This window comes from Chrysoperla carnea, chromosome 3, assembly GCF_905475395.1.
Source record: "Chrysoperla carnea chromosome 3, inChrCarn1.1, whole genome shotgun sequence".
Lineage (NCBI taxonomy): Eukaryota > Metazoa > Arthropoda > Insecta > Neuroptera > Chrysopidae > Chrysoperla > Chrysoperla carnea.
This window is the reverse complement of record NC_058339.1, coordinates 70,265,646-70,337,734: the sequence shown is the minus strand read 5'-3', so window position 1 is coordinate 70,337,734 and position 72,089 is coordinate 70,265,646. Positions and strand designations below refer to the sequence as shown.

Here is a 72,089-nt window from a genome sequence, read left to right as displayed (position 1 = left end):
TATGTATATATGATACCCATCTGTCTACACTGAACTATCTTATGGTCTATGACTCATACCGCTATGACATCATAGCAGGGTTTACCCGCATTTTAGGTCACGTGATATACAGTTTAAAAATTACGATTTTTCAAATTTCAGGATTTATTTTTGATTAACGATAATACCCTATTATGCCGGTCTTTCGGCCGCCATTTATTTGGTTTTCGAAAATTTACGAAAGTATTTTCTAGAACTTTTTTCGTTTTTCGAGAATATTTCAGTATAGTTTGAACGGGAGGTTTTGGTGAAAATTGTCAAAAAATACGTATAATTGTTCAAAATATAATATCTAATGGCTTTCAAATTAAATTTTTGACCGGAACCACATAATAATCTTTAGTTTTGTCAATAACGAGTGTTCGGCGAAATTTCCGCATTCTTTTTTTTCAAATGCTTATATATTATCTCGAAAACGGTTAGGTTAGATAAAAAGTGTCGGCGATCAAAAAGTGCTTAGAATTTGTCTAAATAATAAATCCAATAGTTTTTTAAATGTAACATAAAGAGAATATGGTGCCCGGAAATAAGGAACTTCTGCACCCCCCCCATGCTCATAAGTCGAAAATGCACAAGTTCTCATGGATATGATTTTGTTGAGGACACTCAGACAAACATTTTCCACTGGCTCCCATGCAAATCAGCGTGGAGTTTTTCCTGAATCAAATGCTTCGTTTCCTATACATTACCTATTTGTAAATGAATCCTCTTAGAATAACAAAAAATATACATTTAGAAAGTTTTAAAAATTCTGATGCTCTGGCTTTGGTTTAATACGTTATACATATTAGTTTTCTTGTTCGGATTTTTAAACATTAGATAATCCTTTTTGCATGTAACCCGTTTGCCTGGTTAATCGTTAAAATTGTAGGTCAGGAAATAACAACCAACCGGTGAACTCAACTGCAAACTAGTAGACTCATTACAAAAGGGAACAAGTTCCTAGAACTTTAAAGGGTCTAAGTACTTGTATTTGACCTGCTTTCACCGAGACCCATACGTTTGCGTAATTAGGTACGTATTAATCATTACTAGTATAATTGGGTGTATTTTTCCCAATATTTCATCATTTGTTAGGGGAAATTTTACCTTAATTTTAACACATTTCAATTTTTTAAATGATACGTTTAAAATTGGTTGCGTATATTTCTTATTATTAAAAGTAGGACACACCAAAACAAAATCACATAGTGACCACAAACACTATACTCATGGGTGCTGAGCCTGCTCGGTGTTGATCATACAAAAGCCGGTTAGCAGTTTTACATTTGAGTGTCAAAGAAAACAAAACATTTTCTTGAAGTATTTCATAGCCTCTACCCTCTTATAAAAATGAGTTGGTTTTAAGTTTGAGATATCTGCTTGTCTCAACGTTTTTAAACAGTTAAAAAGCGGTTTGAAAATTATTATTTTCTTTTCTTTTCTTTTATATCAATTTTTGCACAACAACATGTACGATTTTTTTCGTTATTTTAATTATGACTAATTTTTACATTTATTGAATAGAAGACGATATAACTAACAAAAATTTGTTTAATTTTTTTGTTTCAAACTACTGAAAGCGATGCTAGAGTGAGAACTGAAAGGCATCCCTTTTTAGATCTATTACTGTGAATGTGTTGTAACATGACTTTTTAGTCAGAAAACCGAGAGGTGTTGTGGGACACTCGTTAGGAATTATGTTCCTTTCGTACAATTAACTGTATTAGTAATTATTTAAAACGATTAGTTTTGTGTTACGCTACTTTGCAGGTTTCGTGTAATTAGTTTCTTTTAAATTTTTTTTCTCTCTAGATATTTTTTGCATTTCTGTGCGTTGGTAATTTTAGGTTCAATTTGTTTGTTTTTTTCATTTTTTTTCATGCACGATACTGTAATGCATATCTTTGCATTGATAATTTTGAAAATTTAAAGTATTAATTTAAGAAGTTGAATACTTCTTTTAATGTTTAAAGAATTAAATACTATAGCTACTCAACTTTATATACTTATAATTAATTGTAATATTTACCCACAATTTGTTTGATCAGGATATTTAATATGACATAACATAAAATTTCCTTGTAATTACTTTAAATTATCTCTATTATGTTTAACTTCTGATAACTCACAACTCATTTTTTTTAATGAAAAAACATAAATTTTGGACAAAAAATACAAATTGACAGATTGTAATATATTTTTGCATATTCTCTAATTCATGGCAAGCTTAATCAATTAAAAAAGTTTTAGTTTCGTTTTAGTAGCCCACATATCGAATTTTGGGATCGTTTATATTTGTTGCACTTTTTTTGGTTGTACCTCCCAACCAGCAAACAAATCGAAATGTGCGATAAGGTACATAGTTCCAAAAATTTTTTTATACTCTTTAATACAGTAGAATCTCGATAAGTTAAAGTCCAAGGGAAACACAAAATATTTTAAGTTATAGAGGTTTTAAGTTATCAAGTGTCTATGTTAGGTAAAGGTTAATATAGAGGTATGTACATGTTTCTATGTACCCTAGTTAATATAGAGGTATGTACATGTTTCTATGTAGTTACTGAGGGCCTATAGAGAGATTATTTATTTAAGTTATAGAGGTTGCGTATTTTAAGTTATAGAGGTTTTGGGCTCTGATGGGAAGGGAACATAGTATTTTTTGAAGTAACAGAGGTTTTTATGTTACCGAGGTTTAAGTTATCGAGATTCTACTGTACTTGCAAAATATTATGTAAATTTATGTTTTATCATAAACAATAAAGTTTCTTGAAAAACATAGTCCAAAAATCGTCCATGTTTTTTTCTCTAAAAACTGAAAAGACCTTGTATACTCAGTCCCGGGCAGTACCACATAGCTAATAAACGAACGACTGAAAACAATAAAGAGGTACTTATACCTACTCTTTAGCAACTATATAAATAAATGTTACTTAAAATAAACATATTAACTTAATATGTTATAGAATATTTATTATGGAAATTCCTTAATTTCTTCAGGATATACAAATATGATTCATTTTATTCTACTGAAGTCCAGGTCCGAGTTTACGTTTTTGAGGTGATAAATTGTAGCGGAAACATTGACAATTTGTTTGGGAACCAATTTTTGGTAATTTTGTAATCAACATAAGTAAACTTAATAAAATATCTTTAAATAATAAATTGATGAAATCTACATAATTAAAATATATATTAATGCAATATCGATTTATAAAATTTGCTGATTAATAATAATTTTTGAAAGTGTTGACATATAAATTTTGTATTATCGAACTCTTTCGATAGGTTAAATTTTATTTTGATTATTAATATTTTATCATCATACACTCAAAGACAAAATTAACCGTTCACCCGTCATTTGCTAATCTTTTTAGTGATTTTTATTTGACAGACTATACATAGTCGTGTCATTTTAGCATTTCATAGAGAATTTTTTTGTACCTCGACCTATCGAGCCAGTTTTTTTTTTTTTTAAATGATCAGGAAGGTCCATATATCGGAATCAACATTTAAATTTTTGCCGCTAGAAATTTTTGATTTTTGCTATGGACCCAATAGGCTTATCATTAGAATCCATTGATGAGAGGATTTTTGAAAATTTTAAAACCTTGAAAATATGGGCCAGAAACGTGTACTCGAGGGTTTTCGGTGATGCAATAGGTAATTAATTGCATTTCTTTTTACAACCAAAGATTTATGATTTACCGATCATTTTAAGAAAACTTTTTAACGGTTAGGTTGAGTATTACTATTGCCTTTGAGTATATAATTAAACGCATTTAAAGACGTTATAGAAGCATCAAATGTTAAAAAGTTCAGTATTCAAAAAGCCTTGCTTAACTATATCCTTGATACAGTCGTAAATTTTACGTGGGCACGTAACAAAACTACCGGTCCTACAAAAGCCGGTCTTACCTCAAATGAATGCTCACTTTTTGATTAAAAACCAGTCCTTTCGATCCAAAATCGGCAATAACTGAAATAAGGTCAACATTTTTGTGGGACTTTCTTATTTTTCGGCATGATCCGGTCGTTTTCTGAGGCCAAAAACTTGGATTTAACATAACCTATACATTGCAAACAACATATGAAAAAAACACAAATACCTGATTCGATTCAATGTACACCCCCTTTACATGTATAATTTGATTGAATTATTTGTATTTGTTTGAATCAAAATCACTGCAGACCAAGTTTCTTTAAATTCCAAAAAAAAATTATTTATGTATAAGATTTCGGTACAATAATAATTATTATACATAAATATTAATAATAACATTATTTGATTCGCATCCTATTTGTCACTACGGAAGCGACCCAGATGCGCAAATGAAGAAAAAACAAAATGCGAAACCATGTTCTTGTTTTTTACCAGTGGAATTTGGTTTGACGCCACTACTATTAGTACCACTACCTTCATTGCCACTACCATTAGTGCCACTACCATTAGTGCCACTACCATTATTGGGATTCTCTTCTGAACCAGAATTGGGATCACCTGCTGAAATAATGTTAACATTATTTTCATTTTTACATGACCACGGATAGTTATATAATACCGGGAGGTTTAGTAATTACTATATTAGCTCGACACTTCCCGTAGTTACCGTAACCCGTGGCTAAAAACAACAAACGGACAAATTTCGTACAAAAATGAATATTATCTATCACAAGAATATTTAAAAAATAATAATTATATGTCTAGACTATTAGGAGACCATGTGTAAAAACGAACATGATTGCTGCTTAGTAATGTTTTGAGTATTATATGTCTAGCGTATCAGGAGAGCATCTGTAAAAACTAACATGTTTGCCTAATAAACTCATTATTTAAATTTATGATATTTTTTCGTTCAAATTATTTGTGTAGCAGTGTCGGGACAATAAAAAGTCTAAAACTAAAACAAGTATAAAAATAAAAAACCCGATTGCGTTAAATAAAATCTGAAAAGAAACAGTCATGTCCAGTAGTTAACACAGCGACAACGGACAAGGTCCATTTTCCATACCAAAAAACAACTAGTGTTTTTAAAATACTGACTTACGATAGTTTTTTCTTTCTTCAGGAGAACATGTATGCCAATCAAACGAATCATATTCTTCGGAATTCAAACATATTTCCACATTAAATAGACATCTATTAGGGAATATTTTTTTGATTTGGCCAGATTCATTGACGCCACACAAAGGATCATACGTTTTTGGGCATGCTTTCGGGCATTCACGTTGCAATACTGCTTGTTGTGTTGATTGTATTGCCACGGCAATAACAAGAAAAACTAAACAGTTTTAAACATTAGTTAAAATTGATTATTATGGAAAAATAAAATTAAAATCTTACCAAATGTTTGTTTTAAGAAGACCATTGTAATATTCTTAGATGTGCTTCACAATAACTCAACTTTATATATATATATATCAATTTTGCAGGAATTTAAAAAAAATACGTTGCACAGGAGCTGCGTTACCTAAGCGAACTCCCTCAGAGATAAAAAAATAACACGTTTTTTTTTTTAAATCGAATATTGCATTTTTAATTTTTTAAGAATTTTTATTTCAAAAACTAAGCGTCTATGTATAGGGAAAAAATCATCAGATTACTTTTATACCATGTATATGAAATATACATAGTATATTAAGTTTAGTCAGAAGTTTGTAACGCTTAAAAATATTGATGCTACGGAAAAAATTTGGGTATAGATGTTCATAGAATCGCCTAATTAGTCCATTTCCACCTGTCTGTCTGTCTTTCGTCTGTCGTCTGTCCGTCTATCATCACGATTACTCAAAAACGAAAAGAGATATCAAGTTGAAATTTTTATAGTATGTTTAGGACGTAAAAAGTGCGGTCGAGCTCGTAAATGAGCAACTCGTCAATTGAGTCTTGGATCCGTAGGACCCATATTGTAAAACGCTAGAGATAGAACAAATGTTTAAATATAAAAAATGTTCCTTATAAAAAAATAAACAACTTTTGTTTGAAACATTTTCTTGTACACATTACTGTTTACCCACGAGGGCGCTAATTAGGTGCAAATTTTATAGTATTTATTAATATGGGAATATCAGTTATGTGTGTGTGGCTATTTATGAGTGGATATCTTTCTTTATTTATGTGACGTCAAAAAACAAACTATTGCGTCATCAACACTGTCTATACATGGTATTTCAACAATATACTCAGTCAATTGTTTGTTTTCACTTGTTTTTCGTGAATATTTTAGGAATTTTTTTGAAAACTGTCAATACAAAAGCAATAGCTCCATTTCCTTCGGAAATGCGCTAAAACTAAATTTTCCATTTGCTTAAATATTGATTTATAGTCAATATTTTTTACGGCTTAAACAAATTTTTTTTAATATCCAAGACAGTAAAAACTAATTTTTCAATATTGCCCTTATCAGGCATTACGTTTAGAATAAGGAGGATAGAAAAACTATCTCTGTATAGAAAAAATGTCAAAAAAAAGCAGAAAATAAGGATGGCGCTGCTATAGCAAAAGTGCAAGTTTTCAAAGAAATGCTCAAAATAATAAGAGTAAGTTAAATATCTAAAAGTTGTAAGAGAAGGATAGAGAAGTTTACATCAAGCACCTTTTGCTACACTAGTGCCACTCTAGCCACTTTCTTTACTGCTATTTTGGGATACTTTCTGAGTCAAACAGCCATAAGAGAATATGCTCGTTTACTTCTTTCTACATTCCATAGTTTGGAAGGATCTAGCTGAGGATAAGATTAGTGTCGGCTTCAAAGCTTAACTGCTCACTAGAATACTAGGTATTGATTTAATTTTCTCATTGATCAATGTCACTGATACTTGTCCAAAAATTTCAACCCTACAATTTTTAATCCCTTACCCAAATCCTTTTTTTTTTAAGAAAAATGCATGTTTAAATTGTCTACTCTCTACTTCTCCCCTTAGAAGTGGAATTTTGCCTTCATCCAATAAATCATTTTAATCAACTCATAATCAGCGAAGATTCGTGTACCACAAGTATGAACATAAAAAATAATATCAAATAATAATTTTTTTAAACTGTTATTTATTTTTGAAATAATTTTAATTACAAAATATATTGAAACAGATGTAAATAAATTAATAGTTAATATTTAAACAAATGCACATTTCGTTATGATTGTAAATTAAAGTTAGAAAATGGAATCGAATGTTTTTTAATTAAAAATAATCATTAGAAATTCGCCAAGAAAGCCTTAAAAAAGTTATGCAGAATTAAAATACAAAATAATTAAACGGACTTTGGATAAGAAAGATAATAGTGTGAAAAAATGTCCAAATAACTTTTAAAAACAATTTTGAATGAATCAAAACACAATTTTTGGTGGTACTACTTACAACTATTTATACTTTTACTTTAACTTATTGCAATATAAAAAGATTAAAAAAGTAACAACTTAGATAGTTTTGCTTTTTCTCGACCTGATCTAGAATAGATGTCAATTTATCGTTATTTATTAATATGTAATCACTCAGGAAAATAGCTCAGTTGACTTCTCGCCGCCATAACAAAAATTAATTTAATTAGTAGTTGTGACGGAATGGTGTAGTGCATGGTATATGCATGAATGAGGTGCATTCAGCCTCTCAACATAATTGAGGAGCAGATAAAGGAAATTATCCGCGGAAAAATATGGTAAAACATATATATATATGGTACCACAATGGGCTCCATAGTCTAAATGTGTCGTTCGTGGACAGCCAATATAACCTAACCTAACCTATCCTAATCATTGAGGTATCTCTTCATACCAATAAAATTTATCTAATTGGAAATAAAATTATAAATATATATTTTAACAAAAATATTTTAGTTTTGACTTTTAAATATCTTAATTTTGACTTCATTATAAAAATGATTAAAGTTTCTTTATTTCTATATTTTAGGTTAGTTGTGTGTGTTTGTGTTTAATTACTAAAACCGCTATTATTTAGAGATATACCTTTAAAATAGTAATAACGGAACGATGTCTCCAATAATCACTCACTTCAAACAAAAAATAGAATTATGTTTTTAAAGAAATATCTATCTTATACAAAATAAACATAAAAAATGTTTATAAATATTCGATTTGAGAGAATATCAACGTATAAACATTCTCAAAATGATTTAGAGGTAAAAAAATATTAAAAGATGAATTAGTCATTGTGAAGAAAAAAAAACACAACAAAAATAGAAGAATCGTATTGAACCGATTTGCTTTTAGTCTTTAAGTATTTTTCCTCTATGTACAGATAGTTAATTTTCAGCAGAATTAAGCGATTTGCAGTGCGCTTGCTTGTTTGAGATCGCAGCCACGGGCACAATAATAATTCTGTATGGCCGTATTTGAAACAGAAACAAGTGAAAGCAAACAGTTGGCTGATTTCATTGCTGTAATACCCTTTTCATTTTTCGAAAATGTTTCAAAATAACACAAGTTACCTGCAAATTTTCAAATCCTATCTTTTACAGTTTTACAAAGAATGGGCAAAGTTTTGTACTAATCTGTGCTCTTACGGGTAAACAGTGATGTTTACGAAAAATGTTTCAAACAAAAGTTGTTTATTTTTTTACAATTTTACTCAAACTCATTTTTTACGTGCTGAGCACGCTATTTCAGCTTGACGTCTCTTTTCGTTTTTGAGTTATCTTGATGACTCGTGAATTAGGTGATTTTATGATCTATACCAAAATTTTGTTCATCATCAGCATCAATATTTTTAAGCGTTACTAACTTGGGACTAAACTTAGTTTTATACCCTGATATATTTCATATATAAATAAGCTAAATTTTTACTAGTAATTACTGTCTAAACAGTTTACAAATAATGTTTTAGGCAAAAAATGTTTGCGTTATTACATATAAAGAACAAATTTCACACACAATTTAAAATGTTCGTCTAATGTTGGCTAATAATAACCAGAGTTTTTAATTAAACCTTTGAAACTAACATTTTTTGCGTCAAGCATTTTTCAAGATTAAACTTATTTTTCGATTTTCATGTTTTCACGTTTTAAAAAAACACCCAATATATGGAGGTCGCATGGTATTTGCTTTAATTTTCAATCTATGTGATATACTCAGAAATCTTCTTTTGTTTTTCTTTTCTAAATTATGTACTTCCAATATAATTAAGTAATCAGAATCAGATTAATGCGTCAACATATTCAAGAGTGCAAGCAAGTTTTTTATTATAATTAAAAATTGTTTCAAAAATTGAAACTTTTTTATAAGCTTTTTGCATGATCTACAATTTTTTCGTGTCTTTTCAGATGAAGTTTTTTCTTTTAAAATTTTCATTCTTTGTAGTGAGTCTTATAAAAAATAATATGATCATAGAACGAAGTGCAGTTGAGAGAGCTTTATATCTCCGAAAATAAACAAAATAGTGAGTGCTTATCGGATCAGGCAAACAATTAGAAAATAAACACAAAAATTTCTGCATAAATGACTTGTACTTGTTTTAACCACTTTTATAACCCTCTAAGAACACCTTACCTTGAAAAAAAAAACGATTAAAGTAGGAACTACAATGGACTTGTTTCATATTAAATAAATTTCAATTTTTGCCTCAATTCCGTAGATCAATTTTTGTATTATATAAATACCTATTTCGAGTACCATGTAGTCCTCATCAGTATGAATTTGCTAATCGTATTTATTATTATATTGTATATTACTTGCTTTGTTGTGTGGTCAATTAGTACTGTTCCCGGTATTTCAAAAATTGTGGCATCGATCAATCAGCTTCGATCAGGTGATTATTGTTTGTTTTGTTTCGCATTGTTTTGAAAAACTATCTACTAATAAAGTATGTTTGAAGTAATGTGAGGTATTCATTGTTATTAAATACTCATCTAATTTGATAAAATTTATAACGGAAATAGTTTATTGTGATTTTAAAGTGAGTGTTATTCAGATATTATTGGAATTATTGGAAAATATTTCAACAATTTCAATGATTCATTAAAAAAAGAGGTATCCAATCGAAGAAATGTAATAAATTAAACGCAACAATAGATACAATATATTTTAATTGGTTATTAAAAAATATTAGATTTTACGCTTTGACCCAATAAACAATGTCAATAATGGATACTGTATATTTATTATTTTGTAATTTAATGATTCTCACTTCTTGCATAATTAATTGATCAATTTTATTTCAAATATTAATTAAATATTTTGTAGGTAAGATAAGATGTAGTCAGAGATCATCCATAAGGCATAGTAGGCACGTGTCTCACAGACGCGAGCTTACAAAAAGGCGCGTGGGTGGAAGTTTTTAAACAAACATAAAATATGCAAAAAAAAAAATCACAGTTCGTTGATATTGACATTTGTATCGTTATTCAAATATATGACAGTCTAATTTATATAAGGGAAAATTTTAATGAATTAAACCAAAATAAAAGAAAGAATAAGAAAAGGATACAGAAAAGAAAGCTCACAGCAGCTGAATCTGTCGAAGATATTACTTCTTCATTATCTGGTCGGGAAACAGACAGATAATGAAGAAGTAATATTACAGACTTGTGGTGAAACTTCAAAAGAAGCGAGAATTGTATAGCAATTTTAACAGTAAATTTTCACTGAACATTGAAGAATTACAAAGAAAAGCAAGTATGTTAGTACGGATGTAATCCGGTAATTAAGAAAAATGCTTTTTTGATGAAACTCTTCAACGTTCTTATTTAACAACGATAGCTCGAAAGAATTTTAAACTAAAGAACTGCAAAAAAGTCTTTATTGATAGATTTTTTTGATAGTCGATGATGATATTTCAAATGCTGACGAGCGCAAAATTTTTTAATCCACCTCTGAATGTAGTACCTGTTGTTTAATGCACCTTCAAACTTCTAAAGTTTTATGGCAGATAATTGTAATTACTGGATAACATTTGTATTGAAATGAAGAAATGAGAGTCTTTTAACATAATACAAGTAGGCTGAAGACTGAATGTCAATTTGGTTTAAAATTAAAATAAACTTTTTGCGAAAAAGTAACAAATTTTAATTCTTTTGACTGTCTAATTACAAGCAGACAACTGTATAATGTTTTATTAATTATCCTCAACGTAAATCATTGATTATAGGTGAGTAAATTGTTTTACTATATTTCAGTTTTAAAGTCCATTGATACATTCTAACACATATGCATTAAATTTTACACCCCTATTTTTGTGTTTTATCGGTTTTTAAGGAAAGGAAAGCCAAATATAAGTGAGAAAAACAAATTTCATTCACTCTGAGTCATTAAAACCACCAAACCGATTTCACCACCAGTAAACCACCAAAATCTACAATACGGAAAGTTTATTCAATAAACTAAATAGGTATCTAATGATATAAAGGCAGCAGTTCAGGGTCACATTTTTCAAATTTTTTGTTGGATTTTACATACCTATCTGATTAAATCTGATCAACGGATTGCAAAAATTTTCTTGCTGTGGGAGGTTCTCGTGTATCATTTCTGGTTCAGCACCTATTATAACGAAACATACTAATATATTGGAAGGTGACGATGAAGTGTTTCATTGAGATCTACAGGAACATTTTCTCGACATAAAACATATAGTTTGTATACGTGAAAATGAAGGTTTAAAAAAAAAGTAATATGTAACATATGTATAATGAATACTCATTTATAAAAGAGCATATTTAAATAGTTTTTTTTTTTTTTTTTTTTTTGTACGTGACTCTGACAGTGACCCTGGTTATATTATTTGACAAGCATCATAATAATACAAATAAATAAAATAAAATAAAAACACAGTTCGTTATCATTTGTATCATACAGGGGAAAATGTAGTACCAGGGATCTAAAGAAAAAAGTATATTCTTATAACATATTTTTTGTTTGTTTGAGAATTTTAATATTAAACAGTTATTGATATAAACTTGTGATTCATGGTTCAATATTTGTGATTCTTGGTAAAAGATTGTAATATATCACAGGTTCCTCTAGGAGTACTTCTTAAAATTCATCTTTAAAATTCTCATATTATAAGAAACAGCATTACATAATGAATGTCATTGAAACATTTAAAACCCAACATATTTCTCGTAAAAGCATCCTTCAAGAACAACCTCCAATGGTACTATTATTGAATTAAGATGAACCATATGAACCATACTTATTTTACCCATAAGTATACATGTATAATCATTAACTTGTTTGCTTGCCTACTAGTAAGTAAAAGTGTTCATATAATCAGTATCTCATAGGCTTTATTCAGCATAGTCTGCCACCAAATAAGCAACGAGTAACATACATAATAAGAGTAATTACGATTAGCTAATTCATAATGATAATGACTACTTGGTAATCGAAATACGTATGTATAAAATACAAAAAACTGATCTAGGAAATTGGGGCAAAAATCGAAATTTATATAGAACATACTATCTAAAAATGCGGACGCTTTTTTTGAAGACTTTTCTGTAAATTTAGCACTCCCCATATAGTATCTATCTCGTACCACAGAAAAAATATGCTGGGTGCTAAATTATCAGAAAGTGTAACCGCGTAATTTTTTAAGCCGAACAATCCCATTATGAGTTATCCCTGTAGAAAAATTATACTATTTGTAAACCATATGAAGTAAGAAAAGTTCTTATGGACGTTCTTACATATAAAACAAAGAGGGATTGTATATGTGTATACATGAACCAAGCCGCTAAGACTCATCACTTGAAGTTGTGCACATACAATATCAATCACACACTGTAACACATAACCATAACACACAGTACACATTCTCTCTTTGTTTTAATCGGTAGAGCAATTTAAGATGCATTGTGCCTATCCGGGGTACTAAACATTATCCTACAAATAAATATCTATTCCAACACATAGGTACTATACGTTTTTGATTAAAATTCTATTAGCCGGAAATTATTGTACATAGCACATCGCCGTTTCCGGACATATTGTACAGCATTTAAATATGTAATAATAATAATTATTATTATTCATGATTTAAATAAATAATTTTTTGCAAATATACGAGTATTTGGTATTAATTTTATTAGTTAATATATTGGCAATTATTATTTATTAGCAATGTAATTGATATTTTCAATGCTACATATAACTTATTTGTTTAATTATTTGATTAATTGTTTCTTAATAAGTTCCTAATTTAAAGTGAATTGTTGACTTTGAACAATGACAACTGGAAACCTACGATCTTTTGCTTATCGGTTAAGTACTCTAGTATTGAGTCATTAGTTTGTTGCGACTATACATTAACATCTCTTTGATATCAGAGTTTATGAATTTATACAACCATTTACTACTCACGTCTGTTTAGACCCGAAAAAACCTGTCACTGAGCATGATTAATTTTCGCATGAAAAATTTTGCAAGATCCCGTTTAAAACATGCTCCTGAACCTAAAAGTACAGGTTGCCGGTGAGTAACCCGTTAGGATATTGTTGAAACTAAAATTTTTTTTAAACAAATAAGTAATATTGATCGAAAAAAAATTTTCTTAGACATTTTTCTCTAAATGCTTCAGTTTTCGAGTAAAAAATTCGTGTAGACTCAACAACATCCCTCAAAAAATTTGTGATCTAGTTGCATTTTAAGTGCCTGATTGTTAATTGCTAAGAAATCGCGCGAAAAATCACCCAACAATAACGATTTTCTGTTCTATACATGCTAGAAAGACAGGCATTTCACCAATCGACTCGAAATAAGATCAAATAAACAGAAAAGTAAAAGATAAAGAGAAATTTCCTGGTGCGAGTGCTGAAACATTAAAAGAAAATTTTTCCAAGTTGTTCACTGTCGATATATCTTAATCCCAAGGTATAATTTTATCTCTAAAATATTAAGGGAGATATTTTGGTATCATAGCTCTGTATTGAATATAAGATAAAAATCTCTGCAATGAAAATACAAATCTACCTTAGTAGTAGTTCTTTTAGTGACAGGCAACTTGTAAAGCATATAATAAATTTAATTGCGTATAAACTGAAATAAAAGTAAATATTTATGTTGAAAATTAAAAACTTTCAATATTTCTAATTCGCAATATGCTTTAGACATTATGTCTAAAAAATTATCTAAATCCAGAAAAATGAATCATAATAATATATTATAATATAAACAATAGAAAATTTTACGAACTTCTTGGCAACAAATTTTATGAAAATTGTAAGTGTTATTTTATACATAAAAATAAATTGTGAATTAATTTTTAAAAGTTAAATATTTATATTATGTTTAAATAAACATTACTAAGATCTAATATAGTCAAACTTCGTTAGATAGAATTTCATAAGTTTTGAACTATAATCTACATTTCTTGTATCTAATATAGTGTAAACGACTAACCATTGTTTATTTTTTAATTTGACACACCCTCGCCTATATTAAACATGGCATCGTTTTCCTTCTACGATTTTTCTTGTTGGCGGAGAGAAATGTGGTACATGGGAAAGGTTTAATTCGATTATTGGAAAATTAACTTTACGAATTTTATTTTCTGATAATTAATCACGGTTTAAAAACAGAATAATATTTCCTTTATGAAACATTAATAGCTTCTCCGAATCCATATTTGAGTGAACTTAAGGATGTACGAGCGCCAGGGCAATATTGGGCTAAAAGGCTTGATTTTTTTATATGAAGTTGAACTTAGTCTAAATCAATTCTGAAAATTTGGAGGAGGGGTTTAAAAAAAACCGATATTTTCAATTTTGATGGTGAATTATATTATAATTTGACAATATAAGAATACAATTTTTCGATATCTATTTTCTTTAATTATTTAGCTTACAATATTTCGAAAACCAAGGCAGATATCGAAAAATTGTATTCTCATTTTTCGTCTTAAATCATGAAGTTATAACAAAATTCATCCAAGTTGAAAATAAGGTACAAATAATTTCAACCACAAGTTTCAACATGCCTTGGTGCTCGTACTATTTTAAGGACGTACGATGAGACTCGTTAAGAGAGAAATAAAAAAATTATGATAATATAAAAGTTCAAATGATTTAAAATAAAAAAATGTTGTTGTCGAATTAATGAATTTTGAGTTTAAAATGTGACAAAAAGAAAGGAGACTAAATGGGAAATAAATCGAAAATTCTCAAAAATAATATCGATAACTAAATGTGAAACTTTTACTAGTTATAATTATTTAATCGTCCTTAAAATTAATTATCATAGAAGGTTCACCTCAAAATTTCAGAAGCAATAGAAAAATATTTTTTGTTCGAAACATTCTTTTAGATTAAAACTAATTAAGTTTTTTTGAACTTGTATCTTGTTTTAGGCGTTTAGTAGAAATTAATTATCAGGTTTGATTAACCACTTCAACCTACATAAATTTTAATAAAATTTCGACGCAATTAGATCATTATTGAAATAATGAAATTTAGAAATTTTAATCAATAACGGATATACAGGAATACCATTATTTCGTTACAATACATTTTATTTATAAAATGTAAAAAACCATTCATTAAAAATTTGCATAGTTTTAGTTATCTCAAGTACACTACTACTGATAACACTTATTAATCTTACCTGACACGAATCAATGTTTTCACTCCAAAAATTGAAATAAAAAATAATACCTAAAAAAGCCTAGAGTCAGCATACATTTTTGGAATAATTTGTTCATGACTTCTTTTAATAGTCCTGCAAATAAGCACCCGTGTCAGAGTTGCAACCATAATTTTTTTAATAATTATGTAATTTGACCTATATTATGACTCAGAAGTCCTTAGCCACCCTTTAATAAGATCTTTCGTGTAACGTAAGTCGGATAAAAAAAATGTTTCAAGCAAAAGTTGTTTACATCGAACGGATCCCACATGTGGGATCCCTACTGCAGTCAACCGTGGATTGCAATAAAAATACAAACATTTTTCCAAAATATGAAGATTCGAAATTGCACCCATAAAACGATATCTATAATGACCATCGAGTCAAAATTCAAAGGCATTTTAATAATTGATAGATATTCAATTTCTGAAAAAAGTCGTAGAGAGGAGTTAGGTAGACTCGCCAATAAGAAGTCACTCACGAAATTTCGAGTATGTATTAATCATTTTAAAAAGCACTCTTTATGCCCTACGGCTTGTTATGGGTCTGTCATCGTTAGATCATACACACCTATGATTTTAAGTTCATTCATAAAAAATGATACATAGTTAAATAGAAAAAAACATTAGAGACTTTTTGAAGAGCATATTGCAAAATAGTGCATAAAAATTTGAACAATCCAAAATGCTTGCTTTTATACTTCATTCTAATTTTATCGTACACAGATAATTTCATTACTTGAAGTTGATGAAGTTGATACGATCATTCTCTAAGTAAATGATTTCAATAGCAGCCCAGGTGTTAAAATATTTTGGTAATAAATTGAAACACATTGTAGACTAAAAGATAAACAAAAAAAAAATGAAATTTATATTTTACTAGCTTTAGTACGTTGTTCTCGCTTATCTCCTCTATATACCTCCCTATTGCAATGAAGTATGGGGATTAGTTAAAAAAAGTATAAGTTCTGGCTGTGATCTCACGAAGGCTACATCTTTTAAACTCTCAAGGACTTTTAAATACCTATTCAACGATACTCCAGTTACCATAGTTTGTCAACTTTCATTTTCAGCCTACGTATGTATGTTTGGTCTTTTGAGGCGCTCTAGAGATCGAACGCATGAACCGATTTTACTATGTTTGATCTCTGGTGTGCCACATAGGAACACACATACATTCTTTTCACAATATGGTGTCTGGCGGTCGCCATATTGAATTTTCATTACCGCCATATCTTCGATAGCACTTGCAAGGTTAAGACAAATCGATTGACGTAAGAATCATCAAAATCAGCCGAAGTGTGTGATCTCTATTGTACCACAAAGGAACGAACATTTTCACAATATGGCTTTTATTACTACCACACTTTCAGTAGCACTTGCAAGGTAAAGACAAATCGATTGACGCAAAAATTATCAAAATCGGTAGACCCGTTTCGCTTCTAGTACACCACATAGGAACAGATATAGACTGATATGCATATTAACACTCCTTTGCGTTGCTCAGTCGAGTAATAAAGACAGTTTCGGGGGTTTTTTTTGACTATTTTGTTAATTTGACTTTATTACGCATCGAATGGCAAAAATACCAACTTTCCAATGTGATTAGAAGTGAAAAGGGAAATTTTAGAGGTGTTTTTTAAAGATGAGATGAAAGCCTATGTCTTTTCCTTTTCCATTTGCAAAGTTGCTCATTAAAAAAAATTAGGTTTTTTAAATTTATAATGAAGATTAACGATACTCTACCTTGTCAGATCGAAAAAGCCAAAAGACTGTGGTGAAAGACGTTTTAAAATTCTCAGCTCTGTTTACCATATTTAAGTTATTCATTATTTTGGGGGTAGCCTGTATACACTAAAATCTGAAGTTATTAATTACCTATCACAAAATACTCCAATTTCATTATTACAAAATTTATTAATTTTTATAATCGTTAAGTGATTTTGTGATTTAATTTTGACATACAGTGATTTATCTATTCTATATAAATACAAGATAACTATTTCAAATTGAAATAACGGATAAGTTTATACTAACAAAATGTTGTTCTCAAAATTATACAAACCAAATTATTTGAAAACGTTCACAAATTTACGAACAATCACCACCACAAAATGTTTGAAGGTTGAACATGCAGAAATTCGCATTCCAGTACCATGGGGGCATGTGTCAGGACAATGGTGGGGCTCAAAAGAACAAAGGCCAATTTTGGCCGTTGCGGGATGGAAGGTAAGCTATTTTGAAATATAATTTTAAATTCCCATCGCAAACCATATCCTTAGGGAAAGTAGCTTTTGATAAAAATGAAAGTTTAGAATAATTTTGTTTTTTAAGAGTGGGATAAAAGACTCAATGAGCACAAAGCTCAAAAGGCCTTAATATTTGAGATTTATTTTTTAAATGTTCAGAAAAATATAATGTATTATGTATGTTTCTTTCAAGAACTAATTTTCAAAGCATTTTCCAAATTTTCAAAGAGTTTGATAGAACGCGAATTTTTAATTATAACTACATAATTTATTTTGTCATTGAGGCCCGTTAACCTTTAAGAATGCGTAATCAAGACCTGAAAAAATAGATACAATACCTTCCTCAAACACTGAACGCTTACAAACTTCAGGAAACTTATTTTTTTGGAACTCTTTTCCTATTTAATTTCAAATTTGGATAACATTATCGGTATATACGAAGCAGCCAGAAACTAATAAACCTTTAAATTCAACCCTTAAATAATTCAAAACAAAAGTAAAAAAAAATATTTTTCCCAGAAATTTCATAAATAGTTAAAAAAACAAGCCATTCGTAAATCAAATCACAGATGTTGATTTTTGTTTTAATAAAATGTTTTTTATTTTAGGATAATATTGGAACATTTTTACCATTAATTGAAGAAGTCTCCAAACACGTTGGCATTGTTTGCATCGAAGTCTCAGGTTTAGGGCTGTCAACACCATTCCCACCTGGATTTTTTTATAATTTCGATGCCGCTTTAACTATCGTGCACCATGTTTTAGATCACTTTAAATGGGATAAAGTCTCCTTCATGGGTCATTCTTTGGGTAGTGGTACTGCATTTATGTACGCAGCACTGTATCCCGAATTAGTTGATTTCATCGTGGGAATTGATATGTTGGTACCCATGCCAACTAGCAGAGAAAACTTTTGTAAAGTGCGACGAACATCTTTAGACAGTTTTCTGGCTTGGGATAAAGCGATTGCAAGAGGTGAACGTAAATTATATACATATGAAGAGGCTCAAGAAGAAGTTACTAAAAACACATTCAATTCAATACCACGCGAATTTACTGCACACTTATTACAACGGGAACTAGTTAGATCTGATTCACATCCTGGAAGGTATTATTTCCGTATGGATCCAAGACATAATGTTAAAGCGGTCACATATCCACCTGAACAGATATTAGAAATGGCTGAACAAGTGCGATGTCCAATATTAAATATAAAAGGAACAGAATTTCCTTTTATTGAAGGAGAAACAATGTATTATAAGGTTTGTGAAATCTTAAAGAAAAATAACGTTCCATTGCAAATAGAAAATGTCCAGGGTTCGCATCATGTACATTTAACTAATACAGACGATTGTGTGCCAATTGTTAAAGATTTTATTCGAAAATATGATAGTGAAGAACGTTTTTCGGAGATACCCAATGCCGATGTACGAAAATTTTATAATTTTTGTTAGTTAACTTTATGAGTGTTCACATTTTCGAATCCAAATATTTACTTTTTACGCTACTAACCGAAGATTTGAAGGTAATTTTGACTAAGAACAGAGAAGTCGCCATATCCATAGTTGTTGGTCTATGTGAAAATATTCTTAATGCTACAGCCAGACACAAGGACGAACACCAACGAAACTAGCCAAGTTCTAAACAATTTATCTTTTTTCCTTTTTCGTTGTGGTTACCTAGTGTTCGTCTTTGCTTGTGGCCGCATCATTAGATGACTTTGATTTACAAATATATTTTGCTATTTTTCAACAAGTTTGAATAGAAAAACATTTTATAAATGTTTGTTTGTGGCATTATTATGTAAGGGGCACATAGTGAAATCTGTGAAAGTTGCTCTAAAAAAGATATAGCTTGTGCTTGTTCATTCATATGTCATCACTCATCACAATGTGACATCTTCTAACATAGTTGTCATCATATCGTGATAATACCTTCATGTTAGGAATAAACAAACACAAGCTAAATTGTAGGGAAAATCATCAATGACATCAAGCAGTTAATACGGAAACCGTAAGCAGAGGCTTAAATCTTAAAAATACAGCAGTGGTCTATGGAATGACTAGACCATTAATTAGGAGAGTAGACTATTTTTTATTAGACAGTTCGTTCATGCTTTGTAACAGTATTTTGTAAATTACTTTGGTTTAGTTTGAGCCTGTTATCGTATAGTTTTATTCCAAGCTGAAATGATTTTCCCAATAATTATCATTAAAAATTATATTTAAGTTTCATTAATTTATTTTGTATTTATAATGAATTTATTTAAAAATAAATATTAGATTTATGTTTGTAAAAACAATTTGTCTTTCTGTTTCGACAATAACCCATCTTTAACATGAGCTAAGTTCTTTTGTGTTTTTTTATAAGGCGTTTTATATAGTGGCATAGCTAGCTCTGAGGAAGCCCCATATCAAAATTTCAAAATTTATAACGTGGGTCATTTTTGCCACGACATTCCGGCACCTTGATAGTTAAAATAAATCGACACTTAAAATATATATTCGAAAAATTATAGGTTTTTATTTTTTTTAATGATTTTCGAGATCCGTATTTTCTCAGCATATGGAAAATTATATATATAATCCCTTTTAAAAATTAAAAACCTACAACTTTACGTTGGGAAAAAGCTCGTTTCAGAATTTAACGAAAATCAACTAATAATAAATTAATAATTAATTTGCTTCGTCTTTAGGGTAAAAAAAGGAGGAAGCAATATTAACAGACTAGAGAGCCACCTATTAATATTTCTGTGAATCTATATCTTGGTAACTTCTTTATCAGCTTACAATTTTAATCAAATAGCGTACAATGTATATTATACAGACTAGACCGTTTAAACTTGTAAAAAGAAATATCTTGCTAATGAAAGATATTTCTTTTTACAAGTCTTCGAATCTAATTTAGATGAGATACAAAAAAGTTTTCAGATTTAAAGAGATCTCTTGGTAACCTTGAATTTTTCAGAATCATTGCAACTCGAGCACTTAAATAATAGGAGGTAGAGCGTAATTGATAATAATGTAGTTGTGGATGTATGAGCATGACAACAATGTTTGATTTAAAGGATCAAAATTTTTTATGGGTAGACTTTTACTCAAAGATACGTTATGTGGTTAAAAATTTAGCATAGGTATCCATGCAAATTTTTAGGAAAAAAATCATTGAAAATCGATATAAAATACATTGTTCTTATGGAGAAATCATCAAAAAACGATATATTTTGAAAGTTTTTGATAATTTTCACTTGAAACGAAAGAAAACAAATTTTAAAAAAAACTTCTTAATAAAAAGTAAATAATTAGGAATGACATAGAAAAGGAAAAAAAACAAAGTATATCCGTCGATATAAGGGATGTAAGAGCAGGGTAGATTTAAGGTTTCAATTATTTTTATTTTATTTTAAACTTTTTTTCGACGATGAATTTTATTATAACTACATGAATATAGACGAAAAATAAGGATAAAATTTTTCGATAGCTACCGTAGTTTTCGAAATATCGAAAGCTGAACAAGTAAAGAAAAATTTCAATTTGCAATGTTTTAAAAATTACGCCAGATATCGAAAAAACCTGTAAATTTTACCATTATTAGAAATTGAATCCAAAAAATACTAAACTAAAATATATTGTAGGCAACTTATATATCATAACTATATGAAAAATTGTTTCCTATTTACAAATATTGAGGTATTGTGATGGGTAAAAGTTCGACAATACTCAAACGGAAAATAACAGAATAGCTGAAAATTGTATGGGTTTAAAGAGGCCATTTTTCGCCCTTTACAACAATACCGCTCACACTATGCTCCTAAGAAATGATGCGGTGATGCAGGGGAAGACAAAATACGATTTTTTTTATAAGTGAAACGAATGTACGAGTGATGATTCTTATTTGAAGGGATTTTTCTTGAAAAGAGAGAAAATCCAACTGATTTAAAAAATAACTCCATACCTTTTTTCGCTGACTTACAACGATTGCAAAAGACATTAATAGTGAATGTTATAGAAATGAACAGTGAAAATAATGAATGTGGAAATTATAGCCATCGTTTCCACATTTTGCACAAGGACTGGCATAAGCGAACAATTAAAACAAAAAATGAAAAAGAAGATACAAAATTTAAGGTTTTCAAAAAACATTTCATTCAAATAGAACAAAATTTGGCCAAGATATTCAAAACATTTTGATTTTTTATACTTTATGACATTATTAAAATTTAAAAATCTGATTTTGCTCTATCACACTGAAATTTTATCCTATTTTAACAAACCACAGTTACGAAAATGTCTATGTTAGACGAAACTAGTCAAAATATTTTAAATTTTTAAAATATTAAATAAATAAAAGTGGACTAAGCAAAGTAAATTGGAAATTTTATTTCTTCAATCCTGATATTTTATACTTTATGACGTCATTAAAAAAAATTTGATTTTGCTCTATCACATCCAAATTTTATCCTATTTTAATAAACCAAGTATGTTAATTCACTAATTTTGGGCCATTATTTTCAAACTTTTGGTCAAATTTAACGAAACTACAATATTTTTCAAAATTTCACCATCATGGATTCCATATTTGGCACAAGGACTGGTATAAACGAGTAACTAACAGGAAAAACAAAAATACGACCCAAATTAGTGGGTTTCAAAAAAAATTTCATTCAAATCGAACAAAATTTGACCAAGATATCCAAAAAATTGATATTTTATACTTTACGACGTCATTGAAATGAAAAAATTTGATTTTGTTCTATCACATCCAAATCGTACCCTATTTTTATAAACCAAGTATGTGATTCCACTAATTTTGGGCCATACTTTTCAAATTTCTGGTCAAATTTAACGCAACTACAATATTTTTCGCCTAAAATTCGGTACGCACGTTTTTATTTTCTGAATGTAAAACAACGAAACAAGAAAATTATTTCGATTTTTCCCATGTATATGTTTAAGGAGTGGTATACACTCGAGGTTTGGACAACATCTTCAATTTCTGTCTTTGAATACATGTATTACCAAAATGTATACAAAATGCATAAATGGCCGTATGTATAAAAGAATTATGAATTTCATAAACTGAAATCTAAATTAAAAATTTTGTTAAAAAAAATATAGACAGAATGCATTTTTATTATTATATAAACATTTGAAACTCCGGAAAGGTATTTTAGTATTCAATAGGATTTCCTTATCAGTTGATCCTACTAAAATCAATAGTTGCTTGGGAAATATGAAAATAATCTCTTCGTAATCTTTTTTTGACATGAATTTTATCAAGTTTTTCAATTAGGTACTTCAAATTGATTCTTTTTTTTTTTCCTAAGAAACAATTATTCCACTTCCAACATAAAATATCGTCGGAATTTAAAAACAAATAAAAAGCACAAGACTTTTAACTTTAATTACTCCCTGTTATATTGAAATTTATTCTGTTACTAGCTTGATACCCACCTGCTTCGCTAGATTTAAAAGTAAAAATGACCGCGTCATAGTCTCCACCTTCCTTGTTCTCGCTTATCACCCTTTCATAACATTCGAATTAGGGGTAGTGATTGTTCTACAAAGGTAAAATATATATACAGATTTCAATTTTTTTTAAATGTAAGTGATGATTCATTGAGTGTATCAGAACAGGTGGCCATGAAATGCATCTCGTTCACAATTTTACAGAAATCTTTAAATTTAGGTTCAAAATGATTAATTTTATAGCTCTTATTTTTATAAATTATAGCTCATGTGTTAGTCTGATGTAGGAGCTATATTATTGTACAGATTCATTCAAATGCAATCGATAGTTGTTGCGAGACATACAAACAAACAAACAAACAAACATCCTAACTTTCAAATTTATAATATATGGTTCAAAATAATTTATAATCATATATAATAGTCATATGGAAAAATTTAAGGTCCTTGAACCTAAAAAAGTCAAATTGTATATAAGAATGATTCTTTCGATTTAAAATTCGAATAAAAATTATTGAAATATCTGAAGTAAAATAACCGACTCATTCTTTACAACAAAATACTCCAAAATTTTTTGTTGATAAAAAAGTTATTGACGTCTATGATTTAGTTTTAATATTTTATAAATACATTAAATAATTGGAAAAATGAATATTTCAAAATTAGAAGTTGTTCGATAAGTTATCTGAAAGATGTTACTCTCGAAATTATACAAACCTAATTGTTTGAAAACAATCTCAAATATACGAACAATCACTACAACAAAATGTTTGAAAGTTGAACATGAAGAAATTCGCATTCCAGTACCATGGGGACATGTGGCAGGACAACGTTTGGGACCAAGAGATCATCGACCAATTTTGGCGTTAGCGGGATGGAAGGTAAGCGTATTTCAAATATATTTTAAAATCAGAGTTGTGCCAAAGGCCAAACATGCAATCACAATTGAATCGCAGAGGTTTTTGTGGTCGCTGATTACAAATTGTCAAATTTTTTGGAAATTCACCCCCTATTCGATTTCTTTTTCGATTTCGAATTCCTTATCGACCACCCCCTAGAGTAAAATATCATGTATTACTTATTATAATCGAGCTACATATCGTTTTCGAGGGTTTTAGGGTCGCTGATTACAAATTTTATGTCAAGTATTTGAAAATTCATCCCCTCTTAGCGACCAACCCCTGAACCAAATCGAAAATTTAAGTAATTCACTCCAAAATTAAATCACGGTTTTATTTCTTAGAGGTCCCAGTAGCAAAATTAATGATGAACAGCCCTATCTAGAAACTTTTTTTCGACTTTTTGGCCGCATTTTGTCCTTCGACCGCAGAAAACCTGATGAATATTTTAACTTTTTACTTAAAAAAATTACAAACAAGATAAATTTGAAAAAAATATTTATTTGAAGCTTTTTTAATTATTTTGTTTAAAAAAATATGCCTGCAGTCTTTGAGATAAGCCAATTTCTAAATTATAGTTTTGAGAAATAGTTTTTTTTCTATGAAAAAGAAGTACTATAAAAAAAAGTTAAAGCCTGAATGAAATCAAAATTTACAAGTAGCTTTTGATTAGAAACGATTTTATTTTAGGATAATATTGGAACATTTTTACCATTGGTCGAAGAAATCTCCAAGCATATTGGTATTATTTGCATTGAATGGCCAGGTTTAGGACATTCAACACGGTTCCCACCAGGATTTTACTACAGTTACGATGCAGCCCTAACTGTCTTACACCAGGTTTTAGATCATTTTAAATGGAACAAAATCTCATTAATGGGTCATTCATTAGGTAGTGGTACTGCATTCATGTACGCTGCGCTTTTTCCCGAATTAGTTGACTTCATCGTAGGACTTGATACATTAATACCATTAGCAACAAATCCAAAACATTTTTGTGATGTGCGACGAACATCCTTAGAAAGTTTTCTAGAATTGGATAAAGAGAATGCAAAAGGTGATCCTGAATTATATACATATGAAGAGGCTCAAGAAGCGATTACCAATTTCACTTTCAATTCGATTTCACGTGATTTTACTCCACATTATTTGAAACGGGAATTAATTAAATCCGATAAACATCCAGATAAATATTATTTCCGTATGGATCCTAGACATGATGTTCGTGCGAATACATATTCTCGTGAAGTAATATTAGAAATGGCTGAACAAGTAAAATGTCCAATATTGAACATAAAAGGAACAGAATTTCTTTACATCGAAGGTAAAACCATGTATAATAAGGTTTGCGATGTATTAAAGAAAAATAACGTACCATTGCAAATTGAAAATATCCCGGGTTCGCACCATGTACATTTAACAAATACAAACGCTTGTGCTCCAATTATTAAAGATTTTATTCGAAAATATGATACAGAAAAACGATTTTCGGATAAACCCAATTGAATTGAATATTTGTATGGTATTTAAGAGACAATTTTATGAGAACCAGTTAAGTGATGAAATCCATTTAATATAAATAAAAACTTCTGGCAGTCTGATACAAAATACTTACCTCAGTATTTAATAGTTATTTGAACAATTGTACCTATGCAGACAAAAGTCAATAGCACATCCGCAGATATGAATTTCCACCGTTTATAAATATAATATTTGAGGTTTAATTTCAAGTTGACATATGAATTCAGTTCAGGTTATATTAACGAATATGATGTTGTAAAATTATCAGTTTACAACTTAAATCGATATGAAACGATTTGAAACATTTTACTTTGGCGACTTTTGAACCATGTGGTTGCCTATTAAAGTATTAATTTTTTCAGATTGTTTGAAAGCTTAGAAAATTTTGAAAACAGGACTATTCCCTAAAAGATCCAGTATACCAAAAACAACGAACCGATCAATTTGATGGATCGGTCCTCAATTACACACATATAGTCATGTTCCTTCCTCCTGTGAAACATTTAATATCAGCCAAACTAAGCAGAAATTATCTGAGAGGCTTAGATAAGCCATACACCATTTTAATTCCGAGCATAAATTATATTTCGAAGAAACGGAATATTTTTAAAAACGTTGCAGAAATGAATGAAACTGTCAACTTTCGGACTGACATCAAACAAACCTTAGCAATGTTTATAGTCATAAAATCAATGAATACAAATCACTTTAAAATTTTGGATCAACGATAAAGATGAATGTGCAAATTGTGAATTGACGCTACTAAGTTTGCGGCGACAATGCAGTTTAAAGAATATTGATTATCAAAACAATGTATCAGCAATCACGCATGTTTAAAATATTAAACATCATCATAATATACCATTAGGTCGATCGGTAAAACACTTGATTGTGAAATAAGAGGTCAGCTGTTCGAGCCTCGGTAAAACATGAACTTTTTTTAAATTTTTATTTTATTTTTTCGTTTTAATACAATAAGAACATTGAGGGCAGTACAGTCCACTTACTTAATTTCTTTTTTCTAATACTTTGGTAAGACTTCGGTCTAAAAACATGTTTTTTTTAATGTGATTTTTATACTATTTATAATTGTTAAGTTTTTATATTATCTATATTTTGTTTTATTCAGTTGTTAATTGTTATCGTTGTATTGTTAGCCTGCTTGTGTACACTGGGTCTTTTAAGAAAAGTGGAAATTTGAAACTCGAATTTCTTATATAGGGCGGCCTTCAGCTATCCTCCATAAAAAAATGTAGCTAGTCAATTCAGAAGGTCCAAAATAACACCAAAGACAATTTATTATTTTGAAAGCTCAGAGTTTTAGGTACAAAACTTAGGTACAATAAGAATTTTTTTATTTTTTAATATATTTTCTAGAGTTATGATTTTTTTAACAAAATTTCGTTGTTTTTTAACGCTTTTTTTTATATCTCAATATTTATTAACGATTTGAAACATTTTACTTTGGCGACTTTTGAACCATGTGGTTGCCTATTAAAGTATTAATTTTTTCAGATTGTTTGAAAGCTTAGAAAATTTTGAAAACAGGACTATTCCCTAAAAGATCCAGTGTATACATTGCGTCTCGAAAATATAGTATACACACACACAGGTTTAAATATTATACTTTGTACCTAATTTTAATTAATTCTGTGTCGTTCTTTATATTTAGAGGTTGATTAAGTATCAATAGAATACAAAATTTTGCTAGTAAATATATGTAGTGTTAAATTCTTTTCCTCCTGATCCACTCTCCAATAATACCGCATCATTTCGCGTTGTCAATTTAAGAGGTTTCCCCCTCAAATTTAGGGTATAAAAAATTGCATAGGAGATTTTTTTGGCGGAAAAAAGCTTAGTATTTTTAAGGATTAAAATATATTTTGATAAATACTGAAAAGATTGTTGATATGTAACTATTGTAATACTTTTAGAAAAAACTATTTCCATGTAAGTAATATCAAAAGTAGTCAAAAAATACTCAATAGTGGACAAAAGTTTTAGGGAATAAGGCAATGTTTTAGGGATTTTGAAGGGCGTTTTTCATACTGTCAGTAGTTCGATACAAATATTCGGCAGAATTCATTTTTGTCTATCACAAGCAATATGTTGACATTTATTTAACAAAATGAAGACAAACATAATTTTTCATTATGTTAAAGCTAAGAATTATCTTAAAACATTTAATTTTTCAATGGTTAAGGACAGCTTTTTTTTGTGCTAGAGAACTACCTATATTCTTCTTCTTCTAAATTCTGAAACACTCTATAATAATTTTAGTAAATTATTATGTAATTAATGTATTTATGTTGATGTGATGGTGATGTAATAATAAATAATAATAATTAAATAGTTATTTCATGATGTCATTCTGTAATATGCGTTACCATTAAAACTAAAAGGAGAAAATTATAATTAATATTTATATCAAGTCCCGGTGCCCATCATCAAGCATTGTCATTATAAATACAGTCTAGAAATTTCTATGTGGCTTACTTATGCTTAGCTTAGCAACTTTTTAAGGTGGGATGTGGCTCTCGTGGCTTGTGTTGGATATTCGTTTTTTGCCCTAATTGTATTAGGATAATATTTAGCCTTTTTCATCGGAAGATTTAAAAAAATGCGCTAGATAGCAGCACTAAATGGGGGGGGGTACATTTGAAAGTCTTTTCCGTTTCCGTTATATATAGGCTTGTAATGTACCCCTCCCCCCTTAGTGTTGCCCTCTAGTGCATCTTTTTTTAATCTTCAAAGGAAAAAAGCTAATTGTTTGACACTGAATAAGAGGAGAGAGTCTGTTGTCCGAAAGCTTGAAAATATAATGAATTTCTGCATTTTTCAACTTGTTGAAAAACAGACATATCCTCTTGTTCAGTGTCAGGCAAAATGAAATATTCTAATAAAATACTAATATAATTACAAATAAACGGATGCCTGCGAATTGAAACCACACAGCAATTTGGGTAGTATTTATCAATGACAATGTCGATGGACGCCCTGCCTATTACGCTTTTATAAGTGGTTACAAATCGGATACAACATAATCTGTTTTTATATTATACCTTTGTGAGTAAGATATTTGCAATGAAAATTTAACTGTACTCAGATTATAGGCATGATATTATTGGAAAAATCATTTTTCCATGCGACAAACAGTGAATCGAAACCAGCCTAAGATTTATTTATCCCGAATTTTAGGTAAATAAAAATAGCCCAGTGAGAAAGAACAGCGTTACCGAATTTTTTCATATAAGACGCCGACCGCAAGGAAATAAGGAAAACACATCCAAAGTTTCAACGATGATGTAATCAATAATTTTTCAGTGTGAAATCAGTAGGGGCTGCGAAAAGGAACTATTATAAATAGTTCCTCTGGCGGTACTGAATTTGTTTCTGCAAAAATTCTGCACGCAACGAATTTATTTATCTTATTATTAATAAACATAGTCCATTGATAGAATCATGATTAGTACCTACTTATACAGACCGTGTTCAAAAGCATTGCTAATAGAAAATCAATGTTAAATAAATAAAATCGGCCCATCATTTTATTATTTAAAAGAAAAGGATAAAATATTTATGAATAGTTGATGATGAATCGGTGCTATAATCAATAATTTTTCAATATGTAATCAGTAGAGGCTGTGGGCTATTATAAATAGTTCCACTCACGGCACTGAATTCGTTTCTGCAAATGTTCTGCACGCAACGAATTTATTTATCTTATTATTATTAAACATAGCCCATTGATAGAATCATGATTAGTACTTATACAGACCGTGTTCAAAATCATTGCTAATAGAGAATCAATGTTGGCGCATCATTTTATTATTTTAAGGAAAAGGACAAAATATGTATGATTAGTTTTACCAATTAAATTTCAAAAATAATTTTTCAAATATTTTCTCTATGTGTGTAGGGTCCAACAAAAATTGAGTATGCTCTATGTATAGTTTTATAGTAAATATTTTATTTCTTTATTAGCAATGCTTTTGAACACGTCCTGTATACTTAGACTTCAATATTTTTACATATTTTTTTATCTATTATACATAAATTAATATACGTCATTCGTCATCTAATGATCTAATCTATAATAAGAACCTTAATCATTTACAATTTATATTAAGAGCAGACAATAAATAATAATATATGCAAATAATTTATCAATAATAGGAAAAATAATGATTTCATATAAGATTAACTTATACAATTTACACAGTATTATATTTCTAGGTTAATGTCATTCCATTAAAGTCATTAAGAAGAAAATCTTTAATACGACCTTTGCAAGTAAATACTTATAATTATATATTTGTGAATCATTATTTTAATTTTTTCCTGAAACCTTTGATGACTAGATTTTCAAGAGGACAAAGCTTGCACCTAGAATTTTAATTGACAAGTGGTAATTAAGTCAGAGTCCAAACTAGTTTGATTAAAAAACAAGGTTTCTTTTATATTATTCATTTAGTAATTTACTATCTAAAGTTTTTTCATTAAATTCAAAATATACTGTTAAACGATAGAACTAATTTACTAATGTGGAAACAATTTATATTCAGAAATTATATGAACTTACCAAAAACTATTATACCTAATATAATTAAATTATATCAGGTATTTTCTACCTGATATAATTAATTGTATCGAATAGTTAAGAAAAATTTAGGGGATCCAAAAGCAGATGAAAAATGCCCACGGCTATATGAAGACAAAAATTTGTTCATTCGTATGTAATTTAGTACACGGTAAGAAATGAATGGCGCTTATTACAAATGCTGGTATGATAAATGGCGTTATTTACAATAGACTATGACATTATGGCGTTGTTTACTATACTATTGCGTTATTAACAATACAGTATTATAAATAACGATATGGGGTTTAACCTCTGTTCCTCGGATATACGTTTATAACAGAGGCCATCCACATCATTATTTTTTAATCTTTATTTATTCAAATATATACAATTCAAACAACATTCAAATATATACAATTAAATTTTTATGGTGTGGATGGAGTCGGTTACTTCGTTCTTATCCAAGCAACAGTGTATTGTAAATATCGCCAAAGTGTATTACAAATAACACCATATACCATACCAGCATTGTAATAAACGCCACGTATTTCTTACCGTGTACACTTGGCTCAATTAGTGAGTTCTGCACACCAACACACGGGTGTTGTTTTTTATTCCCCAAGAAAATGTCAGCGACAGGATCCTGCTTATTTTCCGTCATCTTTGTAGCCAAAAAACAATCTTTTATCATCAAATTAATCAGAGAAAAGAGGAAAATATAGACAAGACCCTGATGAATAAAGACACTGAATATTTCCGCTTAAATCAACCCAAGAAAAACCACATATTATATGGAATTCGAAAATGGTGACATGCAATGAGTTGAAAAGCCATGAGAAGTAAAGTATTATTATATTGTTCATATTTTGATTAATACTGTCGCCTCCAATATGTGTCCCGATATGTCTCAATATATTTCCGGTCACAAAAGTATTTCCGAATATACGTTTGCATTAATTTTCTTCCCCAACTTAAACCATGAAAGTATCCTCTTGAATTTGAATGGAAACTGAAGCTAATCCTTCCTGTATTCCCCAAATTAAAATGAGTAGAAAATAAAAGCCGCCAGTTTTCATATCTTCTTTCTGAATGATGTTGATCTATTAGATGTGATCGTACTGCTTATCTGCTCTAAAATAATGTTGAGAGTATTTATTTTTGAAATAAAGTTCATATTATATGAAATGAAACCTTTCTATACTAATTGGGTAAGTAGGTAAAAGTGATAAAATAAATCTAATCAATACTTAGCTGATTTCTAACGAATTATTAAATGTTTATTTGATCACACTTATCAGTGTAATTTTGTTAAAAGCTAACTAATACCTTATTAAGGTGGTTGGACTATTAAAGTTTAAAAGATGCAGGATAATACGAACAAAAACAAACAAGTGAAAACAAACAATTGACTGAGTTAATTGTTGAAACACCATGTATAGACAGTGTTGATTACTCTATTACATACACATATACATATACATGTCACACATACATAACTGATATTCCCATATTAATACATACTACAAAATTTGCATCTTATGTGTGCCCTCGTAAGTATACAGTGATGTTTACGAAAAAATGTTTCAAAAAAAAGTTGTTTATTTTTTGATAAGAAACATTTTTTACACTTAAACTTTTGTTCTATCTTTGACGGTTTACAAGATGGATCCTACGGACCCAAGACCCAATTTACCTATGTTGCTCATTTACGAACTCGACCTCACTTTTAACGTCCTAAGCACGCTATAAAAAATTTAGTTTGATATCTCTTTTCGTTTTTGAGTTATCGTGATGACAGACAGACAGACAGACAGACAGACAACCAGAAATGGGCTAATAAGGCTAATAATTATGAACATCTATACCAAAATTTTGTTCATAGCATCAATATTTTTAAGCGTTACAAACTTGGGACTAAACTTAGTATACCTTGGTACATTTCATATCCATGGCATATAAATTATAGTCAGTCATGGGGACTGTCGACAGAAAGGGAAATTTTGAATTAATTGTAGTATGAATAATTATAATTGCATAACTTGTTAATTGTGCAAAAACATGTGTATAAAAAACGACTATAATAAAAATATAAGCAAAACATAAAGTTAATCATGTTTTTCAAATTTTTATATCAAACGCCACCTATGAACAGTTATTACAGAAGTTACCAAAGGTCAGAATCACTTAGTTAATAGTTAATTGTACAGCTTTAATTATTATTGCATAGGTGTAGTTTTTTCAATAGAAAAAAGTTTTAGTTTTCTAGATTACAGTGTTATATCTGTACCTATAGTCATAACATGTTGCTGACAGGAAATTTTACACTGCCAAATATTACTTATGATACATATATTAAATATCATCCACCGCGCCTATAGAAGTTTTCACTTCAAAAAACATATTTTGTTGACACATAATAAATTAAAAAATCATATCTCCCTAAGGATGTACGAGCGCCTGGTCAATTTTGGATTAACGGCTTGATTTTGTCAAATATGAAGGGCTATTTTCATAGATTTCTCCAAAACTAGTGGTTGGAAATAAAAAAAAAAACTATTTAAAGTTAAAACCATAATAAATTATTGAAAACAAATAAAAACCCGTTGTGCACGACTAATTGAGTATGTTTGAGCATGGTAGTGGGGACACAAATTAAAAAAAAATAAATTTTTCAATTTTGATATAACTAACGTTATATATAACTTGACAATATAAGACGAAAAGTAAGAATAAAATTGTCGATATCTGGAGTAATTTTAAAAATATCGAAAATTGAAAATTTTAGTTAATTATTTAGCTTTCAGTATTTCGAAAACCCAGGCAAACATAGAAAAATGTTTTCTTAATTTTCGCCTACCTTCATGAAGTTATAACGAAATTCATCATCAAAATTGAGAATAAGATACAAATAATTTCAACCACAAGTCTAAACTTGGTTTGGCGATCGTACTACCTTAGTCCACCATTAGTCGTTTAATTTATTATAATATCATATATAATGGGGGCAAATCATGTATTTGACATTTTTTTTATACTCTAATAGTATTTATTATAATGGCGAATGATAAATGTCAAAACCGTTTATTTAGAAATATACATGTCATCGATTTGTAAAGAAAAGACAACGGTTAAATGTGAACTAAAATCATACCTTACGCATTCAGCTCAGATATTTGTTACTCACAATCTCTTTTTAATTATAATCAATTTTTCCAAATAAACCAAGAAAGATTGTGCGTATGGTTAAAAATAAGTAGAATTTTATTGGAATAAATTAGACCGCAAATAAAATCTAATAGTCAGCATAATTTCGGGAAAAATTATCAAAACTTACTATGAACCACAAATAAATTTGAGGTTTCTGGTTTGCATAAATTTCCTGTTTGATATTTTGTTACAAAAACACAAAACTTGCGTAAAATGATTCATGTGATGGGTGGTTTATAAAATGACGCATCTGCTCTAAAGCTAAGATGGGTACTAATCAATAATAATATATTCACAAAAAGTGTTCCTAACATGATCTATTACCTAAAAATAAATATGATAAACAATATTTTACTCTACGGGCCATAATAAACAATAAAAGCAATATAAAGAGAGTCCTACAAACAGCAATAATTGTTCAACAAACGCCCAAAATTTCCATTTTGAATTTCAGTTTCCTATATACAGGCCATTTCATGAGGAATATGGATCATATTCTCAAATGTTTCAAAACCAAAGACAATCCTGTCTTTCTGTTTCACTTTAGAAGCAGAACTATGTTTACTGGAACTTTTAAGTTTTATTAGCGACCCTGAATACACCTCCAAGTTCTCTGGGTTGCTTATTATTGTAACACTAAAAATTAGATGTGTATCTTCAAAAAAAAAACTAAAATTTTTTACTTAAAACGTTTTTTCAAAAATCGTTAGCGTTCGGAGGAAATGCAACGTAAAAATATGTCATTCTTACATTTAATCGAAAGAAAACACGGTAGGTACAGAAAAATGCATTATCCAAAAGTGGTCACGGGCAATAGACAACTTTTGGCTAAAGCATTTTCTGTATTCATTTGTCTGTTCATTCGCCTGTGTCCATGGCTTTGACCTGCAATTCTAATTTCAAGGTTATTTTACCTCGATCTTTAAATGATAATGACATATTTTTAGATCCCAAAAACTAACGATTTTTTGAGAACTAGGTCCAATCTGAAGTCAGAACATGATGTTCCCCGTCAAATTCTACAACTTTTTTTAGAGTAATTTTTGGTTTTGTTAACTATAAAACGACTTATTAGCCATAAATAGATTAAAATGGTACACGGTCCTATCCAATGGTCCTGTATATGTGTTTATGTATAGATTCGGTGAGAGCAATTTCACCAATTTCAATTACCGTTTGGGAATGAGACCAATGAGGGGGCATATTTATCTCCGTATAATCTAACATTACTAAACTATTTTTTGCCAATATTTTGTAATAACTGTTTTAGACATTTCACAATTATAATATATTGGTGGGACATTCTATACTTCTACAGTCTATACAATAAGAAATGACTTTAATTTATTTGTCCTCAACTTAAATGGAGTTGCCTGCCCCGGTAGTTATAAAGATGAAGGGCCTCATGTGATATGACATCATCACCTGTTTTTATTCATTCTGCATAGTATTTATTGTATTTACTAAAACTTCTCTTTACTTCTAAATAACTGTGTCAATACCAAGAGCATTCACGTAAACATGTTTTGTAATATTTTTTTAATTCTGTAAACGATGAGAAAGGATTCTTAATTAAGATAGTCTGATATAGTTGTACAACTATGTTTAAATAAAATGAACCGTCTAACGTATTGTTAATAGCAATGATTAAAAATCTCAATCTTGATGAATTTCTCTAGTTCATAGCGGTGCTTCAAAAAATATTTTTTTTTTTGTAATAATATTAATTTTATTTACAGCAAAAGACCAATACAGTGGTGCTTGTTTCACCAATACAGTGGTGCATGTTTCGTCAAATAAACAAAAATATAAACATAAGTCACATAAGAAATATAATATAAAGATAAGTCAAAATAATAAATATCAAAAACAAATATAAATCATTCAGATTATACAATGCTATATTTGTTAAACAATCTTTCAATTTTAAATTTATAGGTGCTTTCTGCAGCTTTTATATAATTAGGTAACTTATTATATATTTCTAAGCTCGAAATAACTAAGTCATCAGTTCGAGATGTGTCTACCCCCACAAATTATTTACTGATTGCAACAGTCTTCTGTCTACTAGATAAAAAATTTCGCCAATAAAATCTTTGTTACTTTGTCATGAGGAAATCTAAAAGCAACAAGAATAATTTTCTATCATAAATTTCAAAGCACGTTCGAGAGACACTTCTGTCTTGGTTGAAAATACTGATAATACGACGAAGCTTGGTTTTTCTAAGATTAAGAAATAAAACTTCATTTCTAATTAAAAATTTTCCTCTATTTCTGATTGTTTTGCTCTAGTATCGGAACACAATCAGAATGGTTATTGCATGCACTATTCATTTATAAATAACAGGATGTGGTTAACCAATATTAATGTTTAAACTGAGTTTTTATTACGAGCCTACCTCGTAGTGAAAAATAGTTACGATTCAAATATAATTTAATTTTAAATGAATTGAATCAATTCAAATGTTTATTTGCTGGATTTTAACTTGCATAAAAATATTTACATATCTTACTATACATAATTTTATCGTACTGAGTCTAATCGGTAAAATTTTAGCAATAAATTTATAATTAAATAAACAATATAATTCAAGGTCATATAAAAAAAGTATTGTACAAAGGTTTAAAAAATGATATTGAACTAAATTAAAAATTATTTCAAAAAATTATATGTTTATTATTCCTTAGAGCGAAATAACACTAACTTTAAAAAATAAACTGATTCATAACACTAAGAATAGCAATGAACTGCAGGCTGTAGCATGGTGGGAAAATGTTCAATCCATAGTCATAGGAAAAAAAGAACCTTCCAATCTCAAATAATGTTTCGATTGGTTTGGCTTTGTTAGAATTATGTCAGTGGGAACAGGCCTGAGTCATACTAGAAAAGCCAAAATTTTACTCACAACCACTCATGATCGTTTAACCGCGCTAGATGGACTTGAGAGTTTTTGAGAGAGCGCAAAGACGTCTGGGTACTTCGCACATGCGCAGAGATTGAACCAAACTTATTTATTCATCAATTGAACACAGTCACATATATTCACAATGGTCATGAGCAAAAATAGGCATACTCCTGTACTTTGTTTTGTATGCGATCGGCCCATCGTACAGAAATAAGGTCGCTCTTGTATTATCCTAGGTAGAAATATTGTTGAACACATGTCTGAAGTCGTATAAAAGCAAACGGGCTGTAGACCGCCTATTTCTCTGTGAACTGTCTTATCAATTGGCTGCCGTTCAGCGAAAACCTAAGATTGCTATAGACACTTTCAACTTTTTTTGAAGTCGGTTAATAATGATATTAAAATAGCAATATTTTCAACCTTCACGAATTTTAACATGAAAAATACCTATATATTAGTCATAACTTCATTGTACGCTTATATGAAACTAGCGACTCGGTTCGGCTTCGCACGAAAAAAAATTTTTGCACCCTCAACTAGGCACCACTAATTATGCATCCGGTATACCCTCAAGAATGTTATGCTACAGTACAGTTTTCCAAGCGGTCACTCATCAATTTACTGACTGTACTGTGTCCAATGTTGCTTAGCTTCGGAAGATATGTACTGATAGAACTTAAAAATTTATTATTTACACAATTTACGAAATTTAAATTATAATGGTTTATCTCTATACATAAAAACCTTCCGGCAAAAAATTATCTACATGATGGTAACGATAAACAGACAGACATACGCGGATAGCAACTTTCTTTTATACTATGTAGAGGTTAGTAGATTCTTATTTTGTAATTTTTACAGGTGTTTATCTATGAATACATAAATATCTTTAAATTATATTTTTGATTTTAGTATTCTGATAAGACAATTATGTATAACTTGACAACCAATTATAACAAAATGATTTATTTTTGCTGTGTTTGTAAAATTGTTGTTTTATTTCAATTTTAATACTTTCTTGTACCATTGTTTAAATTCAATTATTTTTTATGACAAATCAAGTTATTTTGAATGCATATAAGTAGAAAGGCGAAAATACTATTGGGGTCCGAATGTGTTCCACGACAACGCCCGTCCACACGTTTCACAAATCACCGTTCGAAAATTAAACGAAATGAGTGTTGAATTTCTGCCCCACTCACCGTAATACCCAGACATCTCGCCAACCGACTACCATCTTTTCAAGAATTTCGATAACTTTCTCACCGGTAAAACTTTCGCCAAACAAGACCAGACATAAACGGACTTCGTCGACTTCATCGAATCTCGAGCGAGCACCCAATTTTTATGCCGCCGAAAGTGATCGACTTTTATTACGTTGGTAAAAGTTCACTGATTCAAATGGTGCTTATTTCGATTAGATTGAATGAGTATTCTCTGAAATATTACAGTTTAAAGTAGACTCATAAAAGCAAAACTTTTCAAATAACCTAATAGTTAGGCTGATAACCGACCAGCATTTATTGTCGCTAATCTTAGTCTGATAGACTTATGAGTTCCGATGTAAACGTTTGTAAAAAAGAAAAAGTTATATAAGAGTTAAGAAAACGACTCGAACGACCCGAAAACGGTCAAACTTATAACACCCCTTTTTTTTAGTTAGGGAGTTAAAAAGATGACACAAACTCATAATTACGGAATGGAACTTTTAGATAATTAATTAATTTGTTATCAATAATTTATACTACAGTAAATAAGCCGGAAAATACCATCAAATGTGGAAAAGTGGTGGAACAGCTCCGATTTCAAAAATTTTTTGTATACGTGTTCCTTAGACCTCTAGGAACATTCAGCCGCACTAACCTTGGCATTGGAAAAAAAACTGAGAAAGTTAGGGTAGTTTTCCCATCCCCAAATAGTAACAGTGAAAACAAATCAATATTTCACCTCAAAAATCGTCTTCCGAGGGTTTTCGAGGTCACTGATCATGAATTTAAGGTTTAAAAACAACTGAAAATGGTTGCAACCCCATTAAAACTACCCCTAGAAGTGTCAATATTTAAAAAATTTTGAAAATTTTGAATTTGACCTCAGAAATTGTCTTTCTGCGGTTTTGTGTCGTTGATAAAGAATTTGAGGGTAAGAAGCAACTGAATGTAGTTCCAAGCCACCCCTAAAAGCCACCCCTAGAAGAAACAGAGATAAAATTTTAAATTTTTAATCGAATATCGTCTTTCGGGGGGTTTTTGGCATCGCTGATCACGAATTCAAGGTCAAAAAGTAACTTGGATGGTTGCAACCCTATTAAAACTACCCCTAGAAGTGTAAATGATTAAAAAATTTTGAAAACTTTGAATTTTATTTTAGAAATTGTCTTTCTGTGGTTTTTGAAGTCGTTGATAATGAATCTGATGGCAAGAAGCAACTGAATGTAGTTCCAAGCCACCCCTAGAAGTAACAGAGTAAATATTTAAAATTTTTTCTCGAATGTCGTCTTTCGGGGGGTTTTTGGCGTCGCTGATCACGAATCCAAAGTCAAAAAGTAACTTGGATGGTTGCAACCCCATAAAACTACCCGTTGAAGTGTCAATGATAAACAAGTTTAGAAAATTCTGAATTTCACCTCAGAAATGGCCTCTTTGTGGTTTTCGTAGTCGCTGATCATGAATTTGAGTCAAAAAGCTACCGAAAGTCGCTCCATCCCCATTAAAACCACCCCTATAAGTGAAAGAAAAAAAATTGGATTCGTAATCAGCGCCCCCAAAATTACCCGAAAGTCGATATTCGAGGAGAGAATTCAAATTTAAAATTTTATCTCTGTCACTTCTAGGGGAGGTTTTAATAAGGATGCTGTGACATTCAGTTACTTTTTGACCTCAAATTCATGATCAGCGACTCTTAAAACCGCAGAGAGGCAATTTCTGTGGTGAAATTCAGTATTTTCAAAATTTATTTATCATTGACATTTCTAGGGGTAGTTTTAATGGGGTTGCAACCATCCAAGTTACTTTTTGACCTTGGATTCGCGATCAGCGGCCCCAAAAACCCCCCGAAAGACGATATTCGAGGAACAATTTTAAATTTTTTCTCTGTCACTTCTAGGGGTTGCCTTTAGGGGTGGCTTGGGACTACATTCAGTTGCTTCTTGCCCTCAAATTCATTATCAATGACTTCTAAAACCAGAGAGAGACAATTTCTGAGGTGAAATTCAGAATTTTCAATTTTTTTTTATCATTGACACTTCTAAGGGTACTTTTGATGGGGTTGAAACAATCCTCAATTGCTTTTTGACCTTAAATTTTTGAACACCTTACCTAAAAACTCCACGAGACACGATTTCTGAGGCAAAATTTTGAATTTAATAAAGTTTTTGTCTCTATCACTTTAAGGGTAATTTTAATGGGGTTGAAACCATATTCAGTTGCTTTTTAACCTTGAATTCATGATCAACGACCTCAAAAACCCTCGGAAGACGATTTTTGAGTTAAAATATTGATTTGTTTTCACTGCTACTATTTAGAGAGTTTTGGGGATGGGAAAACTACCCTAACTTTCTCAGTTTTTTTTCCAATGCCATGGTAAGTGCGGCTGAATGTTCCTAGAGGTCTAAGGAATACGTACACAAAAAATTTTTGAAATCGGAGCTGTTCCACCACTTTTCCACATTTTCCGGCTTATTTATTGCACTATTAAACAAAAAAGTATAAACATTCATATTACGCAAAAATTTATGGTGAATTATTAATGAGCAACACAACTTAAAAATAATTGTGAGTCACTTGAATAAAACACGACCATTTTTAAAAGATATTATATCCATCAAAATCCTCCACTCCAATGTTATGTTCTTTTTTTTTTCATGGCACATAAAGAGACTATGAATTTCAGTTATACATGTTTTGTCAGTTATAAAATTATTGTGTAGCCAGTAACAAGTTAGTCATTGTGAAAATAAGTTTAGTGTGACTTTTAGGTGGTTCTGTTTTTGTGTACCAATATTAAATATTAATATTATTTTTTTGGTAATTATTTTTAATTAATCTTATCTATTTAAGCGCGCTCATTATCCGCAAATGAATTACGTGAATTTTTTTTTAATTTTTGTGTAATCTTATCTTTGTTGCAATTTTATGAATTTATTTTATATTTCAATAATAATAATAGTCTTGTAGGTGTCTAAGTTAGTTTTTTAAATGAAATAATAAAATCTAAAAATAAGTTCTCCGTCTTGTTGAATAAATCATTTTGTATGGAAATAGAAATATAAGATATATTTTTTGTTCGCACTGTTTTTTTTTAGCAATTAGTAGTAATTGTTTTATTGTTTTGAACGAAATTACTAGACTCTCAAAATCGGATTCGATTAATTAAGTAACTGTTTATTATACCCTTATCTAGTCGTCATTTCTTTAATCGAAAAGAATTATTTCATTTTTATGCTATAAATTTCCAAGCCAAAAAATGTTTATTTAAAATTTGTAGATTTTTAGATGAATCCAAAATTTTTCCCGGTTTAACTATCGATTATGCTTGAAAGTACATTTACATCTTGATATAGTTCTACCAAAATGGTGGCCTAATTTATCAATTCTTTAAAGATCAAAATAAAAGTTTATTATTTTATAAATTTTTTTACATTTATTTGACCGATTTGGATGAAATCGGAGTAGTTTTTGAAATATTTTTTTTATTGAATATTTATGATTTCAAAAAGTTACGACGTAAAGAGGGGTGAATCATAAATCAGAAGCGTTATCAGTTCTCGTTTGTTTGGATAAATAATACAATATGTATACTCTTCAATTAGGTCACAGAATTATTATTAAAATACATAATATACAAAAGGCGTTGGTATTTTATAATAACTTACCACCCATAATAATTTTAAATTGAGGTCATCATTGTATGCATTAATAAAAAGGTTTTATTTTTGTTAAATTTAAAAGAATAAATTCCATCACATACTCAAATCTTTTAGGAGGGAAAAAGTTCTTTTTATATAATGCTATAACGCTCCGCGTTGTTACCCGCGATTAAAAAGTATGCCCTTTTCTGTACCCCTTGTATGAAAAATTACTGTGAAAATAAATCGCGCTAAAAATTTTACCAACTTTAAAAAAAAAAACGGTTTCTGTATGATATACCATAGGAACTGTGCCATTTTTTTTCGGGATAAAAATTAGCCTCCGCCCATTTTCTGACCCGTAAACTACCTCTATGCAAAAAATTATTTCGATCCTTTGCTCTATGAAGAATTAAAACAAATCTATCGGAACCATACATTTTACCTATATGCTATTGCAGATTATAATCTATCTCTGTGCCAAATTTCACCCAGATCCGTTCAGCCGTTCTGACGTGATTGAGTAACAAACATCCACTCATCCGTCCATTGATCCAAACTTTCACGAATATAATACATATCAGATTTTCATAAATGTTTTTCTAAATGTTCTTACAATAAAATCGGCTTCTAAATGTTGTAAAATTCAACGTTTTTTTGTGCCTATCTGACTGTAATTGTTTTTATAACTGTAGAGAACATTTATCCGATTTACGTGATTTTATTTAAAATTTATAAATATGACAAGAATTTAAAAAATGTTTTTTTTACGTTTGAGACGATAAGGTTGGATAAACCAGAATATTCAATTGGGTAGATTTCTTTTAGAATTTACTCTAATCAGCATCTGCAGTATCTCTGTGAAACTTTTTCAAATAGCCACCAAAATATTTTTAGAATCGTTCTGACCAAAACCTATCACGGCCACAAAATTTTTTAACGAGTAGTTTTCGAGCTTCTAGGGATCAAAGCTACACATGTATTATGGTTAGGTAAATGTCTAAAATAATCCCCTTTGACTAAATCACTGTCTAAAATAATCCCCGCTTGTAATTTATTGCAACTACTATTTTAATGCTTATATCTGGGTTAGAGTTTTTTAAATAACGTTTTTAATATTCTCAACAAATGAGTCATCGTTAAATATATATAAATACAAAAAAAATTAAAAAGGCGCGAACATTAGAAATGTTCATAAACAAAAGTTTTTCCTAACCATTGCCAAATTTTCATAATTTATATTTTTCGTTTGAAATGTAATGCTTTTTTAAAAAGGAACTACCACAATTACCTACATAATAATAATACCTACACAATTTTAATATTAAGTCGATTGTTTGTTGTAAATGAACACACAAGTTCAAATATTATTATAAATAAAATAATATTTATTTAAATAATAAAATTACATCATCGTTAAAATTATTTTGTGATGTCAATCTTTCCATGTATTAAATTGAATCATATTATACATATAACACTTAGAATGTTTAACTCGTTTGATTTTAATGACATAGAGTATACATACATATACAGGATGCCCAAAATCGCTGAACCATTTTAAAATTAATTAACTGCTTTCCTGTTAATTTATTTATTTTAGGATTTTTTATTCCAATTTTTAAATTTTATTTAAATACAAACTTTCGATTTCTTTAAATATAAAATTTAAGTTAAGGATTAAGTAAGCCTTCTACTGAATGCAATCCTTTAAGGATTTGCTATTAGAAACTAGTATTTGTTTCGTTTTTTATTTTTTGTGTTTTGAAACTAGTGCCTTTGTTTTCATTTTTTAATCCGATTTGATTCATACAACTGAATTTTTATTATTATTTTTATATGCGTTATTTTAATATGTGTTAAAACACGACAACATTCATTACCCAACTGCACCAGAAGGAGGGTTATGTTTTTCGAGTGTAAGTGTATATCTTTGATAGGCTCTATATCTTAAATGGCCTGATGGTTTTAATTTGAAATGTGTCGGTAGATTCGCCTTAATGTGATGGAAAATTTTGAACATAATTTTGATGGAATCGATATTTTTCATCGTTTATCAAAATTATAAAAATTAAAATGGCCGATTTTTTGGCGCCATATTATATACCTTCAAAAAAATTTTTTCCTCGAAGTCTTTTAAGTGGGGAGGGTATCAATGAATACAGTAATAATAAACAAATCGATTAACGTAAGATTCATTAATATCGGCCCCCGCGTTTGGTCTCTAGAGTGCCAAGGACCAAACATACATAGGCTGAAAATGAAAGTCGACGAACTATGTTAAGTGGGGTATCATTAAATAATAACTAAAAAGTGTAAAAAAATAAATGAATAAACTTGTAGAATAAAAGCAATGATCCATTAAAATCTAGACGGGTTCAAATCGTTCCATTAATGGACCTTGACTTATAAATTTATTTTACGCAGTCGGGGTTTTATATTTTTTATTTATTTTTATTTGATATCTATATCAGTTTCAACATGAATTAATATAGTATTAGATGGTCCAAAAAATTTTCATTTAGGAAAATCCAGCAAGCCGATTAGGCTGCATATACTTAAATACACCAAAACTCTTCTGTGGAATTAAATTGTTTTTAAATTGTAACATGTTACAATTGGAGAAAATTGAATTTATTTTATCCCATTCAAGTCTAAGAATAGTTGAAGCATTAGAAATGCACAAGTTAGATACATTTGTTTTAAGTAACTTTATTATTCACTCTATATTTTTAAAATTGTTTACATTTTCTGAGTATTTTTATTTATTATCACCTCGCCAGTATATAAAAGTTCATGCCCTTTGAAGATGAATTGTTAGTTTAAATATGAATAAATAAATAATAAATTTAAAATTATGGTCTGATTTGTAAAATTATTTAACATTCAATAGATGTTATTGTTTATATAAATTTTTTATATTTATGATTGACTTTCTAATATAAACTTTTCACGTTAGTACAAAATATTTTTGTTTATTTTTATGTCAACTTTTACCAAGGTTATTAAACAGAAACGTTTATTATATCTATTCAACTTTAAATGGTCTAATAGCTGAGTGGCTTTTTTTAGTACATATTTGAAGCACATTGAAAATATTAAAGTTCAACCTGGCTGGGAGGTTGGGGGCTCGTTAGTGACCTATGAAATTTTTAATTTGCAATTTTTCCTATGTAAAAAATGTTCTTGAGGCACTTTAAAACCTACACCATTTTAAAGTCTAATATTCAATCATACGAAATATCATTGCCTGGCATGATTTGATGGGGGCTAAAATAGCCTGGCAGATGATTAATGATTAAATAGTGCATTTAAATCATCTGCCAGGCTATTTTAGCCCTTATCAAATCATGCCTTCTTTTATTTGTAGTCTTTCTGCTCAACGAAGAAAGTTATATGATAAGCTGTCCACTTTCGCTAATCATCACAATTATTTTTGATTTTTAACGTCATTCTTTTCATAAATTAATCATAATCAGTTTATACTAACGAAGCGATAGCTAAATATTTTTATTAACTTTGCATTTTTAGTAATTGCACGAAGCATTTAATTTTATGTATTCATATTCATTAAAATTTTACTTGGCCATGCTCCAGACACTTAAAATCTTTAATAATAATAATCACTCAAATGTTAACGAAAAAGAATTAAGTCAAATTAATTAGGTAGAAATATGTAAACATTTACCTATTTTTAAATTCTCTCTCATTTTTTATAAAATTCATAAATTAAATATTAAATAAACTTTTAAATAATAATAATTGACCCTCAATTGACCCAAGTTTTTAACAAATTGTAGTACAAGGTTAAGTGAAAGGTTAATAACAGGCATAAATTTTTAGAATTTTAGAAAATTGCAATTTTGCTAAATTATATCATGTGATCATTTTTCTGTAATTTAATATTTAAAAACATATATGCTGTTTTATCATTTGACATTAAGTGACAATTTATGATATTAGAAATCTCCACTGCCGATGTAGTATAATTATTGTCATATACTCCTTCTTTATCAAAGAAAATTCACTAAGGTTACGTAGCTTGTACTAAGTAAATTGTTTTTACCTATTTATTAAATAAATTATTTTAAGTTTATACCCTTATAAAACAAGATTGATTAATCTCAACTGTAGATAACGCTTAGAAATATTGATGATACAAAAAAACTATGGAATAGATGTTTTTAAAATTAATTCCAAAATAGAAGAGATATCTAACTGAAAGTTTTACTGTGTTCAGTAAAAGTGACTGAGTAAATGAGCAAATCAATTGGATCATGAGTCCTTATTCTTAACAATAATATTCTTTATCATTCTCCTAGTAGACTGCAAGCCCATGCTAAAAATTTTCGAGTGAAATGACCTACCAGAAATCAAGTTGAAAAAGATGCTCCTATATGCTTGCTCCAGGTGAGTAAAGGTGAGAATATGAATGTCACACCCCTTGATGTCTAACTACTGCACCAGCAAATATTTACGGCGTTGCTGGATACGGCGTTATAGAACTTCGGAAATTGTCGAGAGATCAAAAATTTTTTTTAACTTCCGTTATTGGAAGTTACCGGATTTATTTCTGTTTGGCATTAATGTAATTCGCTTCCAATACTTATGCAGAGTTAGTATCCAGCAAGTCCGTACATATTTGCTTCGTACAGGGGTGTAATATGAATTCTCACCTGTATCTTGCTAAACGGACGCCATGGTGCTTAAGCTTACTTTTACATATATGTGCATCTTTTTCAACATGATTCCTGGTGGGTCACTACAACTGTTGAATTTTAGCATGGACTTGCAGACTATTATTATTAGACACTGAAATGTCAGGTTTCTTTAAAGAGAGACAGGAATTTCATTCATCAAAGTCTGTGCATTTTAAGTACATCATACATAACAAGTTTCCAAAAAGAAATATTGAATTTTATTATTTTAAAATTGTTGATAAGCTAATGTTTTATGAATTCCATTCATGTCTATTCACTTGTTAACCTTACACAAAAAGAACTTATACTTTAATAATTAATTTTAAAAAAAAATTGTTTTTTCATAATTGACATAGTAGTTTTATGTTTGATAACAATTTACTTAACCCAGTCTATTAATAGAACTGATCATATTTTTTACATAAATCTTGATGATCTAATATCAAGGTCTTGTAGAATGTTAACCTTATGGACTCGCAGCTAACTACACTTAAAATAAAAATTGTCTACCATTGATACCGGCATTTAATTATTGTAGAAGAAGATAGGCATTTTCAATTCCCAGCATTTGTTCTAGGCACAGGGGTCAAATCTAATCCAAAGATCTAGTTTAGGTACACAAACTTTTTTAGCTTGTTTTTAGCCTCCTACGTCTGGTACAATTAGTGAGAATTGAAAATCAATGTCAATCATCATTTCTTACAATAAATAAATGCCTATATCATTGGCAGACATTCGTTTATAAGAAGATTTTAAGTGTTGTAACTGTCCAGTTTATTATTTCCGAACTAAGTATGTATGTAGGTATAAAATAATCTCAGAAATGTGCCAATTAAGAGATATGCAATTTTGGTAATTTGTCTATTTCAGAGTGACATGACATAATTGGCATAATCATAAAGAGTTATGTTTCTTGCTGTAGACTAATTTTCCAATTAGCTTTCAAGTAACTAACATATTATTCTCTATCATGACATACAACAGAATTAGTTTTCAAACTTATTTTCGTGGTGTTTGGTATCTTTTTCTTTTGGAACTGTAACGTCTGTTTACTGAATTGACAAATAGTAGTAATCAAATTAATAGTATAATTAAATAATATCTTTGGCCACTTTACAACGATTTTGAGGCGCGTTTTTTCGAAGTGTTAATAAATAACACTACTAATAATAATAAATATCAGCTAAACTACTCTTGAATTGTTTAATTTTCAAAAATCATTATTATGTTTTTATTCTTCGATCATTCCCATTGTATTTTTTCCCAATTTATTAGTTTTCTCAAGTACAGAATATGATACTTTCAGAAGCGAAAGAAAGATACCTTCATTTTGAATATATTCCAATTTTCGAATTCTCTTTTAAGGAATTATAGATATCACGAGGTGTTTCTTCTACGACCTATTAGAAAATATTTTAGAGAAGCTCTGCCATCGGAAAGTAAGAAAGCGTGAAAAATATTGGCACAAAACCTGTGCTTAACCAATTAAGAATAAAGGCGTGAAAAATAAAAATCGCATTTTCAATATGTTATCAATACGGAAACCTCAGAAATTTTTGCTCATTCTAGTTAACCCTGAAATACTTTTGACCTCCCTCCCATGGCTTTTTCGAAGAGCGAATTTTTCAATGTGTTACCCACGTATGGAAACCTCACAAATTTTTACTCATTCTCGCGTCAAAACTGATACATTTTGCAATCCCCTCTCGGCAGCAGAAACGAGAAAATGGTACACCACAGGTTTAAAATTGGAAGGAAATAAAAAAAAGTTGCCTGTGAGAAATAGGTTAATTGAATGCGGTGCAATAAAAACAATAAGTCGAATATCATACCGGTTTATTAGCTTTTGCTTGACTAATTTTTATTTCTTTTTTTAGTGTATTCATTTCAAGGATACAGCACACATTACATAATAAATTCTTGTAGGTTTTTAAAATATTGTTAACCTTGAACATATGTTAATGAGAGACGCGCGGCGATTAATATATTTCTGTTTATAAAAACAAAACAATTATGATGAAATCACTATTTGAAATTAAATTCACTTATTAATTAAGCAAAACTATTATTTATAGAAAAGTACTTTTTTTAAGGTAATTAATTGATATAAAGATAGCACATTTCCTGTTGTTAATTAAATATCTTCCATTACAATTTGAGTGCAAATAATATGAAAGTACTTTAAAAATTTTCATACATTTCAGTAGGAAAAACTGAATTCTTAAAAAGAATTTTAAGTATAGATAAGATATAGGAAAGAATTGTAAGAATTCTTATTCTAAAAATGTGACGAAATCAAAATTTTTGTAAAAAATTTCCTTTAGTTACAGATTTTACGAAGAAAAGTCGTTTATTAAGACAGGAAAGTTTCCATTTAATAATGGGGGCTTCGCAAATTATATTTTAATTTCTTCATTCAAATTATCATCGTTGTTATTATTAAATTGAGATCGTTCGGATGTCATTAACAGTCATTATCCAATCAAGTATCCAAAATCTATTCACCTTACTAAAAATAATACTTAATCAGGAATCAGTTTTGGAATTCATAATATCAAGTTAAAGTAGACGCGAACGCGAAGTAGGATTTTGAAAGTTGATTGTTGTCATGAGGAATATTTTCATGTTACTGGATAAAAAAGTTGAATATTTTTTTTTTGTACTTTTCTATACAAAACGGAACTAGTTAACAGGGATTATCCAACAAAATGTTTTCGATTGATGCTTCAAGCCACAGAGCTCATGGTCATTCCAACCTCTGTTTTGGGAATATTTTCAAAAATTTCTGTACAGAAATAATAAACATGTGATAAAGGGCATTCTTATACGATGTTTTAACATCTGGAATGTATTAGAATTGTAACCAATTTTCCACGATGATTTCACCACAGAAAATCTTTACAGACACAGACAGTAAATCTAGTAAGCACGTACAATCTTTACAATATAAAGTGTGTCCAATTTAAAACCAAACCCACCAAACCCGCTGAGTAATGCACCGAGGGCGTGTGAATCATCTCATACATTGTTTTTTTGTCACATCGCGATTCCTTTATCAATTTCCATAATTTACCCTCATTTTAAAGCTTACCCTACTGTTTAACTACGAAAAATAGACTCATGGTCTAAACATGTACCGCTTAGGACAAAACAGGCTAGAGAAATAACATAAAAATTTAATTTAATGTAATTTGTATATCATATCGGTAATAAAATTGGCTATAGTAATAGTTTCATATATAGTTTTTAACCACGGATACCGCAGTGCAGAATTCCGCACGGGTCAAACTAGTTATTAGAAATGGAACGACTCTCCCTGTAAAATAAAAATTGTTTGTGTAAATAAATAGAATTTAATCTAAAAATGTACGCTTAAAAGGAACGGAAAGAATTATTACCACAAATTACAAAATGACAATACATGTATATAATACCATTATTAGATACTATATGTTACTACGAACTTTAGTGGTGGACTTATTCAGTGGCGGATTTCTTCTTATCAATAGACCGAATAGGCCAAGATATATGCGAGTAATTTTGAGAAATAATAATATTTTTTCATTTGACGTAACTGATGTCTTGTATTTTACCTTTCATGGGGGGAAATACGTTGCATTTTTAAAAGGCGCATTATCTTAAGTAATTTTTGCATTATGTATGTGTGAACTGAGTGAAAAATAATTTTAGTACTTAGGAAGTTACTGACTAGAATTTTTGCTTAAGATGGCCAAGTTCATATAAAAAGCAAAAGACGCAACATTCAGAATAAACTAAGCCAACATCTTACTGGCTAGGAGGCACGACGCCTGGGCCTGACAGTGTATCATGACTACTGCAAAAGCTGTCACAGTGAGGCAAGGAAGAAACGATGTCTCATCTTCGCTGCCTCTTCCCAGCTCTTGCCACCAGAAGGCGGACTCACTTGAGTCAGCCTTTCTTTGACGATCTCTCCGCCCTGAAGTCCGTTGACGTCAACGCATTCCTACTGTTCGTAAACAGCTCCAAATGGTTCATGGAGTAGTGGCCGGAGTTAGGCCAACCCTCTTTCGATATTACAACGGACCCTGTAATCTAAATGTGTCTCACACAGGACCACCACTCTACCCTAACCTAACCGAAGCCAACATCTTACCTAAATCCGTCACTGGAAGTATTTATTGCTAAGAAAAACATTATATAGATAGATAGAATGTGTGGGATGAATCACCATCACATTTTTCATCACACAGCTTTACAATATAGACGACGAATCTAATCGATAAAATTTTCTTCTTTTTTGTTACAGACACAAATCTGTGTATAACAACCAAACACATTCAAAATGGCAATCAGCAGATTATCTTTAATTAAATTTTTAGAATTAGTAAGTATACTTTTTAAAAATCTTGGCTTGAATTTAAATCTAATTAAATTTCGCTTGTTTTTATTTTTTTTAAGGCTATCACAATAGTATGTGTTATACTACATTACAAAAGTTTCTCTGCCGGAGGTGATACAGAAGTTCTCATGTTAATAACTGGAACATTCTGTGGATACTTTATCATATTAATTGGTGATAGTGCTGGTAAGTGCATAAATTTTTTTTCATTAAATTTATTTTGTTTTTTTGACCCACATTTAAGTCAAGTACAGTGTGATTTCCAAAAATTTGTTTAATTATTTTTTAAATGAATGGAAAGATTCATTTTATTAATGTAAACATTAATTGAAGTCCAAGTAATTTTGCGTCAAAATACTGTCGATCGAGGTCCAACGATGTACGAAAGTTATTTTTATGTACGTGTTCAAGTCAAGTTTCAAAGATGCTTGGCTGCAAAATGATGCAAAAAGTATAATAAATAAAATTGTAAATAAGAAATTTTAATTTTGTGGTTTTCTTTTTGTGGTAATTTAAAAAAGACGCTTGTCATATCAAAGTTGATCGGTTTCAAGTTATAACCAGTATTAAAAGTAAATCACTGACTATTTTCTTATGAATAGGAGATTAGTTCTCTAATTATGGGGAAAAATCAACTTCATTCAAGTCTTTTGAATATTTTCGAACTGCATCAACTTTTTATCTGCAGATCCTTGGATCCAACATGGGATACGTTCATAACATTATACTATGATTTCCGGTGTAATCGCTTCGGTTTGAAAATTTACTTGTCGCACTCAAATTAAGCGCACGCAATGAAGAATTAGTTACTAACCGCATGGAAAACAGTGCGGAAAGAGAGTGCTTAACCCGCATAAATATACAAAAGAAAATAAAACAGATACGAAAACATTTGCTGCATCTTGGATCTCGATTAAAGAATTAGGAACTATTTCGTACTATATTCTTTAATGTTAGAGCAGAGGACAGCAATAAACAAAGCAATTTATTATTATATCGCAATGAGCCTCTAGCAAGTACAGCACCAATATTCGTTTACTATCGTATAATAATTTAGACTATTGTTCAAACTTAAGCTCATTGATTTGCCGTACAAATGGGTGAATGACTGATATCGAATCTGCCACATTACCCATGAAAATGTAAAAGTAGATTTGATACCGCAACAAAATTTGAATGTTGAATTAAAATTTTAATTTAATTTTCAAAAAATATTGTCCGTCTCTTTCTTGCAAAACAGAATTTTATATGTAATCTCTATGGTGATATTTAACAATGACGTTATGTTTAAAGTATCTTCCTTTTTTCTTTGTTTATTTAGGAGTTTCAAATGTTCATATTTTGCGTACTTCTAAAGATTTTCAAAAACCAACTACACTATTCTGCCCGTTTAATGAGAATTCTACACCTACCTTCTATTTTTTTTTCATTTTTTTATTTACCGTTACAAAATACAAATTTTCTGAAACGTAATTTTTTTATGTTAAAGGTCATCTTTCATCATCACCTGGACGTAAATTGGATGCTTTCTACAGTTTACTTGGTGCTGCATTATTCATTGCCAGTGGAGCTTTCGCCATCAAATACTCCGATTCATTCTTCAACAGCAAAGAAACTAAAAACTACGCAATGGCAAAAGGTATTCTTGCCATTATCAACGGAGCTTTATTCCTAGTTGATTCATTGTTCACATGGCGTGGTGAACATTAAAAATAAACTACTCGAATATAATTTAAAAAACGCTTTCGTATAAAATTCTATTTACTTTTAAACAACAAATCGTGACAAATTTTTATCCATATTCTTAACGTAAAATAAAATTACTTTATTCTTCATTTCTTTTGAAAAACAAAGTTAAAAATAAAGAAAACTTCTGTTATTTTAGAAGTTTTTTCAGTAAAATTCTAAATACAAAATGGTTTAGAATTGAAAGAATAAAGTGCATTTATATTTTGAAATTTAATTTGACAGAATATATAACGTATTAAGCTTAACATAAAGTGCTTTAAATGTGCTACGAATACTTTTTGTACCTCTAAGTAGGCTTTAACAGAGATAATGTCATTGTGAAATCTATACAATTTTTTTCGAATTTTTAACTTTATAAAAAATGCCTTAAAATATACAATTTAAACAAATTTATACACAAATGTTTTTTGGAATATTTTACGATTTTATTAAATACTCTCTATATACCAAATTTTCATATACAAAACTTTACTGAGCACAAGAATTCATTTTTATTTTTTTAATGATTAAAAAATAAAAGATAATACAAAAATAAATATTTTTATACAAACTGTTTTATGTTTTTAAAGTTAAATGTTTTTTATATTAATTATTATAAGTACAATATTATTATAAATATTTATAAACAGTTTATTTATAAGCATTATTTTATAAAATAAATGTCTAATATTTAATTTTTTTATTTTTTTTATTACCATAAATTCTTCTAGAGAAATTTTGTCCCTAAAAATGAAAAAATCGGAGGTTGACGGTCAGATATCTCCAAAAATCGTATATGAATAGAAAAAAAACATCGCTCTAAAACGTTAACGAAAGTTTAGAGCAATTTCAGTCAAAAACTTTCCGTTCAATCGCAACATCAGCCGGATTATCGTGAGTTTAGATTATTCCTCCTGTTTCGATTAAAGTTTTTTTCAGAATATTCAAGATTTTAGGTAATGTCCCAAAAACTATTTGTCCAACCATAGAATAATGTCGATGTTTGAATATTTTTAGTCAAAATTACCCTACCTACTAAGTTGCATCCATTTCCGAAACAAAAAACTATTTCTCATTTTCTCGATTGTTTAAAAGGAGTACGTACCCATTAAAAAAATTAAACAATTTTTTGTTTTTAATTTGGATAAAAATCATTTTCTAGCCATTAAAAGCAAAAATCGCCGAAAAATGCAAAAATCGAATCAATTTTACGATTGCGATTAGTTTTTGAAACATCGCACAAAATCGTTTACGAGAGTCAATATCTCGAAGTAATTCTAATCGATTTTTAAAAATCGTTCAATCTCAAAATAAACCAAATTTTCGTGTCTATAGATTATTCAGAATATATAGGACCCAAAAAATTAAAACCGACCTCGTTTGACGATTTTTCATGATAATTGAGTATTTTTCAAGATAACTTCATAATCGCTTCGAAATCAGAGCTTTTCGTATAGTATTTTAGGTAATATCTCAAAAACTATTCATCCAATCGCTGAATAATCCCGATTTTTGTACTTTTTGGATCAAAATTACCTATAGCTACCAAGTTTTGTCCATTTACAAAAATGTTTTGTCATTTTCTCGCTTTTTATAAAAGGCTACCTTTTTGTCCCTTAAGAAATTTACAAACAATTGGGAATTTTGTGGCTATAGATTATTCAGCTTAAAAAGTACCCAAAAACATAAATCGAACTGAATTGACAAATAATATCCATTATGTATTATCCAAGAATACTTCATAATCGTTACCAAGTCAGAACTTTTCATACAGGATTTTAGAGAATATCTCAAAATCTATTCATCTAATTATTGAATAATCCCGACTTTTGAATACTTTGAGTCAAAATTACCTTAACTATCAAAAAAATTTTGTAATTTTCTTGATTTTATAACTGTACCCTTGAAAAAATTCCAAAAAAATGGGGCCCTTTGATAATTGTTTTTCATAAACTTGCAGTTCAATCGTAAAGTGTATCATATTAATGTCTTTTTTCAAGGGCCCATTGTAAGTAAGCAACGAAACAAACTAAAAAATAACAGCCTGGAAAGTAGACAATTATTAATCTCTCATAAAATACTCATGAAAAGTTTATATTAGCCCCACAACAAATTTTTCTGGGACGCTTGGTATTTATTATACAAAATATATAAAAATAATTCAAAATTAATAAAAGAAATTATTTTATTACTTTTTAATAAAAATAGGGATATTTAGTGTTTACAGTTTTATTTCATCAATAGTGGTATAATTGCTTGGCAACGCACCTGTCTATAGTGTCAAAAATGTAAACAAAAGGTAACTAAGCAATAACAAAAAATACATAAAAAATGAATTAAAATTGTAACTTTATAAAAAAATAAACAATAAAATTTCATCGCAATGTCATTGTATTTTGATACCCCAGTACAGTTTAAAGAAATTGGTGCTATTACAACCAATGGTGTTTGGCATCCAAGCTCACCATTATTGGCCGTTGCAAGCTATTCCCAAGAACGTGGTGGTTTTGTCAGCATATTCGATGATTTGGTATTTAAAAAGAATTAACAAAATTACTAAACGCACACACTATTTCTACTAATTCAGTCTCTTCGTATTAGATTAGTTTCACGACTTTCTTAAAATTCACTGTATGCACTTATACCCAAGACACAATTTTAACCACCTATTCCGATATAGGGAGAACCGTTAAGAGATGTTGAGACACCATGGCATCCTGTATCACAAGTAACAGCTCTTGCTTGGCGTCCAGAAAAACCATTATTAGCAGCCGGTTGGGAAGATGGTGCTTTACGAATTTGGGATGGATCTGCCTCTGCATTTACTACAGTGCCTGCTCCACATACATCACCTTTGACTCTTTTAGCGTTCAGCGAAAAAGGCGGTCGATTAGTATCCGCAGATTCGGTTAGAATTTTTTTTTCTTCGAATTTTATAAAAACACTATATCACTAAACGATTTCTCTCTCCATTTTTCTCTAAAGGCTGGTTCATTAGTCGGATGGAAAGTCGATTCCCGCAATCAGTTATACACATCCTTTCATCACGATTTAAAAGAAAGTATTACACACATTACATTCCGATTAACCGTCACAAATAATGTACAAAAAGAAATCAATAACTTGGCAAAAGCCGCTGTAAATGGTGATGAACAAGCTTTGGATTTATTCAGTAGTTGGCGACCACGAACAGCAGCTAATCGAATTAATGTTCATGCAAATACCAATGATAATCATTGCTTTTATATTGGAACACAAACAGGTAAATTTGATCCCCTTTCCAAATGAAATCTTATTTTTAACGATTTTCAATTTTTCAGGGGTAGTTTATTATGTTAATCATTCAGGGAGTTGTAGCGAGGTGTTAAATACGGATGGACAACCGTTAATTAGTATTATGTATCATCCTAATAAAGATGCGTTGATTATTATGATGGAAGGATTAAATATTGGCCATTTTGCTGTGGATTCAAATGGCCATTTAACTGAATTGGTTAAAGTAAAACTAAGTGGAAAGTCACAGGCTTTTCGTGGTGCCAATAGTCAAGGTTTAGTTTGGGCTGGATCGGGTCTCTTAGCAATATTAACAGGTAATTACAAATTATGATAATAGAGGTGGGCCATATTTATGAGGAGTTTTTTTTATGAGTATCAACTTTCTAAATTAAAGTGTTATTCTAGCTCTTACCGTTTAGGATTTAAATTGGCTATTAAAGAAACCCGATAAGCTGGGTCCAATCTGATGTCAGAACATGATGTCCCCCAACAAACTCTGCAACTCTTGTTAAAGTTATTTTTTGATTAGTTAACTACAAAACGAGATATTTAGGTGTATAGATTAAAATGGCCCAGCCTATACATGGTCAAGATCAAAGTCTTCTTTTAGATTAAGATCTACTTTCTATATCTATAAGATCTCTTTCTGCCCCTAAGTTTTGTGCGAGATCTTATATTTAGATTATTCTTATATGTTGCAAAAACATGATATCAAATTTTACAAATTTTATGTTTATCTATTTTATCTTAAAATTTAGGTGACATGACAGTTCGAATATGGGATATTGATAACAGTGACAACTATATTTTGTCGACATCAGAACATCATCATCGAATAATTGGTGAAGATCGCGACATTATGGAAAGTGCAATTTTTACTTGTATATCATACTGTAAATTAAACAATATGTTATGTGCGGGAACAAATTTAGGGCAAATCTATTTTTGGCAATACTCTGGTGGATCACCGAATGATAATAAATATATCGAGAATCCAGAAAGTGTCTGGCAGCTAAAAACAATTAATCAAATTAGTGGTACAATTAAACAATTATTTTGGGGATCCATAAATTCTGTTGTTCCATTATTATCCGTAAATTGTATTACTAAAGTTTATATTTTAAAAGAACAAACTTTAAATACATGTTATACGGAGAATATTTGGGCGACCCAAATTAATGCTTCGTCCGTAATTTTAAGTACAGATACGGAAAATGTTACACTAAAATCAGAGATCCAAATTACATGTATGGCAGTATCAAAAGATTATATTGCTATTTCAAATGGAAAAATTGTTACTGTTTATGAAATTATTTGGTCTGAAACCACTGGTGCCTACGAAGAAGCTTATAAATCGTTTCATACAAAATTATTGCAATCATTTTTATGCGAAAATGAAATATTATACATTTATGAAAAGAAAATTATTGTTCTAACAACTTTTGGAATCCAAATCCGTATGTTAAATGGAATCCCTTCCACCACAATCCAAACAATCAGCGAAGAAGGTGAACCAATTGGAATCGATTTAAATAATTCATTCTTAACGATTTACACAATCAACGGATACGTTAAATTAATCGATTTAAGTAAATCGTCCACCGATATTAAATCAATATCGAAAAATGTTTATGAAATGTGTCCCGATTTTGGTGAAATTATTTGGGCGAAATCTAATTCAAATGGTACAAAAATTGCATTCACTGTAGCAAACGCAAATTTAATACCTGATCAAAAAGTATACTTTTTGGATGTGGAAAATGATACTTTAAAAGTATTTGAACACTTTTGTAATGAGCAGAAAGATGATGACGATAATGATGTTAAGGAAAAACTTGATGAAGAAAAAATACAAGCAAACGGTTTAAATAATCATTTGGAAAATAAAAAAGCATGCGCAAATCGCTTACCAGTGAAATTTTTTTGGGATACACAAGATGAACGATTATTTATTTGTAGTGCAAAGAAATTACGTAATAAGAATCAGCAAAATAATTCAGAGGCTGATTTTTATACAAAAACAAATAGTTTATTTTTTTCTGATATTAAAGAAATTCGTAAGTATTGGATGAAAATATTTATGAAACTTTATCCACAGACAAAATTTTTAATTCAGTCTTATCGTTTAGCCAAATTATACATTATTGCCTTTAAGCGAAATACTTCTCGAGAGACTGTAATTAGAGCCTGGATATTAATTTATAGTCGCCATTTTCAGTCAAACAAATTGCAATTTAAACAATTAATTACTGCAGAGAATAAAATTAGAAGCTTTTAGAAAAATAAAATTTTATAAATTAATTATTTAAAAATATTTATTTATTTAAAATAGTGGAATTGCAAATTATAATAAATAAATAAATATTTTTAAATAATTAATTTATAAAATTTTATTTTTCTAAAACTAAATTAAAATGAACTTCCACAAATTAAAGCTCACAACAATTAATTAAAATTAGAAGCTTTCCGCTGAATAATAATGTCACAGGCAAAAGAAGTTAAAGAATTTATGACATCTGGTCTCCGGGATTTCTACCGAAATGAATAATCGTGGCTACGCCTAATCGAACTTTAATATCTCATACATTGGCCCCATACACTTGAACATGAACTTCAGGAAACAGTGACCAGCTAAAACATCCATTATCATTTTTAACTATCGTAATTAATCTTAATCAAGCTGAAGATAAAATCTAGGCAATGATTCTATGTTTATATACTCAATTCAAGTTATTCTGCTCAAAATTTAACGATGCGCCATCTAAACCGATATCTACTAAAATGTATGGTTTTTTTTAGCTTTACATCCAGAAAATCCGTTAGTAATTACAGATCAAATTATTGTAAGTTTGTTTATCACAGACAATCATGAAATTATTTTGAAGGAAGTGCAAGAACTGTATTCTGATGCACAATTAATTGGTTTATGTTGCCCGCACATTGTAACGCTTGAAAATAGTGTAATTAAACGATTATTGTTATCCGATTTTCAAGGAATGGAAAAATATGATACATCACTGAAGAAAGCTTTACTTGATTTCAGCTATTATTTAAGCTTAGGTATTCTATTTATTAATTTAAAAAGCAAAGTCGTTTAAATTGAAAAATAATTTCTAGGAAATATGGATGCAGCAATTCAGGCAATACGTCTTTTACCTAATGGTAGTAATGCTTGGAGGAATTTAGCAAAAGTTTGTGTAAAAACTAAACGTGTAGATGTTGCTAGAATATGTTTAGGTCACGTTGGTGCCGCCAGAGAAGCACGTGCTCTACGTTGTGCAATGGAAGATCCAACTTTAGAACCCGACGCCGTAGTTGCCGTTTTGGCTGTACAACTAGAAATGCTTGTAAGTTATTTCTCCGATTTCGAGTCCCCTTTGATGAAAACTAAGACAAAATGGTTTAACCTCCACTATCAATGGTCTTAACGTATAACACAAACTACTGAAAATATCGAAATCAAAAGCCAAATTTGGCTTTCTGCCTTACAAGACCTATTGACTTGAAATTATCCAACGAAGCGGACAGACATCAACCAATTGCAAATAAAATGCCTACTGATTTTTTTTTAGGATGAAGCCGAACAATTATACAAGCAGTGCAAACGGTATGATTTATTAAACAAATTGTACCAAGGCCGTAATAAATTTTCGCAAGCATCATCAATTGCACAAAAATATGACCGTATTCATATTCGATCAACTGCTTATGCTTGGGCAAAATCTGCAGAACAAGCAAATGATATACCTAGTGCAATATTACACTATGAAGAATCAGGTACACATCGTGATAATGTACCTCGATTACTTCTGGATAAACCAAAAGAATTGGAGGAATATATAAAGAAAAGCAATGATAAGTAAGTTAAGGATATATGAGCGCCAGGGCAATTTTAGGTAAAAGGCTTGATTTTTTTATAAATGAAGTCGGATTAAGTCTAAATCAATACTGAAAATTTGAGGGCGGTTTCCCGATTATTTAAATAAATTAATGACTTCAAAAGCAATCATATGATTTAACATTGGTCTTATGGGAAAACGGTAGATGGAACAGAAAATTTAACTATTTAAATTAAAGTTAAAACCTTAATAAATTATTGAAAACCAAAAAACCCGTTGTACCCGACTAATTAGGGATGTATGAGCACGTTATTGGGACACAAATTTAAAAAGAAAATATATTTTCCATTTTGATGGTGAATAAGTTATAACTTGACTATATAAGACGAAAAGGAAGAATAAAATTTTTTCGATATCCGGAGTAATTTTCAAATATAGAAAATTGAAAATTTTGTTTAAGCAGATATCGAACAATTTTATTCTTATTTTTCGTCTACATTCATGAAATTATAATAAAATTGATCATCAAAATTGAAAATAAGGTACAAATGATTTCAACCACAAATCTAAACTTGTCTTGGCGCTCGTAATACTACATAGTTTTGCAATCTTGCAACTTTTTGCATTTTTTAGAGAATTAATGAAATGGTGGGGACAGTACTTGGAATCAATCGGTGATATGGTACAAGCTTTGCACGCCTATGAAGCAGCTGGTGATTGTTTTTCTCAAGTTAGTGTGTTATGTTTCTCTCAACAAGAAACTCGAGCTGCAAAATTAGCACGTAGTTCGGGTGATAAAGCAGCTGCTTATCATATGGCACGATATTATGAAACTAATGAAGATATTGAAAACGCTGTTGCATTTTTTATTAAAGCTCAAGCTTATGGTAAACAATTTTTGTTTTAATTTTCATGAAAATTTATAAATAAACTTGTAATTTTTTAGCCAATGCTGTTCGATTATGCAAAGAGCATAACATGATCGATGAACTATGGAATATCGCATCACTAGCTACAAAACGGGATAAAATGGAATGTGCAAGATATTATGAAAATATGGGTGATATTGATAAAGCTATTATTCTTTATCATCGTTCTGGCATGATTCATAAAGCATTAGATTTAGCATTTAAAACTAAAAAATACGATACACTACAAGTAATTGCTACAGATTTAGATACAAATTCGGATCCAGCTTTAGTTCAAAAATGTGCAAATTACTTTGTAGAAAATGAACATTACGAAAAAGCTGTGGATTTGTTAGCTATTGGAAAACAGGTTTGTTTCATGGATAAAAAATTTATATTTGTATCTTGGGACAATAAATTATTCAAATGTGTACGAGCTTTTACCGTTCTTTGATTCGGAATAAATAATTAAATGCTTTTGGAACATAAATTTACATACGTTAAGACTTTTCGGATTCAGAATTCTGATGGTCACTCAGAAAACTGACAACACTAGCGGCCTTAGTATGTTAATCGAGTGACATAGTTGGTACAATCCATGTTCCAAGATAAAACGTTATTTCTCTTATTATTTATAATTGAAATTTACAATACTTAAAAAACCCTCGAAAATTATTTCGAGCACGGAACCCTAAAGTCCCACTTGAAAAATATCTTAGAACACTCTCCATTAAATTACCCTTTTCCTTAGAACCTTCTCCAAACTGAACCGATTTTGAGGATCATCGCCTTTTTTTGGTTTGTTTCGGGTACGGAACTCTACACTCGCGCTTGAAACGTAGCTAAGAACACTTTCCATTAAATTACCTTTCAAACGAAACAAAAAAATCAAAATCAGTTCATCCGTTTAGGCGCAACCATGCCATAGACAGACAGACACATGCACACAGATAGCGATCAAACTATAACAATTCTTTTTTTGGTTCGAGGATTAAAAATGGTTCCTTTTATTATTAATTTTTAGTATTTGGAAGCTTTGGATATTTGTCTGCAACATAATGTACAAGTAACGGAAGTATTGGCTGAACGACTTACACCCGAAAAAGATGAAATGGATGAACAAACTCGTATATCAGTATTAGAGAAATTAGCTGAAAGTTTACAAATGCAAGGCAATTATCATTTAGCAACAAAAAAATTTACACAAGCTGGCAACAAAATACGTGCAATGAAAGCCTTATTAAAATCTGGTGATACAGAAAAAATATTATTCTTCACAAATGTCTCTCGACAAAAAGAGATTTATATAATGGCCGCTAATTATTTACAATCATTAGACTGGCAAAATCAACCAAATATATTACGTAATATTATAAATTTTTATTCAAAAGGTCGTGCATTAGATTTATTGGCGAATTTTTATGTTGCTTGTGCCCAGGTAAATTATTTTTTGAATCTAACGTAATCAAAAATTTTACTATTTATATATTAATTTTCAGGTTGAAATTGATGAGTTTCAAAATTACGAAAAAGCTTTAGGTGCATTAACTGAAGCTAGTCGAGCTTTAAGTAAAGTAACAGCACCCCAAGATCCGGGAAGACATAGACGAGCTAATGATATTGTAAATGCTCAAATGACTGCAATTAAACGATTTGTTGACTGTCGGCGATTATTTGAAAGAGGTGATATTGCTGGAGGTAAGTTGAAATTGACACAACTGCATTTCCATATAAGGTATCTTTACAAAACGGTCCAACTGTTTCGAAAGTGAAACATGGAAAAATAATTGGACCGTTTGAGCACCCGACACATTCAACTAACCTTTGACGGTACAATTAGTTCTTTTTCTTTTAAAATTGTTTAATTGCTTTAAGGTATGAGTCAATGTCGACAATTAATAAGCTCTGGTGATTCAAACATCGAAAAATATGTCCGTAAAGGTGATATCTATGCTGTAATGATTCAACACAGCTTAAATGCAGGTGATACCGCAGAAGTTAAACAATTACTTGTTGAAATGAAACAATATCTAGCAACAACAAATGTTAGCCTAACATATTATTTAAGCAGTGATGTTATACAATTACTAGCTAAAACTTTAGGAATACCTTTAAGTTCATTATTACCACAAAAAAATGTTAGTGAAAATTCACCTGAAGAAAATGAACAAGAAATACAAGAAGAAGTAGATGATGCTTAAAATGTATGTATTTATTATATGTATTTATATAATTAAAAGAAAATAAATTACGTAATACGAAACTATATATGATATTAATTACATTCATTAGATTTAATTTACATACCTGTTGAATGATGTCATTTTATAATTAACTTGGAAAAACAAAAAACAATTTCAGTATAATTAGATTATTGTTTGTTCCCATTTTGAAAAAGTGATTTTTAAAAAAATAACGTACACAAAAAAAAAACACAACATCTAAAGGCAAGAGAATAAGCTCGACTATTATAAGTTCTAAAACGACGCCATTTAGTTAAATTGATAAATTAATTAATTAAAACAAAAATTAATAAAACAAGTATCAATTAAAAGTTCTAATTAGAATCAAATAAATAATGATGTGTTATCATTTAAATAAAAATTGCTATCATTTAAAGATGACTTAAATTATTGTTTACAATATAATTTGGCGCCATGACACTTAACATGTTTATTATTGAGTTCGTCTTGAAGTTCTAAATAATTTTTTTCAAATAATTCATATTATTTTCATAATAATTCAGTGTCAATGTGTAATTGAAATATAATTAAACAATGTTATTAAAAATTACATCAACATAATTACGTAAATAACATAAAAAATTGTGTTTATAAATATTATTATGACTTTTTTCATAATGGCTTCTTTCTCCCCTCATCTAAAAGACAATGACAGTGGCGAATTTCACGTGATTTATATATGAATAATATTGTTATTGTATTTTTTCATAATAAATATTTTGTGAATAATGAGTGATAAATAATTATTTAAGATGAATTCGAGTGATCATAATATTATACCGACTTCAGGTGCCCCACCGATACCCATTACGTCATCTGAGGTTTGTTTTAGTAATGAGTATTGATATTTACTAATAAATATAGGTAAAAAATAATACACCAGGCTTTAATAATATGATTTGTATTTATCGATTTGTTTTAATTATTTTTTAAAATGCGTCTATTGCACTCCACTTGCATCGAATGAAATGCGTTTCTTTGTTACCAATTTAGAGACCTTGAACTTGTATAAGAAGTTCGTTTCATTCAAATTCTCATTTGTTTTATAATGAAAATGACAGTTCTCAAAATTTATTATTTATTTTTAGATCCATTCTAAATACGTAATAGGAGGTTGAATGCTTCTTTTTTTTTCTAAAATCTGTATCAGCTTACGTTATGTTTTTATTATGTATTAATAACTAGTAAACAAAAAAATATATGATCAAATATTGCAAAACCGGTGTTCAAATTGTGTGAAAAAATTTATATGAAGCAATTGAAAATTGTATTTTGCTTTTATCAGTTTATCTTAAACGTAATCGAATCGAAGCCAATAAAAATTTCTGACACTTTTCAACTCTAAATTTTGTATGATTGAAAATAATTTTAAATTATTCTTTTTTATTAAAATTGAAATTTTGGTTTAGTTTATTTGTAAATTAATTCAGACAAAATTTAGATTTTAATATCTTCCATTAAATACACAGATTGTTTTAAAGCTCGTATGACTGTCAATTCATATTCTATGCCTGTGCAGTACGTGCTCGTAGTTTTTTCATTCAATATAGGGTGCCAAATGCAGGGATCTCAAGTGTGATAATCCATTTTCAAATTATAGGTACAGATTTGTATATACAGGGTGTACCATGACTCGATGGATATTACATAAGAGCGTATTCTTTGGACAATTTTAAATTGAAAGTGCCTTTTATAGTTTTGTCCAAAACGCAATAGTTAAGGAGTTATGGGCACTATTTTATTTAGCCAATAAAGACATTATTGAGTAAAGTAATTTAATGTTTCATTAATTAAATATTTTTCTTCGTACACTGTTAGAGGAACTATTTTTGACCATGTTAAGAATAGCTTCTTAGCCGGATAGTTCTTGCTGTACGAGACGTTCTGCATTAGCTTTATGAAAATTATTTTTGTCTACCAAAAGATGATGCATTAAGAGCAATTATTTATTAGGAATTTAAGCGAAACACGCTTAAATTTTCATATAAACTAAATTTATTTTAATAATTTTTTTCTTGATTTAAATATAAAATATATCAGGTAGTTTGGACCCCAAAACAAATTGTATTTTTTATTTTGTTGATTTTGCTAGTGAAGTACGAAATTTGAATTCCATTCAAATTGCTTACAAAATCTTGTGATGTTCAAGAAATTGATTCTAAAATTTCTGTTGCTAAAAAATAAAAAATTAAATTGTTTGAATCCAAGGAATCATAAAATGCGTTTTTCGAAGTTAATTTCAATGTTTATCTAAAATTCTTCATTTAATTTAGCCAAACATTTTTGTTCAGCCTGTATTATTATAATACCAAAACATAAGTTTTTTCGAAATATATAATGACTCCCATACTACAATTTAAAATGAAGTCACAATTTTTATACAGAATGTTACTATTAAGACAGGCTTGTCATTTAATTAAATTACAGCTTTTTAAATGAATACATTATTTACAACCATATATAATGCGATTGATATTGATAAAAGCTAATTTTTAATACGTTTTTATTAGCTTGGTATTAACTATGTATCTCTGTAACGGAATTGAAACTTCGCACAACTATCAAGAACCGATGGCAATACAATAATTTAATCCGATTATTCTGACCAGGATTACCGATTTTATATTATTAAATAATTCAGAATTGCCGATTTTATATTATTAAACAATTCAAATAATTATGGTGGAAGCGCTGATAACATTCCATAATATTAATAAATAATAGTTTAAAAAACTAAAAAATATCCTTTTGTAGTCAGCAGAACTAAAAAGTAGATAATAGATAGTTAAATAAGTTAAATAAAACATTACTAGCTGAACTAAAAAATAACAAATAATTTCGTTAAAGTTTAAAGAAAAAAGATAGAAGGATTAAGAATCGTTTTATCGTAAAAAAGCGTGGGATGCTTTTTAAGATAATTTATAATGATTTTATTTTTACGAATATCTGCCAATAAAACATTTATAATAATTGAAATATAGCACCCCACGCTTTTTTACGATAAAAAGATTTTTTTCTTAATAACTCGATTTTTTTTTAAACTTATAGAAATTATTGTCTACTTTTCAGTTCAGCTAGCTACATATCACTTGTCAATCAATGTTTTATAATTCTGGGGCCATTTATCAGTGGCTATAGCGCCTGAACGGAAAAAATCTGTAAACGAAATCAGAAAATTTATTCTGAAATGAAGCTGTACTTCTCTATTTTGTATTTGTTTCTGCATATGCTTGAAGGAAAGGGAGAGCAGTCTCACTTCAAAATAAATTCACTCTGAACTACTGAACTACTTTTCGGTTCCCTCTGAATCTCTAATGTCTATCTTAGAGGTGAATGAAATCCTAGAACCAATAATTTAACAAATTGTACATATCTTCAGTTTTGGATTAAGATAATTTTTGTTTCAGGATTCAAATCGTGGTAATCAACATCAGACCACGACCACAACAGTTCCAACGGATTTGAGAGTAAATCCAACTGCGTTAAATGCAGTTGCATTATCAAGTGTTGCCAAATATTGGGTACTCACTAATTTACTACCTGGACCAATACCACAGGTTTCAGTTTATGGCCTTCCAACCACCACAACAACCACAAAGGTTGAAAATGGAAAATCTGGACAGGTACACAATAATTTAATATATTTAAAATACCCGTATATATTAATATTATAAATGTGAAAGTAAGTTTGTTTATTTGTTACCCTCCACGCAAAAACTACGCAATGAATTTTAATGAAACTTTACAATAATTTAGCTTATACATCAGAATAACACATGAACTATAATTTATAAAGATATATAAAAAAAATCAAAAAAATTAAATTTATTCTTTGAACCTTCACTGCGTCCATCTATGAACATCATTGTTAAGCGTAAATTAAAGTTTCTGTAAAAAATGGTGAACGAGATTCAATTTATGACCATCTGTTCAACCAGGGTTTTCTGCTATAATCAATGCATTATGACTATTTTTCATTTTAAAAAAATTTTTAAAACTGTAGAAATACTTTTACCTGTGTAAAACAATCCCTATTCTTATTTCAAGTGTTATGGAAGAGGGATAAGTGAAAAAAGGGAGGTGAAGGCTCTAATGCGATAGTCTTTACTTTTAAACCCAGCGAAGTGGGCGAGTGCCAAGCTAGTATTTTGTATAAATACAATTTCATGTTTTTAGAGTCAGACTATTCTAAAAATTAAATTTCCTTCTTAAAAACTTTTGTATAAACTTTAAACCATTTTACACAATTTCGAATTTTACTCAAAAATTATTTTTCTAGGATACAATGTTTCAACAACATTCTAGTATATTATCAACGGACTCCTTACTGTTACCACATCATAATTCCAGTTTAACTACAAGTGGTCTAAACACCCAACAAGTACCAGTTAGTATTTCAACATCACAAGGTGTCACAAATATCACAATACCAACATCAATGTCACATCTACAAACTGTTGACACCAGTAATCAACAAGTGAATCAACAAAATGATAATTCACATCATAACCAACAACAAAGCAATGAGCAACAGCATCAACAATTAAATAATTCTAATTCGAATCAACAGCATCAACAAAATCAACAAAGCATTGTACAAGTCCAAGTACAAGACAACTTAGTGAGTGTTATTGAAGAACAAAAAGATACAAAAGCACATTTAGCACATTTAACGCAAGAATTGAATCAACAGGAAGAGAATCAATTCAAAATCGAGAATCAACAACAAAATTTAACTGTTCAACAGTTACAACAATTAGGTGTTCATCATGTCTTAGATGAATCCGTGCTAAAATCTGATAATTCTTTAACGATCCAACAAGAAAGTGATCCATTACAGATTGTTAAAGATGAAAAAGATAATTCAGCGAAATTATTAAGTGGAGCACAATTTCAGATACCTGATTTAAAGACTACGGGACATCATATGATGGACGTGCGCACTGTTGATGGCAGTATCGTTAAAATATCAACTGGAATTCAAGAACAAGATCTTGCGAAAACACTTGGTGTTGAAATGGTGTCTAGTATGTACAAGGTAAATGTTGAAGATATCAACCAACTACTAGCGTATCATGAAGTTTTTGGTAAATTACAAAATGATATCACTCCAACCTCACCAATTGTCACGCAAAATAGTACGCATATTGTTACAAACACATCGGCCGCTGTAACCGGAAATGTAAATATTCAATCACCAAATTTAAATATTGTAAAAACAGATCAAGAAGTGACGACTACTACACTAAACCCAGCGACAGATGCATCCGGGGCTGTGGTTAGTACGGGAACACATGTATGTGATTTATGTGGAAAAATGTTTCCATTCCGCTATCAAGTTATTGTACATCGACGGTATCATGCTGAACGAAAGCCTTTTACCTGTCAAGTTTGCGGCAAAGCATTTTCATGTGCCGCAGAATTGACAGGTCATGGAAAATGTCATTTAGGTGGTAGCATGTATACGTGTGCGATATGCTTTCACGTATTTGCTAATGCTGCCTCTCTAGAACGACACATGAAAAGGCATTCCACTGATAAACCATACGCATGTACAATTTGTGGGAAATCATTTGCACGTAAAGAGCATTTAGATAATCATACACGGTGTCATACAGGTGAGACCCCATATCGATGTCAGTATTGTGCGAAAACGTTTACACGCAAAGAGCATATGGTGAATCATGTACGTAAACATACCGGCGAAACACCTCATCGTTGCGAAATCTGTAAAAAATCATTTACACGTAAAGAACATTTCATGAATCACGTAATGTGGCATACCGGAGAAACGCCACATCATTGTACACTTTGTGGTAAGAAGTACACCCGGAAAGAACATTTGGCGAATCATATGCGATCCCATACAAACGATACACCATTTCGGTGTGAGATTTGTGGAAAATCATTCACACGAAAAGAACATTTCACGAATCACATTATGTGGCATACAGGTGAAACACCGCATCGGTGTGATTTCTGTTCGAAAACATTTACACGTAAAGAGCATTTGTTGAATCATGTGCGTCAACATACCAATGAATCACCACATCGGTGTGGATACTGTTCGAAGTCGTTTACACGTAAAGAGCACTTAGTTAATCATGTGAGACAACATACTGGAGAAACACCTTTCCGATGTAGTTATTGTCCAAAGGCATTCACACGTAAAGATCATCTAGTAAATCATGTGCGTCAACACACTGGTGAATCACCGCATAAGTGTACATATTGTACGAAAAGTTTTACGCGTAAAGAACATTTGACAAACCATGTGCGCCAACATACAGGTAAATAAAAAATATTTATTACCGCTAATAGTCTACTCATCTAAGATTTAAAATGCAGCACTTTCAGAGTGAAATAAAATTACAAACTATTTTTTTTGGACTAATTTCCCTTTATAGTAATACTTATTTTGATGTTTTTATACTTATTTTGATAAGTATTAATACATATTTTGATGTTTTTAACGATTTTTTTACACAATTATTCTACTTACCGTGTTTTGTCAAATTCCGAAACAAACATTCCCGTGAGAAAATTGCAAAATTAGAGACAAATTTTTTTAGCCTCCCATTTCGATAAAACATAATACATAAAGAATTTTTTATCCAAATAATGCACAAATCGGGTCCATCAGATTATTGGATGCATAGTTTTTGAGATATTATCTTAATTCACATATAAAGATCGATCCATCGAATCGAATTCGAAATGAACTAGATTTTCTTGACTTAAAACCTAATTAGATGCTATAGAAAATCTAATCGTGTAGTTTTTTACATGAAAATATGACGTTTTATATAATTGTTCGTATCACAAAATATTTTTAGTTTGATATGGTAAATAATTTGTAGTAATAAATATGATTATTTTTTTGCAGGTGAATCGCCACATCGTTGTCAATATTGTTCAAAATCATTCACACGTAAAGAACATCTTACAAATCACGTTCGAATACACACCGGTGAATCGCCACATCGTTGTGAATTCTGTCAGAAGACATTCACACGTAAAGAGCATTTAACCAATCATTTACGGCAGCATACGGGAGAAACACCTCATTGTTGTAACGTGTGTTCAAAACCGTTTACGCGTAAAGAACATTTAATCAATCACATGCGTTCACACACTGGTGAACGGCCATTTGCTTGTACCGAGTGTGGTAAATCGTTCCCGCTAAAAGGAAATCTATTATTCCACCAACGATCGCATAACAAAGGTGCAAACGCTGAAAGACCATTTAGATGTGATTTATGTCCGAAAGATTTTATGTGTAAAGGTCATTTAGTGTCACATAGACGATCACATAGTGGTGAAAAACCGCATGCATGTCCCGATTGTGGTAAAACATTTGTTGAAAAAGGTAATATGTTACGTCATATGCGTAAACATAATACTGATGCCGCAAATAGCACGACAAATTCGGCGGTGACAACAATAGCAGCTGTTGCTGCCAATACTGTGGTGACAAATGTTACAACAGCTCAAGTACAACAACAACAGCAGCAAAATTCACAAACTAATCAGAACACAACTAGTTTACAAATACCACAAGTGACACAATCGCAACAAACTTTGGCGGCTCAAGTGGCCGCAGCTAATCAAGCTGGTGTTATTTCACAAACGGTACCCACTGTTGGCCATATGCAAATACATCAACAAGGTAATCGACCTGTTGTTGTACCCACACCAAATGGTAATGTTTTAGCGTCTTATTAAAAATTTTACTTTTTTTATTTTAATCAAAAAAGGTCCGTAGGTATACCCCAAAAAATATTTTTTTATTGGACATCCGTCCATTGATCTGTCCCGTAATGCATTGGTTTCTGTGAAAATATTGAAATCGGTTTGAAAGCGCCTTGAAATTTTGTACGCGTTTTAATAAAACTAAAGAGTCAAATAAAAAAATTTTCTTTTATTTTTAAATTTATACTCTAAATCGACGTTTTGCGGATTCTTTGCTAGGTTTCATATGGGCAATTTAGTCATATAATTTTCCACAGTGACGGTTTTATTTATATTTTGAAGCTTTCTCCTATGAAATTTTTTTTTGCCTTGTAAATTTTGAAGTTACTTCATTTATTTTACGAGAGCGTTTTTTCAAGACACGATGAATTTTGACCAAATTTATTAAATTAAGTCGCCAATATGAAATTAATGTTTCTAAGAAAAAAAATTATATTCACTCGAAAGAAACACGGCAAAACAGATCAATTACGATGCCCGAAACATTAGAGTGGTAACTTAACTTTAGTGGAACATTATTACGTGATTAGAGTTTCGATTAAACGTACTAATAATCGAAACACCAATCTATAACGTTCCATTAAGTTATTACTCTTTCGATAAGGTTTTACAAAAATCTAAATTTGATTTTTGAAAAACCCTTTTAAATCGATTCTTTTAAATTTTAAGAAGATATTTTTAAGTTAACATTTTGAATAACCGCAAATTCATAAAAACTACATTAAGATTTAAAAAATAAACGTTTATAAATAGCAAACCTATAATCGATAAGTTTAATAATAAAAGTGTACATTTTTTAAACAATTTATATTTTTTTTTTTGTGTCTACGTTTTAATTTAAGAATGCGTATTTCTTTTCAATTTCGACTAAATACCTACAAACCGACCATACGGGCTGCCCTGAAAGTCAATGTTTTCATTTGCAGAGCCAACAGAATGACTCATGATTCATCAAAATATGACGGAAAACTTTTACATTTGAATTTCGAGAAAATCGAAACCTAGATTTGTTTTTCGAGTTCCAAAGCTATAAAATACTACGTTTTGAACACTTTATAAAAAGAAGAAGTTAAACAAGTGAACGGCCGTTTTAAACGCACCAAAGTTTGAACGCTCGATTCATAGCATTAGTTATATAACGATTTTAAACGCTCGTAAGTAACGCATCCCTCCAGAGACGAATGTATACGGTGATAACTATGCTTTACTAGAGATACGCAATACAAAAAATAATCTAGGAAATGAATAAATTGTCAAATTTAATTTTGATCTAGTATCCAATTTTCACGAATTTCACAAGTCCATAGTTGAATTTTTTGATTTGTCATGAGTTGATTCTGTTCTCCTTTCGAAGATCAGCCTTGACTTTCAAGACACCCTATTACGTTAATTTATAATTTATTTTATTCAAGCCATCAATTTTTTTTTTTAATAAAAAAATGTGTAATTATATGACTAACAAAAACAAATTTCTACAAGCCTAAGAAAAATGTTTACGATTATATGAAAACAAAAATTTTATATTGACATAATATAGTTATTTCCATATGAATGAATAGTGATTTGTAAAAAAAAAATAAAAAATTTTTTTAAAGAAGGGTAGTAGAAAGTTAAATTAACCATTATATAAATAAATATATATGATATAAAATATACATAATTATCAAGGATTAAAAATATATATATATATATATTATATACTTTTTGAAAATTAAATCTTAAGATTGACCAGAAATATACATACATGCAAACAAAATTTAGATTAGTAAAATGTATATCACAATAATATTATTGGGTGCATTCATTTACAGTGTTTTATAAGCGATGAATGTTAATAGGAAAATTGTACCCCGTGATTTATAAAATAAGTATCAATTGTGAATTCGAGTTCGCCACTTTCATGCAAGTTTTATTTAGAAGATATATTTATTCTAAGAGGAACTCTAATCCTGCAATGTATGATATGAAATGTGTACAGTGGTTGAAATACTAACTGTAAACTAA

The 72,089-nt window shown here is 29.7% G+C and overlaps 6 protein-coding genes across 7 annotated transcripts; 5 read left to right on the top strand and 1 right to left on the bottom strand.

Moving 5' to 3' along the window:
- Positions 1–4,317: 4,317 nt before the first annotated feature.
- Positions 4,318–5,477, bottom strand: LOC123296689. Of its 2 annotated transcripts, none has more exons than XM_044878272.1 (3): positions 5,363–5,477; positions 5,067–5,300; positions 4,318–4,522 (listed from the first exon to the last, which is right to left on the bottom strand). In XM_044878272.1, exons 1-3 carry the CDS (start codon positions 5,385–5,387, stop codon positions 4,326–4,328), a joined length of 456 nt encoding a protein of 151 aa, XP_044734207.1. In that variant the 5' UTR covers positions 5,388–5,477; the 3' UTR covers positions 4,318–4,325. The 2 variants fall into 2 exon arrangements, with proteins under 2 accessions (XP_044734207.1, XP_044734208.1); XM_044878273.1 differs by having other exon boundaries at positions 4,318–4,519.
- A 12,146-nt stretch (positions 5,478–17,623) lies between these two features.
- LOC123296214 (probable serine hydrolase) lies at positions 17,624–19,876 on the top strand. Its single transcript, XM_044877675.1, has 2 exons — positions 17,624–17,812; positions 18,441–19,876. Exons 1-2 carry the CDS (start codon positions 17,624–17,626, stop codon positions 19,284–19,286), a joined length of 1,035 nt encoding a protein of 344 aa, XP_044733610.1. The 3' UTR covers positions 19,287–19,876.
- Positions 19,877–23,959: 4,083 nt separating this feature from the next.
- Positions 23,960–26,001, top strand: LOC123294792 (probable serine hydrolase). The gene is made up of 2 exons (XM_044875942.1): positions 23,960–24,181; positions 24,890–26,001. The coding sequence occupies exons 1-2, from the start codon at positions 23,993–23,995 to the stop codon at positions 25,703–25,705; spliced, it is 1,005 nt and encodes a 334-aa protein (XP_044731877.1). The 5' UTR covers positions 23,960–23,992; the 3' UTR covers positions 25,706–26,001.
- A 14,301-nt stretch (positions 26,002–40,302) lies between these two features.
- Positions 40,303–52,114, top strand: LOC123294705. Its single transcript, XM_044875825.1, has 4 exons — positions 40,303–40,437; positions 50,247–50,324; positions 50,399–50,525; positions 51,829–52,114. Exons 2-4 carry the CDS (start codon positions 50,283–50,285, stop codon positions 52,047–52,049), a joined length of 390 nt encoding a protein of 129 aa, XP_044731760.1. The 5' UTR covers positions 40,303–40,437; positions 50,247–50,282; the 3' UTR covers positions 52,050–52,114.
- A 2,336-nt stretch (positions 52,115–54,450) lies between these two features.
- On the top strand, positions 54,451–65,829 carry LOC123294458 (intraflagellar transport protein 140 homolog). The gene is made up of 14 exons (XM_044875490.1): positions 54,451–54,597; positions 54,748–54,975; positions 55,053–55,329; positions 55,388–55,657; positions 56,102–57,400; positions 58,143–58,403; positions 58,461–58,690; positions 58,916–59,202; positions 59,816–60,069; positions 60,129–60,460; positions 61,115–61,528; positions 61,590–61,788; positions 61,966–62,294; positions 65,741–65,829. The coding sequence occupies exons 1-13, from the start codon at positions 54,451–54,453 to the stop codon at positions 62,289–62,291; spliced, it is 4,524 nt and encodes a 1,507-aa protein (XP_044731425.1). The 3' UTR covers positions 62,292–62,294; positions 65,741–65,829.
- On the top strand, positions 63,086–70,058 carry LOC123296213 (zinc finger protein 184-like). Its single transcript, XM_044877674.1, has 4 exons — positions 63,086–63,154; positions 65,741–65,956; positions 66,613–68,623; positions 69,220–70,058. Exons 1-4 carry the CDS (start codon positions 63,086–63,088, stop codon positions 70,056–70,058), a joined length of 3,135 nt encoding a protein of 1,044 aa, XP_044733609.1.
- Positions 70,059–72,089: the final 2,031 nt, after the last annotated feature.

Bases quoted from the DNA above. Each gene is read 5' to 3' on its own strand.
- LOC123296689 (XM_044878272.1), bottom strand. From the start codon at position 5,387: ATGGTCTTCTTAAAACAAACATTTG. The intron at 5,301-5,362 runs GTAAGATTTTAA...AAAACTGTTTAG, and splicing joins CTTCTTAAAACAAACATTTG to TTTTTCTTGTTATTGCCGTG. The intron at 4,523-5,066 runs GTAAGTCAGTAT...ACATTATTTCAG, and splicing joins TGAAGAAAGAAAAAACTATC to CAGGTGATCCCAATTCTGGT.
- LOC123296214 (XM_044877675.1), top strand. From the start codon at position 17,624: ATGTTGTTCTCAAAATTATACAAACCAAATTATTTGAAAACGTTCACA. The intron at 17,813-18,440 runs GTAAGCTATTTT...TTTTTATTTTAG, and splicing joins TGGCCGTTGCGGGATGGAAG to GATAATATTGGAACATTTTT.
- LOC123294792 (XM_044875942.1), top strand. From the start codon at position 23,993: ATGTTACTCTCGAAATTATACAAACCTAATTGTTTGAAAACAATCTCA. The intron at 24,182-24,889 runs GTAAGCGTATTT...ATTTTATTTTAG, and splicing joins TGGCGTTAGCGGGATGGAAG to GATAATATTGGAACATTTTT.
- LOC123294705 (XM_044875825.1), top strand. From the start codon at position 50,283: ATGGCAATCAGCAGATTATCTTTAATTAAATTTTTAGAATTA. The intron at 50,325-50,398 runs GTAAGTATACTT...ATTTTTTTTAAG, and splicing joins TAATTAAATTTTTAGAATTA to GCTATCACAATAGTATGTGT. The intron at 50,526-51,828 runs GTAAGTGCATAA...TTTATGTTAAAG, and splicing joins ATTAATTGGTGATAGTGCTG to GTCATCTTTCATCATCACCT.
- LOC123294458 (XM_044875490.1), top strand. From the start codon at position 54,451: ATGTCATTGTATTTTGATACCCCAGTACAGTTTAAAGAAATTGGTGCT. The intron at 54,976-55,052 runs GTTAGAATTTTT...TTTTCTCTAAAG, and splicing joins GATTAGTATCCGCAGATTCG to GCTGGTTCATTAGTCGGATG. The intron at 55,658-56,101 runs GTAATTACAAAT...CTTAAAATTTAG, and splicing joins TCTCTTAGCAATATTAACAG to GTGACATGACAGTTCGAATA.
- LOC123296213 (XM_044877674.1), top strand. From the start codon at position 63,086: ATGAATTCGAGTGATCATAATATTATACCGACTTCAGGTGCCCCACCG. The intron at 63,155-65,740 runs GTTTGTTTTAGT...TTTTTGTTTCAG, and splicing joins TACCCATTACGTCATCTGAG to GATTCAAATCGTGGTAATCA. The intron at 68,624-69,219 runs GTAAATAAAAAA...ATTTTTTTGCAG, and splicing joins CCATGTGCGCCAACATACAG to GTGAATCGCCACATCGTTGT.